This window comes from Lytechinus variegatus, chromosome 4, assembly GCF_018143015.1.
Source record: "Lytechinus variegatus isolate NC3 chromosome 4, Lvar_3.0, whole genome shotgun sequence".
NCBI classification, from domain to species: domain Eukaryota; kingdom Metazoa; phylum Echinodermata; class Echinoidea; order Temnopleuroida; family Toxopneustidae; genus Lytechinus; species Lytechinus variegatus.
Window position 1 is genome coordinate 49,783,199 of NC_054743.1, and position 72,089 is coordinate 49,855,287.

Consider the following 72,089-nt stretch of genomic DNA (forward strand, 5'->3'; position numbering starts at 1 on the left):
GTGAAAGAAGGGGCGGCGGCAATGATACTTTGATTGGGAAGGGGTAAAATGACCTTATTACGACACCATTTTTCCCATCGTAATTGGAGAATGGAGCATTAAATTTCTATGCCTCTCCCCTTTTTACTACTGATGCCCCCATAAGACGGAAGGAAAAAAGATGGGAGGGTTGTTGAAGTTAGATTCGAATAGAGGGAGAGATCAGGGCAAAAGAGTGAAAAAAAGGAGAAATAAAACAGAGGAAGAGAGAAATGGGAGTGCCGCCCCTACCCTTTTAGATTATGACACGTACGTTATTCTTACTGTAAACTGTGTAGTAAAACACACCCTCTCAAACTTCAACACACAACCCTCAGCACCAGTTTGTTTTGCCTCATTGCATAAATGATTTAAGGACCCCCAGGCTGAAAATATAATAATTTAAACAGATGAAGTGAAAAATCAGACCCCCCCCCAAAAAAATGACAATTTTATCAAGATTGGACAAGGATTAATATTTTCCCTTATTTTGTTGAAACACTTCTATGCATGTCCTCATGAATATACAATGAGCAAGCTGATGTCGTATCCAAACTTACATTTTTGTATTGTAATACATGAAATTATATTTATTCAAATTATGCCCTTTGAGAATGAAAAAAAATGTTGATAATTGATTGAATGTGTAAGATAATTGCTACAACCAAGGGACACATACATGTATGAAAATACAAAACAATTACAATTTCATGTAATAATATAATGATAAAAATACGAAATCATCTCATGCTATTGTAATTCTTTTGTATTTCCATATATGTGTCTATATAATATTTTGCATGTGTCATATTATATGATAAGGGAAAGTGGGGGACATGACATCACAATGAGCCAACCTACTGCATATTCATAAGGGTGTGCATGTATTTTATTTAAAGGTCAAGTCCACCCCAGAAAAATGTTGATTTAAATCAATAGAGAAAAATCAGACAAGCACAATGCTGAAAATTTCATCAAAATCGGATGTAACATAAGAAAGTTATGACATTTCAAAGTTTCGCTTATTTTCAACAAAATAGTTATATGAACGAGCCAGTTACATCCAAATGAGAGAGTTGATGACATCACTCACTCTCTATTTCTTTTGTATTTTATTATATGAAATATGAAATATTTTGATTTTCTCGTCATTGTCATGTGAAATGAAGTTTCATTCCTCCCTGAACATGTGGAATTCCATTATTTTAACATTTTGTGCTTCAGGCAAGGAGGTCCTAATTGTCAAATTCGTAAAAATTGAAATATTGTATAATTCAAACAATAAAAAAGCAAAAGAAATAGTGAGTGAGTGACGTCATCAACTCTCTCATTTGGATGTAACTGGCTCGTTCATATAACTATTGTGTTGAAAATAAGCGAAACTTTAAAATGCCATAACTTTCTTATTTTACATCCATCTTTGATGAAATTTTCAGTGTTGTGCTTGTTGATTTTTTCTCTTTTTATTCCAATCAAGTTTTTGTTGGGGTGGACTTGTCCTTTAAACAAAATATTGCTAACTTCAAAAATTCAACAAATTTTATCTGTTACCAGATTCTGATTTGCTCAGTGAATGTTGTTATATTTATCGAGATGTAATTTTTTTCAGTCCGGAATATCCTTTTAAACATACAGTTGGGGCAAGAAGAAGTTAACATACACCCAGGATATTCAAAGAAGAGTTTACACTAGCTAAACACCTTTCAATTCATGGTATTTCATAAAATAATTGTGCTATCATGAAACATTTGATATAAAAACAAACGAGTATGTCATGCCCCTTCATCACATTGCTTTGTCATCAGGAGCTGAAAATTATTTGGGGGTCATTTGTCCCCCCCCAAAAAAAAAAAAATCTTCATATTTTAGACAAATTGAAAATAAAAACTTGACAAAAGCATTTCATATTTGTGCTAGTTACTTCTCAACACAAACATTTCAGATTACACTTTTTTTGTTCAGTGGTGACACATCACAATAGAAAATGTAATACAAATCATAGATTTCACATTTACATATTTCTATGAAGCGATGTTTGAAAATATAATAACAATAGAATACATTTGGCATGAATCATCAATTTTTTTTCTTCAAAGAAAATTCCACCTGAAATATACTTTAATCTCAACAGGATTCAAATCATGTGACAGGCCTTAATATGCTTTTTCATTTTATACTGATTTCGTCATGGTAGTATTCATATTTCTGAAGATATAGTAGATTTTATGTTTGGCAAGCAAAAAACTTTCACTGAATTCAATGGGTGTATGTAAACTTTTGGCCTCAACTGTACATGTATAGACCAAGGTTAGAAATTTAACCTTGGGGATAATCATTTAAAACATTAACTGAGCACTTGCACAGGTTGAATGATTACTTGAAACAATGATAACAATTTACGGTAATCAAGAGATTCATTGAAATTATCATGTAATTTAAGTAGTTATGTTTATTGCTTTATATTTTTCATGACAGAGAAATGCAGTCTGACTGTTGGTGTCAAAACATTTAAAAAAATTCATGGTGTATTTTCCTCAGCCTCATGCCTGAGCCATTTCATGACATACAAATGTTGGAAACATAAAGTTTTCCTACATTTAAAATACAGTACCAGGATAAATGAATTAAACATAATTTTCTAACAGCATTGACTTAATCAAATGTTAATGGGATCGAAGTTCACCCAGACAAGATAATTTAATAAAAGCTGAAAAAATTATAGAAAAGTATTGATGGAGGATTGACAAAATGAATGAATGAGTTAGAAATTTGTCATGTCATTATGCTAGTAGCCCCTTAATATATCATGTAATATAACTTCCATATATTCCAATTTTGGAATGGAAAATAATGAATAAGCCTATAGATATTGTTCCTGTAGAAGGTGTATGGCATGTGGTGTCCAATATACCCAGTGCACAAATAATATGAATTTCTAATTTCCAAGAAAATAGCATTCAAGAATCTATATCCCACGACATATGGAGAAGCTGTTCGTCTGTGACATCACAAATTTAAAGCCTTTAAATTCAATACCTGTCATATTTTTGACTGATTTTCTTCAAACATTCATCAATATTTTTCTCATTTTTTTCTGCTTGTCTTGTCAAAACCAATTCACCATCAGGGTTAATTGTGGAAAAAAATAAAGGAGATTTCTCTGTAATTTCGATACTTTATGCAGTGGTACAAATGTTTTAAACATTTTCTAACGTCACTGACGTAATTAATCCAATTTTAACCGAGGTCACACTTACAGGAGGTATTTCATGACAAATCCTAATTATACAGCAACATTGTTAATCTACTGCTGAATATAGTTAACAATAAACCTGAAATTAAGTGAGCGGAAAGTTTATTTGAGCCCCCCCCCCAAAAAAAATCATTTTGATGCTGGGGTACATGATCTTTGCAATGAACAGCATGTAGTGCTCACAAGTTAGTGAGCCCCACTGGACGTGAACATGTTTAAAGGTCAAGTCCACCTCAGAAAAATGTTAATTTGCATCAATAGAGAAAAATCAGACAAGCACAATGCTGAAAATTTCATCAAAATCGGGTGTAAAATAAGAAAGTTATGACATTTCAAAGTTTCGCTTATTTTCAACAAAATAGTTATATGAACGAGCCAGTTACATCCAAATGAGAGAGTTGATGACATCACTCACTCACTATTTCTTTTGTATTTTATTATATGAAATATTGTTATTTTCTCGTCATTGTCATGCGAAATGAAGTTTCATTCCTCCCTGAACACATGGAATTTCATTATTTTAACATTTTGTGCTTCAGGCAAGGAGGTCCTAATCGTCAAATTCGTAAAAATTGAAATATTGTATAATTCAAACAATTAGAAACAATAGAAATAGTGAGTGAGTGGCATCATCGACTCTCATTTGGATGTAACTGGCTCGTTCATATAACTATTTTGTTGAAAATAAACGAAACTTTAAAATGCCATAACTTTCATATTTTACATCCGATTTTGATGAAATTTTCAGCTTGTTGAATTTTTCTCTTTTTATTCAAATCAAGTTTTTGTTGGGGTAGACTTGTCCTTTAATATGTTCAAGTTCGAAATGTTTAATTATAAAGTCAGGCAATGAAACATCACATTCAAATAACTTTGATTTCTCAACATTGCAGTGTTGTTGTCTCTACATTCAACACTCGTCATGAAGGGGTGCATTTTATGATGGGGTTTCACAAACTATGATGGGGTTCACAAACTTTTAAGCACAACTGTGCACCGGTAGTGTGGGTTATCCGTTCATTTCATCTAAACCCCTCAAAAAAAGTTCTGCAACTCAAGTTTGAGTGCTAATAAATTTCTTAGTGTGCCATCATCACATGTAAAAGTGGTATCATTGGAAAGTATGATTATTCTTCTTTGCGATCATGTGTCGTTTGTAATGCTAGTGTTATCATGAAATACACAGACATGATAAATATGCAGCAATGTAAAAAATGAAATGTTGAAAAATTCGTTGCCATGTCATGTTTGAGTTCTGCAACTCAAACTGCAAGTTTGAGTGCTAATAAATTTCTTAATGTGCCATCATCATGAGTAAAAGTGATATCTTTAGAAAGCATTATTATTCTTCTTTACAATCATGTGTCATTTGTAATGCTAGTGTTATCATGAAATACACAGACATGATAATACGCAGCAATGTTAGAAATGAAATGTTGCAAAATGTGTCGTTTCCAATAGCCAATTTCCAATTGTTTCGAGGATGGACCGAGTGCGTTCACTGTCACCTGCATGGTGGAAATTCTTAAATGGAGACTTGTTAGAAATCAATGCATTTTGCAACATTTCACTTCTGACTTTTCTCATTGTTCAGGATTGCATATTCCATGATTACATAATCACAGCAAATGGCATGTCATTGTAAAGAAGAATAATTCAGCGTTCCAATGATACCAGTTTCATCTTTTACACTTCATTAACCAAAAAGATATCATCCCCCAAAACTGAGTTGCAGAACTTTTTTTGAGGGGTTCAGAAATAAAATATCTTAAATAAATTTTCAGCATTACATATAATCTCAAGCATGTAGGCCTACTTCCGAAACTTAGTTTTAAGAAGTTTGATGCAGAAATACTCTTGATGACATAAAACAAATCAGTGTGGGTTACCCGTATATTTTATCTAGAAACAAATATTTCAAATAAAAATATTCAGCATTGCATAATATAATCTCAAGCAAGTACTTCGGAAACTTAGCTTAAAGAAGTTTGATGAAGAAATACTCTTGATGACATAAAACAAATCAATAACTTAATCATTTCTTTCATGTAATTTCAGCTTGGAATGCTTCACGGACACCAGAACTTATACCAAGGAGTGACAAAGCTAAAATTCATAACATTTGAAAACCATCGTTGAATCACATCGCAACCATCTCAATTTCCTTTCTATGCATGTTTTTAACATGAAGCTGATTGTCTTGAAAAAATAAATCTTGGCTTTATCCTTTTAACTTGTGCTCCAAGCCACCAAAAGATATGTAGGGGAAGGCGGGGTAAGTTGTGACAGTTTTTGCTTTTTGCATGTTAGAATTGATATATTAATAATCTTGTCGAAATAAGTACCTTGCCTTGAAATTTAATTCTTCTGAAATATTTTCCACCTATATATAACTTTCTATCCCCACACTGAAAGTCATCGTGACCTTTAAAAAAAACGATGTCAAATGGCTCAACTTGCCCCATATATGGAGTAAGTTTGAGCCACCTTCTGGGGTAAGTTGAGCCACAAAAACTATGTACAAAATGTTTGGGTGAGAACCAGCATGTCAATTTTTTGTTTAAAGTCTTTTCACTTGCTAATTCTCTATAAATACTAACATCCTGTAAAAGAGCAGTCATGTAAATTTGCTCCTTTCAGCCTGCATTTCAATCGATTTTTATGGTTTGTTTTTTAAGATACATTACCATAGGAATTACCATGGCTCAACTTGCCCCATGCTGTTTGGCTCAACTTACCCCAGTCCGAACTTAGTGCGATAATTTTGTATCCACACATTTATTATGCATCCATCATATAAAAGACTATGAAAAGAATGAAGATCCATACCTGGACTAATAATGTTGTTATCATGTCTATATTATATTTAAAGACGTGTGTGTTTATAAAGCACTTTATCTATTTCACACTCTTTTTTACTTTTTTGGCTGAAATTCATATTTTTCCCTCTAAAAAACTACTTTTTGTTTCAAAGTTGGAAACAATGTGGTGGGGTTAGGGGTTATGCTATGGGTCATCAATACATGACACCACCACAATGTCTGACTCATTCATTATTGGCCTGGGGCTGGTGGCTCAACTTGCCCCTATGCTCAACTTACCCCACCTTCCCCTCCCCTTCAACAACTGTTGACCATTTGGTCAGATAAAAGAGAACATAAATCATTTAAGGTTGGAACACCCATATCATCAAATGGTGTCACAACTGTTGACTGTCCCTTATAATGATTTCTCAGCGATTGTCAAATGTTCAGACAACCAAAAACAAATACACATATCTGTGTCAGTTCACGCTTTTGCCACCAAAACACGGTGCAACATCAAACAGATTCTCACCGGCCTCATAGATATCAAAATGAAATGACTTTGTCAAAGGCTTAGCTTCCAGCAAGTTGGACAGGGATACATTGTGCCCCGTATTCTGAAAACCAGTTGAATCTAGGCCGTATGGTCCAACTATGTTAAAACTATGGCAAGCCAAAAAAGAAATGTGTTTGCAATAGACGTTTCCTTTCTTTACTTAGCTCTTCCCTAATGTTTTAAATGAGGAAGAGAATGACATGTATTTCAGTAATAATCCTCAGCCATTTACGAAAGATTTGACTGTCAGATGAGCGGACATATTGAACTTCTGTTACAAGATAACTGCCACAATTGGCTATCCATAAATAACAAACCTCAACTTAGGACCACAGTTTAAATTAAACCCGAGTTCAAAATACGGGCCTTAGTGTTTTAATTCTTTAATAATAAAATCATCTTTATCAAGCGTTAGGCGGAGAAATTTCACATCATCTCTCCGTTTTTACAAGAAAATGATATATGATATTTCAATGTTTTTTAAACCTGTTTTTGATCAGGGCACGATTTCATGAAACTTGACAACATTGACAAGTTGTCATTATCTGACAGTTACCATGGAAACAGTCAGGGACCAAATACTTTTTAGCCAATCAAAACCATAGATTTCACTGACAACGTAGCCAGTGCTGGCAGTTTTCATGAATCCTTGAACTCATCATAATCAAAATAAATATGGGAATATACACACAAATTTACAAATTTTTCTTTCCATATCTCTCATGTAAAATTTACACAGTATGTACATGTATAACCTCTTCTTTAATACATAATTACAATTCTATAAAGTATAGACATATTCAATATGAATACATACATGTACATCAATTAAATATACATGAAAATGCTGCAATCATACAGAAATTAAGTACTTGAAAGAATAATCAATGTGAAAATAAATTGGTTTCTTACTGAAAGCCCTGTTAACAGCCCTCCAAACTGCACCAAATTCATTAACGACATTATGAGGAGATAAAACTAAAACAAGCTCTCCACCTTTATATCTGATCAAAGTTATCCCGGGAAGTTTTCCAACCCCAAATATTTTTCTAGGAACCAGCTGCAAAATTTATGTTTAATAATCATGTATAGCATTTATGAGGCGCCAATTATCTAGTTGTTCATTCCATGGCGCACCCCGACTACAGCTCCAGCTGCTAAAGGTGCTTGGTGCATTCAATGAATTAAATCTGCCGGGTAACTATTCACCTCACATGGGTTGGGTGCAGCACCATGTGGGTAAATTTCTTGCTGACAGAAAACATGCCAAGGATGGGATTTGAACCCATGTCCCTCTGATTTAAAAACGAGGGTTGTAACAACTAGACCACAACGCCTCCTCTGTTGTGCTATGTGAATAAAAGAAGTATTTTTAGTAAATATCAAGAGAGTTTTAAGAAGTTATCTTAATTTATTTGTTATTAAAATGGTGTTATTTCATAAACTATTATCTGATGAGAAAGATTGCATTGGTTTATAAATTGACGTAAGATGCCACATGACATGCATGCATTTGTCAATTAACAAAACATAAAAATATGACTGTAATACCTTGGTCACATTTGCTCTAAGTCGACCGTACGACGAGTAGAACACAGCCGTTTTAACATTTTTGTACCAGCTACATATCGGTGGTTTGAATAAAAATGAATAAATGGGCTACTTTCAACTCGGTGTAGAGCAAATGAGACCAAGCTACAAGTAAACTTTAATCATTTTCACTGGTTCTAGGTTTTCAATAAAAAAAATCACACCATTGTCAAGCAATTGTCTCTGTCTTTTTAACCATGTGCTTTTCTAGCAATGAATATGCTGTAAGGCTGGGGGACACATTGTGGAATCTTATGTTAATTTTCTATGAAACGGGTTTGCACTGTCGTAGGTGTAGGTGACAAAGGCTCTGACTTCAGTAACGTGATGAAATACAAACAGACAACCACTGTGACTTTCAACCTTCAAATCAAACAAATCATTGTCCCTTCAGTTTGCATATGTGAACCAAGTTTGAAGATCATACTCTGAATGGTTCTTTCTTCACTGCGAGAACAACATATTATGGGGTATATGACCTCTGTGGCCTTTAACCGCCTGACCCCTAAATCTAATAAGTTTATTGTCCCTCCAAAATAAATTTAAGAACCTTAACCCTAAAAAGACTGGGGGGGGGCTGATTCGACCCCCCTCGACATTTTTCGCGATAAATCCGCTGCGCGAAATTTTTTGACCGCGTCGCTCGCTGACTTTTTACTTTCAAGTCTCGCGCAACTTTTGAGACCGAAATTGTGACCCCCGGGTACACGGTTACAAAATTACGCAACATTTCGTAAGTGCATGCAGACCCAAAATTACTCAAAAAACGTGAATTTGTGTACAAATCCAATGCAAATAGAGTTCTTGGCCAAAATTCATAAATGTTTCATTATTTTTCCTTTTACTGCTTAAAATCAATTAATTTTATCTTGTTTATGGTCAAAATAAAGTCCCTGACAATTTCCATTGAAAAAACAATAAAAAACAAAAAGTCGAAAAACAAAGAAATACATAAGAAATTTAGAAAACAATAGAATACATAAGAAAATAAATTTGATTTTGAAATTTTTTTTAAATCAATTTGATGAGATGCCTATCTAGAGTATGTGAAACAAAAATTAGCATTTCAGGGGCATTATTTTATTAATTAAAGTAAACTTATGATTTTACGCATAAATTAACATAATTAATGAGACTTTTTTTGCCGAATTTAATGTTACAGTTTTGTAGATAATGCCATGGGTAACGGGTGTGCCAATTTTCGTCGCGATCGCGCGATCAACGGCAAAGATCATAAGGGGGGGCTAAATCAGCCCCCCCCCCCAGTCTTTTTAGGCGTCGAAATAGCCCAGTCTATTTAGGGTTAATGTAGTCGATCCCTTAAATGGTTAATGGTGAGAAAGAGACCATTCAGTGTACATTATGACCTCAGTAACCTATGACCTTTGAACTCAAAACCCTCAAATCTTCACTTCCACATGCATACATGAGGTAAGTACTTACCCATATCCTTGAATGATTTTCATTTATTGCAAGAATAATGTATTTTCAGGTATTAAATGACCTTTGACCATGAAACCCTGAAAATCAATCGGATCAGTGTCAATGCAATATCCATGCTTGGATGAAGACTGAAGTTGATCCATTCAACGGTTCTATAGTTATGAGATCAAAAATGAGATGGACAGACACACGATCTGAGAGCATTATGTTGACAACAAGCACCTAGATGGATGGCGGAAGTAGAAAACCGTCTTTGAGAAAACACGGTAAATAATTCCAAATACACAGGTTACCAATATGGTCTTTTGAGAATTTACAATAACATTAATGGTAATTAGCCATCAATAATTTAGTCCACTTGCTGGACTGTATTGAACAATCTAATCCGCCAATAACGGACATTGATGGCACATCACACCTATACAAACAATATCCCATTTCATCATGAGTGGACAGATTTCTGGAGTCTCGCGATCAATGGTCTGGCTTGTTTGTGTACTATGCGAGGGAGAATTAAGCGGAAAATAAAATATGGTCATTATCTGGACTATCAATAATTGTGCAAAAATGACTATACTACCTATGTGAGTTTTATGTTAACCAAATAAAAAAAATTCCTATATTTCAAGTGTTTTTATCATGACTTCCTACTTTCTGATGCTTTCTTTGATTTTCTTTGCGGTTCTCTTTTCTTTTCGCTTTCTTGTAGCTTTGACTTTTTCTCAATATCGTGTAACTTGGACCTAGCTTTTTCACTCTCTTCTCTCCTTCGGACTCTCCGCCTTTCTTCCTGTTCCTCACGCTCTTCTTCTAACCTCCGTGCTTCTCGTCTTTGATCTTCCCTTTTCCGTTCCATCCTACGACGGTCTTCTTCTCGTCTCCGATCCAAAGTTTTCCTGCTATCCTCCTCCCTTTTTCTCTCAGATTCTCTCTGCCTTTCTTCAAGTCTTGACCTGGGGTGTCTTTCATCACTGCGCAACTTTCCTTTGGAATCCCTGTCCTCTCTCTCTAAGCGTCTCCTGCTCTCTCTTCTCTCCACATCTCTGTGTGACCTCTGTTCTGATGAGCCACTTCTACCTCTCTCACCTCTTCCATCTTTCATAGGCTTACGGCTGTCGGAGCCGCTTTCCCTTTTGCCACTGGAGGATATTCGATGGACAGTTCTGTGGTGATGGCGGCTGGGATGAGATCTTTCAGATTCTGCCTCATGTCGTTGATCTGTCCTTGAATCTTCACGTGGTCGTTTTCTGTCATGTCTGCTACGGGAATCTGGAACAGTCTCTTCTTCTTCACCATCTTCTAAGATCTCTCCTTCTTCTCCTTCTGAATCCTCACACTTTTGTCCACCCTCCTCATTTGCATCTTCATCTTCAACTATATTATCACTCTTGGTGTCTCTCTCTATCTCTTTGCAGTCATCTTTTTTTAGTTCTGTTCCAAGACTGTTTTCTGCAGGTTCAAAGGGCTGAACATTACCTTCTAGATCAGCGGAACTACTACCTGACTGGTTCATCCCCTCCCTCTCCTCCTCACTCTCTGAACATGAGTCATCTTTCTTTTCATGAGAAGTTGCAGGCTGTATATCAATGATGTAGATGCTATCCTCTTGTTCCTCCTCCGCTGCCTCTTCCTCGCGTTCATGTTCTTCTTGCTCTTCTTCAACATCTTCTATGAAGTCAAGTTCAATTTCAGACCCTCCCTCATCACTTCTCTCAGTGGCATTACTGGAAGCTAGAGATTCATCTCTACCTTTCCTTTGGCATGTTCTTTCACCTTCTTGCCGATGCTCTTGGTCGACCTCTGTCACTGTGCTTGGAGATACATTTCCTGTCTGCTCATCAGTCCGTTCACTCTCAACCGCTGGGGAGGGCTCTTTGAGAGCACCATTGCCAACCCTTAGAGATACTGCAGTATTACTTAACTTCTCTTGAACTGTACTTGTACTCGACTTCTCTTCAACTGTACTTGCTCCAGCTGCTCCTGAGGCAAAGGCATCACATACACCTTTGACTACATTTCCAAGGTTAAGAGGGTCAACTTTGGAAGAGCTTAAGTCTTTAGATTGCAAATCAGCTGCTTTACCTGAGGATATTTTAAAATGCTTTTCATTTGAAGTTTCTCCAGTTTCACTGCGGGAAAATCCTTTTCCGTTCTCTTTTCTAACCTTTATGTCCATCTCTCCACCTTCCTCTTGACCTGATAACGACATGTCAATGCCTAGAGGATTCTTAGCATAGTCCATGTCTTGGGCACACCCATCATCAAAGACAGGAGCACCTACAGTGACAGATCCTTGACCAGGCTCAGCACCCATCTTGGTGGATGAATCCTGGAACTCTATATTACTCCATTCACATGTCAACTGCAGTGAAGTCTCCGCCTCATCAACTTGTTCTGATTCCTTCAAGATACTGACACTTTCCATTTCACTGAAGAGTTGATCAAAGTCATTTTTCAACTTGGGGGCACTGTCATGCATAAAACTATCTAGGCCTCCGTTTCCTGCATGCAAGGACACTGCATCGTTCTCTTCTTCAAAGACTGGATGATCACTCACTGAATCATCATTGTTCAACGCATTCACACATGGATCAACGGCAATGCCTTGAACAGGTTCAGATGATTTACTGGTGTTCAACTCCACTGATGCATCACAAAGACTGCTATTGACATCTTCTCCTTCTTGGACCTTTTCCTGGTAAGTTTCACCTGCCACCATTTTACCAGTTAATGTATTTTCCATTTGTAAGTCAGAAATGTTTCCCTCTGAATTACTTGGAGCAGTAACACATTCACTACTGTTTGTTTCAAGTGGGGCATGAATATGTTGCAAATTCAAGTTGGTTGGGTCATCGATCTCTGCTTCACCGGTTTGGCTTTCTTCTATTTTAAAAGCTTGGTTATTCCCCAAAGAATCATTAGTGTCCTTGACTTGACCATCAGGCTTTTCCAAGGAGTTCAAGAAACTATTCTTAACATTTTCTGAGCCAGTTCCAACACAGGACAGGTATGATGTATCATCCACAGATGAGGACAGGCACAGATCCTCAAACAAAATTCCTCTACTAACATTAGCTATTCCTGTTTCTCTGTCTGCCATTCCCGGCTCTCCTTCAAAAGCCGATTCCTTGATGGGTGTAGAAATAGATTCCTGTGGTAAAGTCACAATATTCAGGTTTGTGACACTTTCATTTCTGGCATGATCTTCTGTTTTACGAATTCTTTCATTTATCCTTTCGTCCTGAACCTCAGAAAGCTCCTGTCCTTCCACAGGAGAGCTTGAAGTGTTAGCGTTTGTCAAGGTTTGGACTTCAATATCTCCAGAGGTTCTTAATGCTGATTTGGTGATTTGTGAATCACATTCGCCTTCTGGTTCATTGCTGGGTGCTATATGGTTATCCAATTTGGTTTCAATGGACACTGATCCATCTTTTTCCTGGTCCCCACAACAATTTGTAATTTCATAAGCAGTGTCTGGTTCACCTTGGTCATGTAAACATGGTAATACCTCTACATCTGTAGCACATGGAGCAACATCATCCGGAGTCTTCGATTGTATTGAATCATCACTAATATTGCTTTCCCTAATTCTTTTCTTCCTCTCTAGAGCCTCTTGCTCGGAACTGCTTTTCCTCTTGTGCTTCTTGCCTCTTTTAGCCGTTTTTACAGTACTTGACCTGCTCTTATGTTTGGTATGGTGGTGACTATGTTTGTGTTTTGATGAATGCATCTTTTTCTTCCCTGAAGAACTGTGTTTGGATTTTTCAGTTCTACTTGCCTTTACATCATCATCATCACTAATGATTTCTCCTTCTGACAGCTCACCATCTTCTTTGTTCTTTTCAGTCTCTTTAATCAAACCTAATCCTGCAGCATCTGTTGACTGATTCGGGCCACCATTATCACCTTGAAACCCTGATGCATACAAATAGGACATATCACTCTGTGTTGTGTCATAGGAATCGCTAACACTTGAGTGCGGTACCAAAACTTTACTAGAGGTACATTCAATAGAGTCTTTTGTTCCACAGGCAAGGACAGTGTGTCCTTCTTCATATGTAAAAGTATTGGAAACATCTTCCCCAAGGTGAATCTCAGTTTCAACGTATAATTTATAGGTATCTGCACTGCTAGAACCTGCCTTCAACTTTTTGGCATTGAGTTGGGATTCTTTACCCAGTGAAGATGACAATCTGTGCTTCCGTTTCCTATCACTACCTTGGTCCCTAAGACTTGAATCTGTTTTTGCCCAGTCTGTCAACCCATCGAAGCACAAATGCGTTTGGGATTTATTGGGAGAGAAATTGCTACTTGAACGCTTGCTAAGCACAGCCTTAGCCTTCGCAACAGAATCTCTCGCAATGCTAGACATTCTTTCTTTTGCCCGACTCTGGCTTCTTTCCCTTCTTGAAGGCATTATAATACTGCTCAGTGTTTTGTGAATTTCTTTCGATCTGCAGGAGTCTCTACTGGACTCTTGTATTGGAGTACTGGAACGTCTACTATCCCTTCTGTCTCTATCGTTATGTCTGTCCCTCAAAACATTTCCTCTGCGGGAACCAGAGCGGTTGAATGCCAGAGACTCAGCTTGTTTCACTATTACATCCCTTCCTGACCTTAGACTTTGAGAAGAAGATGACTTTCTTGGACGAATATTTTTACTTAGTTTGGGGTCATTGGCTTCATCACTGGAATTGCTACAGGGTTTACCACTAGATGATCTTCTGTCAGTCTCACAGGATTTATAATTGGATGATCTTTTACCAACCGCCCGGTCTCGAGAATCACTCCTGGAAAATCTTTCATCATTTGACCTACTGGGAGAACATCTTCTGTAATCTGACTTTGTTCTTGGAGACCTTTTACGCAAGCGAGTCCTAGGATGCATATCTCGATGGTTATCAGATATTTTCATAGACAATTCATTTTTTGAGTGACTCTTTGAAGTTCTTTCAACCGACTTACTTCTTGATCTCACTTTCTCAACAGTTCTTTCTTCTATATTGGGGGGAGATGTCTCCTTTCTGGTCCGATTCTCAGTGGTTCTTTCAACTGATTTTCTTCTTGATCTCTCTTTCTCAATAGTTCTTTCTTCTGAGATGCGGTCACGAGATTTACTCCTAGATGATCTATTGTCATCCGACCTGCTCCTTGTAGATCTACTGGGAGAACTTCTTTTGTAATCTGACGTAGTTCTGGATGATCTTTCATCAGGTTGACTCCTGGGCAGTACATCTCTATGGTCATCAGATATTCTAATAGATTTCTTGTCTTTAGATTGAATCTCAGAAGATCTTTCAATTGATCTACTTCTTGATCTCTCTTTCTCATCCATTTTTTCCCTCTTTGCTTCAGATGGCATCACAGATGAATGCACTTCCTCTGGTTTTCCTGCATATTTTGGGTCACAGAGTCTTGATGCAGCAACAGCATCTGGTGTCAGTGTCCCTTGCAACAGGCTTTCCTTTTTAGGATCTGTCATCAATGGTTCCAACCTGTTTTTTTCTTTGGTCTCCAAACGGCCAAGTTCAATCTCATGTGATGACTGCTGAGAAAGACGTAACAGAGTTTCCCCTATCGACCTCTCTGAACCATCTTGTTCAGGTTGTTCTGATGACAACACTTTTGATTCCAACATCCTAGTTGTAGGCTGCCTTTGATTCTTTGCTCTTTGCCTACGCACAAACATAGTCTCTTGAACGTTTGGTTTCTGTTCGACATCACTATCGCTTTCTGCTGTTTTACTTAAATTCTTGGTAGTACTGTTTATATTTTTAGGATGTTGTGTTCCATTCTGTCGCAGGAGGCCAGGCTGCCGATGATGCTTGGGAAGTCTTCTAGTCTTACGAGGGGGAGCACTTGCTGTAGGTCTTCCTCCAACAAGTTGCCTATATAATAAAAAAAAATGATGAGTAAATAATTACTATTCATAACAAAAGGCCTTATAAAGAAATGCAAGAATGTGTGATAACTGAATATGGTTGGAAGCAATCCGAAAGAGCTTAACATACTTAATGATATTCATTTCTAAGAACAACAAAAATAAGTCAAGATTGCTTGAAGTTATGGTAATTTTATTGCAATATGCTTACCCTGGAATAGCAAGCACGGGAAACAACATGTGGGACCACACTCTAACAAGGCAAAAGCGATTTTGTGTCTCGCCCACGTATGAAAATAACCAGAAATATCGTGATTCGCGAGGGCATGCAACAGAATTGTATCGAAACTTCATTGTAATATGACTGGGATGGAATAACACTTGCCTTAAGAGCCTTGCACGTAAATTTAATGTTGACCTGAAAATGACCTTTGACCTTATCATGTGACCTCCGACTGCAGCATAACATGCAGGTCCCCCAAGTCAATCTACCATATAAGTTTGGTTGAAAAGCACCTTAAGGTTGCGGAGTTAGGTAAGGTTGACCTGAAAATGACCTTTGACCTTATCGTGTGACCTCTGACTACAGCATAACATGCAGGTCCCCTAAGTCCATCTACCATCCAAGTTTGGTTGAAAAGCACCTTACAGTTGCGGAGTTAGGTAAGGTTGACCTGAAAATGACCTTTGACCTTATCATGTGACCTCCGACTGCAGCCTAACATGCAGGTCCCCCAAGTCCATCTGCCATCCAAGTTTGGTTGAAAAGCGACCTACGGTTGCGGAGTTAGGTGTCATAAGAGAGTCTTGCATGTAAACTTTAACGTTGACCTGAAAATGACCTTTGACCTTACCATGTGACCTCCAACTGCAGCATAACATGCAGGTCCCCCAAGTCCATCTACCATCCAAGTTTGGTTGAAAAGCGACTTACGGTTGTGGAGTTATGTGTCATTAGATTTGTGACGGACGGACGACAGACGACGGACGGACGACATTTGGATCCCTAAGTCTCGCCTTCACCTCTGGTGGGCGAGACAAAAATGGACAAGCATTTTTCAGATCTGCATTTGCTCATGTATTTACATATTTTCCTGAAAAATTGTTTTGCAGATATCATCATTACTGTGTAAATTGTGTGTAAGTTTTGATCGTTTGTGAACATTTTATTTTCAGTTGTTACCAGTACCAGATTTTATCTTTAACAACTACTCAATTACATTAACTCTAACTCACACAAGATGTTCAGTGATACATGGTTACTCTTATGTCCACTTTTTATGAACGAGACCAATAAACTTACAGAGATATGATGGTTATTCAACAAAAAACCCCAACATAGCCAAAGTTCATTGACCTTACATGACCTTTGACCTTGATCATGTGACCTGAAACTCGAACAGGATGTTCAGTGATACTTGATTACTCTTATGTACAAGTTTCATGAATCAGATCCATAAACTTTCAAAGTTATGATGGTAATTCAACAGATACACCCAATTCGGCCAAAGTTCATTGACCTTTGACCTTGGTCATGTGACCTGAAATGCGCACAGGATGTTCAGTGATATTTGATTACTCATATGTCCAAGTTTAATGAACTAGACTAATAAACTTTCAAAGTTATGATGGTAATTCAACAGATACCCCTGATTCGGCCAAAGTTTATTGACCCTAAATGACCTTTGACCTTAATCATGAGACCTGAAACTTGCACAAAATATTCAGTGATGCTTGGTTACTATTATGTCCAAGTTTCATAAATCACATCCATAAACTTTCAAAGTTATGATGGGAATTCAACAGATATCCCCAATTCGGCCAAAGTTCATTGACCCTAAATGACCTTTGACCTTGGTCATGTGACGTGAAACTCATGCAGGATGTTCAGTGATACTTGATTAACCTTATGTCCAAGTTTCATGAACTAGGTCTATATATTTTCTAAGTTATGATGACATTTCAAAAACTTAACCTCAGGTTAAGATTTCGATGTTGATTCCTCCAACATGGTCTAAGTTCATTGACCCTAAATGACCTTTGACCTTGGTCATGTGACATGAAACTCTAATAGGATGTTCAGTAATACTTGATTAACTTTATGGCCAAGTTTCATGAACTAGGTCCATATACTTTCTAAGTTATGATGTCATTTCAAAAACTTAACCTCAGGTTAAGATTTGATGTTGACGCCGCCGCCGCCGTCGGAAAAGCGGCGCCTATAGTCTCACTCTGCTGCGCAGGTGAGACAAAAATCAAGCGAATGGGTGATTTTTGGTTTTACTGTGGAAACAGTTTTTTTGTGTTCCTTTTACCTTATCTCAACATGAAATGACAATATTTTTTGTCTCGGGTCCGAGAAAAAAGCGTGCTGGGCCAAAATCCATAATGGTCGCCAAAACCCCCCAAATTCACAGTTTTGGCCACAACTTGTTTATTGGTGGTCTTTTTCTCTAGTTTTGGTGTCTATTCATATGTTATTGGGGGCAGGCAATTTGTTTTTCCTATAAAGAGCACTTTTAAATCATTATTTGTAGAGTTAAAAGGTAATCATACCTAAATTTTCAATTTTTATAGCCTTTTTTTAAGCCAAATGTAGGTTTTATCGTTCTGGAGTCCTTGGATATTAGATGGTACGAGGTCAACAATAGCAAACAGTTTCATAGAGCTATATTGCTTTTATTCCTCTATAATGGGTTTTACGGATATTTGTGAAACTGAAATATATCTTATTAAATAAAAAAATGTTATTAATTATCCATAGGGGCTATACAGTATACAATGTGCTGTTACTGTACATACTACACTGCATATATCCATGCATTGACCATGACAAGGCCTGTATATAAACTACAGTGTCATAGAAATAATCTCCTAAGCTCCTAAGGTTTAAAATTAGATTGTGAATTTGATTGCTTGTCAGCTGATGTACATGATGAAACCAGCAACGGAAATTGCATGTAAAAATATCACATATATATATATATATATATATATATATATATACGCAGATCACTTATTTAGCCATATCTTCTTCATTTTGAGGCTTTTTTTATCTGGTTGTGGTGTCTGGCCTATGTTTATGGGGTCAGGTAACTATCATGGTAACGTTGATCAACAGCTAATCAGAACCAAGGATTCAATGCAAGTTACCATTAAGTAAAGTTAACATTAAAGTTAACATAATGGTAAATTTTTATGCAACTGGGCCCAGAATAGCTACAGTGTAAATGCCATGATGAGGGGTTAATTACCTTTCTCCGCCCCCTGAATTAGCATATTTGACAAAACATGTCCTCAGTTTCTGAGACAAAACATATCTTCAATTTCTGAGGCATCTAATTCTAAACCTAAGAGCTCATTTCTACATGAATAACACTATAGTTTATACACGCCTTGTCATGGTGGCCAATGCATTTATGCAGTGCAGTATGTACAGTACATGGTATACTGTATATCCACTATGGATAATTAAAATTTTTTATTTAATAAGATATATTTCACAAACATTATATTTCACAAATATCCGTAAAACCCATAGTAGACGAACAAAAGCGGTATAGCTCTATGAAGCTGCTTGCTATTGTTGACCTCGTACAATCTACATGACGAAAATCTTGCTTTGAAGAGCAGTATACCCCAGTTTCCCTTATCAAATCTCTTCTCCCAGTACTACAAACCCTATTGCCCTCAAGCATGAAATTTAAGTATAGAAACACCTGTTTCTTGACCTCGGTCCGAAGATAATACACCCCAGCATCAACGGTCACAGCGGGGGGCCACACACGATGGATTGCAATGTGTGTAGTTCTGGTGAGTGCATGGAGTTCCATGTATACACGCGTTGATAGAAACTTTTTTCTTCCTTTCTTTCTTTCTCTCTCTTCCTTCCTTCCTTCCTTTCTTTCGTTAAGACTGTATCATTGCGCGAGTGAACGGCATGCATCCCATATTTTCTTGCTGGACGGACAGAAACTATATGGGATGCATCGCGGTCCTTGCATGCTAAGCATACCGTAATTTTTATTCCACTTACTTTCCTTATTTCGAGGTCGATTTTCTTCGTTCGAAATTGAAAATGGACTAGTATTGGATGTCTGAATGTAATATGCCTTTGAAAACGTGATTAATATCGAATACAATAATTTCATTCCGAAGATCCTCCTACAGGCAGACAAGTCTTACATAATAACACAGCTTTTGTTTATCATTTCGTCCTTGGCTCAACGCTCGTTTAGCTGGCCCGTGGTGGTGAAATTGAAACAAGGGGATTACCTGGCCAAGATGGGTTTATCGGGGATGGAAATGTTGTTTGAGATTTTCCAAACGAAAAATGGGGTATACGACCGCAGTTTGCAGTCCGAAGTGCGGTCGAGAATCAAACGGGAAATTTTCGTAATGTAATATCCAAGAACCTGGGCAGGACGATACAACCTACTTTTTTGGCTGAAAAAAGGCTATGAAAATTGGAAAATTTAGGTATAATTACCTTTTAACTCTACAAATAATGGTTTAAAAGTACTAATTCTGGGAAAAACAAATTGCCTGCCCCCAAACACATATGAATAGACACCAAAACCAAAGAACATGACCACCAAATAAAGAAGTTGAGGCCAAAACTGAATTTGGGCGGTTTTGGCGACCATTTTGGATTTTGGCCCGGCATACTTTATTCTCTGACCCGAGACAAAAAATATTGTCATTTCATGTTGAGATACATTACAAAAAATAAAAAGAAACTGTTCCCATATTGAAATTACAAAAAAGGTATTTTTGACCCATGTATAACCCACTTACAATGCCAATTCGCCCCATTGCCAACTCGTCTACTATCATTTGGTCTACCATCAGTTCATCCAATATCCACACGGTCTAATTGTCATTTTGTCCACTCATAATTTTGTCTACTAACCAGTTGGTCCAATAGCCATTGAGTCCATATACAATTTGGTCTAATTAGACTAAGTGTTAATTGTGCAAAATGAATGAAAATAAAACAAGCATTACACCAACTGGTTATGAGACAAAATGGTCATAGACCACTCGGTGAATAGACAAAGTGATGATTGGACCACATGGTTATTGGACCAAATGGTTGTTAGACGAAATGTTGGTGGACGGAATGGCATTAGACTAAATGAAGGTTGACCATGTGGTGAGGAAACGAGTTGGCAGTGGACGAATCTGCAATTTACCCACTTGGGTTGCATTTGATTTTTTTTTAGTTTGCTTGCATCCTTTGACTGCAATGGTCCCCAATTGTGCGTGACATAGGTAGGTACAGTACTCACATATCACGTAATTCATTGAGTTCTCTGTCCTTCCGTTGCAACTCCATCTTGGCTGTCTTCAACAGGATAGAGATGTTGCTCTTCAGGACTTGGTTCTCTTTAGTCAAGGACTCATTCTGTTCATACAAATATACAAATTAGCTTCATGAATCCAACCCGTTTGCTTAAAGATAAATTCCAGGTGTTGGTAACGATCTCAAAATGACTTTTTACACAATCCAATATAATGACCACCCACGTGTCTGTATATATGAATAAAAAAATATGTGCCGAAGGATTCTTGAAGAAATTGTGTAATTGCTGAGAAATAAGCAAAATAAGCGTGGTTTCTGGCACTTCCGTCGGGTCTTTATTCCAGCAATATAATATACACTGTCCCACGTGTGCCTATCTGTGTTGGCGATCTTCAGTGTGATTGTTTTTCAGCTTAGATTTCATGATTTCACAAAGTGCAGTTTACGTAACTGTACCAGATCTAGATCGACGATGATATAGTAATACTTAAAGTGATTGGTTAACATTGGTTTGACTTTTAAAACATCTGAGCTAGAAGGTCACACTTGTCACCTGTGTCTGTGATATGTTACAAAAATGAAGCCCAGACAAAATTGTGTTCGAAAATAATTATTTAGTGCTTCAAAAATTGAAATATAAAGTGACCGGAAACACCATCTTAATTTCATCCCATACACTTATGTGTAGTAGTTAGGCATCTATAAGACACCTATTTACAAAATCGGGGTTTGCCTTGTAGTTTTAGCTCTTCATTCTCAATAATGGTTGTTTTCAGAGTTTATTAGTTCTAATACATGCACTTGTACACATGTTTCATCTTGGTTTGAGAATTTTTTAAATTAGCTGCTCACAAAGTTAAACAATACCTTTAACCTTGGTTTTACAGACTTTCTCACGAAATCAGTGTTTTACTGCAACTACTGTAATTTAGCTTTAATAAACTTGATTAGCATTTTTATTCATCAGGGAAAAACTCTAAATGTTGTGTACAGTCATACATGTGCACAAAAGATTTGTGCAGTTCATCTTTAAAAAATTGTGGAGCATATTGCAATGGGATACCAGGGCCCTGTCTTACAGAGCGTTGCAATTGATCAAATCAATCGCAACTATGGACGGCCAGCAACATCAACATCTATTATGCACGTTTGTTCAAAATATTTTCTAACTATGATTTATATTCATGCATTGTTTTCTTGAAAATTCACTGTGCTCGTTGTTTATCAAGGACATTGTGCAAATTTCCTTTGGAAAAAATTATGACACTGATGGATTTCTATAGAGTTACGATTAACTGGATCAATCATAACCAGAGCTGCCAACCTGAACAAGAACATTTCAGTATTTTCTAAAGCTGAAAATCAGTATTTTGGTGGGGAAATCAGTATTTCCAAGGAAATAGCATAGGACAACACATAAACTGAAACTTTAGAAATCAGTATTTTGCATGAAACCATCAGTATTCTCATTTTTCAGTACTAAATACTGAAAATCAGTACTACTTGGCAGCTCTCTATAACTCTTTGTAAGACAGGGCCCCAGGGAAACTATTACCTGTATACAGGTACAAATTATGTTCATGGAACTAAAGAGCAAACAATCACAAAATAAATCATTAGTGCTATTAAAAAACACGCAAAATTTATCACATCTATGAAAAGCAATCAAAGTCATAATTTCTCACTGAGCCTGAATGATCTTGAAAGCAACGGATGCAATATCAGAATATAGGCTACATATGATTATAAAACCGACTATTCGCAGCTTTGGAAAGTGATCTATGTCATAATGTCTCACTGAGCACTCACGGACCTACATTAACTTCAACTGATGCAATTCCAGAATAAAATTTTTTATTTCTATCATAACACTGAATAAATTGATCTCAACTATGGAAAGGGATACACGTCATAATTTATCATTGGGCCGTCACCTCATTGATCCAACAAATCACCATTGCAATTCGAGAATAAAGGCCAAATTCCTATTATAAAACTCAGTTAATAGTGATAATTTCTCACTGACAGGATTCCCAAATAAAACTGAAAACAGAATTCCATGACTTTTCCATGACTAAATTGCTGTTTTCCATAACTTCCCATGACGTCCCAGGAGTTATGTAGAATTTGGGATGTCACAATGGAAATCATGAACACCAATTATAATAGCAAAGTACGATCACAAAGTGTGAGAGTTGCGAGACACAACAAACTGGAAAGCTGCCATAGCGAAGAGGTAAATGCAATTCCATGACTTTTCACAAATTTTCCAAATTCCCTGACTTTCCATGACCACATATTTTTCCAGGATTTTCCATGACTGTGGTAACCCTGATAGAGCCTTAGATTGACAAATTTACATTCTGTGGTCATCCCCAAAACTTTTGATCAAAACTAGTGCACATTGAAAGAAATAAATAAGTAGATTTATAATGAAGAAATAGTAATCTTGAAATCAAGAAAATAATTGATCTCTCCTGCATACAAAGCTATGTAATCACAACCTAATTCAAGCCAAAAAGAATAAAAAATGTCTAATATTGACAGCTTTTTTAAAAGGTGTTTCTTATAAAAGTAAAATACTCAGTTGGCAAGCTGTGAATTTGCATAACACCTATATTGTTGTGCTCATAATTTTTAGGGTTTATATTTGTCAATTTCACATTTTAATAGTTTTGGTTGAACTCTTTAAAACTTGGTAAACTAACCTCTTTGGTTAACTTGGTGACTTCAATCAAGGCGGCATCAAGTTGAGTTTTGAAAGATGTCTTTTCTTCCTTGAGCTAGAATGAAAATAAAATAGAACATCAATAACATCAGCTTTTCACTTCTGACAATCAACCACCCCACCCTCCCCCCCCCCAAAAAAAACAAAACAAACATTGAAATGGTCCAGGATGACATATTACTATGTATCTTATTCAAATCAGATTAATTAACAATAACTGGTGTTACTTTTCCAGATGCTACAGAGAATTGTTAAAAAGTTAAGTCCAACTCAACAAAAAGTTTATTCAAATAAATAGAGACTCAGAAAAATCAAATAAACATTACCCTGAAAATTTCATCCAAGGACGGAAAAAAAAAAAAATTATCACATGCTATGGAAGCACTCTTGGTGGAGTCACATGTTTGGCGCAAAGCTTGAAATTGCAGAGTACATGTATTCTAAAGACTGTGTACCGAGTGATGCACACACACTTGTACTTCCGTGTAAAGATCATTTCCTGAAGAATGGTTGTGTCCCCACCTACACTTAAAGTATTTCAACGAGGCAAAGTGGTCTTGAAAACCACAACACGAGGCGGTTTTCCAAAACGGTTTGGAAGACCACTTAAGATCACATTCAAGACAACCTACGAGCATTCCCTCGGTTACACTTCGTATTTCCGAATGTTCGTAATTCCGAAACACGTAAATTGCCTATACCTCGATGTTCATTAATCTGAAAACATAAAAGGGTTCGTTAATCAGAACATTTGTGGCGTTACTCTGAAGCTTCGTTATTCCAAAGGTTCGTTGTTCCAAAGGTTTTTTACTCCGAAAACGAAATAAGGTTCGTTGTTCCGAAGGTTCTTTAATCCAACAAGTGGAATGCCTCTGGCCGCCTCACCTGCATCACGCGGTTCAATGTAGCAGCAGTGCTGACTTTGAATACTACTCTAACTCGCACAAGATGTTCAGTGATACATGGTTACTCTTATGTCCACTTTTTATGAACTAGACCAATAAACTTACAGAGATATGATGGTTATTCAACAAAAAAACCCAACATGGCCAAAGTTCATTGACCTTACATGAACCTTAACCTTGATCATGTGACCTGAAACTCGAACAGGATGTTCAGTGATACTTGATTACTCTTATGTACAAGTTTCATGAATCAGATCCATAAACTTTCAAAGTTATGATGGTAATTCAACAGATACACCAAATTCGGCCAAAGTTCATTGACCTTTGACCTTGGTCATGTGACCTGAAACGTGCACAAAATTTTCAGTGATGCTTGATTACTATTATGTCCAAGTTTCATGAATCAGATCCATAAACTTTCAAAGTTATGATGGGAATTCAACAGATATCCCCAATTCGGCCTAAGTTCATTAACCCTAAATGACCTTTGACCTTGGTCATGTGACGTGAAACTCATGCAGGATGTTCAGTGATACTTGATTAACCTTATGTCCAAGTTTCATGAACTAGGTCCATATATTTTCTAAGTTATGATGACATTTCAAAAACTTAACCACAGATTAAGATTTCGATGTTGATTCCTCCAACATGGTCTAACTTCATTGACCCTAAATGACCTTTGACCTTGGTCATGTGACATGAAACTCTAATAGGATGTTCAGTAATACTTGATTAACCTTATGGCCAAGTTTCATGAACTAGGTCCATATACTTTCTAAGTTATGATGTCATTTCAAAAACTTCATTTCAAAAAACCTCAGGTTAAGATTTGATGTTGACGCCGCCGCCGCCGTCGGAAAAGCGGCGCCTATAGTCTCACTTTGCTTCGCAGGTGAGACAAATATTAAATAAAGTTCCTTGTTCCGAAGGTTCGTTAGTCCGAAAACGAAATAAGGTTTGTTAATCATTTAGTTTTCGGACTAATGAACCTTCAAAATTACGAACCTCATTTCGTTTTCGGATAAACGAACCTTCGGAATTACGAACCTCACTTCGTTTTCGGACTAACGAACCTTCGGAACAACGAACCTTATTTCGTTTTCGGATTAATGAACCTTCGGAATTACGAACCTTCGGAATAACGAACCTTCGGAAAAACGAAGCTTCGGAATTACGAATGTATGCGCATTCCCTCAACATGTTAAACTAGTTAAAGGACACCGATGAGAACAGGGCCCTGCTCAACTTAGGTCAATACTTAGTAAGCAGAGTCTGCTTCATTTGAAGAAAGGTCAGGGCCCTATCTTACAAAGAGTTACGATTGATCCAATCAATCATAACTCTATGGAAATCCATCAGTGTCTAATTTTTTCTTTTAAAAATTTGCTAATGTCCTTTAAAACAGAGAGGTCAAGAAAACTGTGAATGTATGAACATACATCATTACTAGAAAAATTTGGACAAACATACATTTTAGATGTCGAATTTGCTGGCTTTCCATAGTTGAGAAAACTTGAGATTGATTGGATCAAATGTAACTCTTTGTAAGACAGGCCCTAGATTAATCTTAATTATACGGAAATCCAACAATATCAATATTTTCTCCAGGAAATTTGCACAACGTCCTTTGTAATCAAAGGCACACTGAATTTTCAGGAAAAGATGAATGCATGACTTAACATCTTATACATATCAAGAAAATATTTGAATAATGCATTTTAGATGTTGATGTGACTGGCTTTCCATAGTTGTGATTGATTGAATCAATCGTAACTCTTTGTAAGATCTTTAAAAAATCTATATTTTATTGTTCGAAATAGACACCAGAAGTGAAATACTCTGAAAATTAGTTTTTCCAATTGATTGTGGGCCCGGCAGCCGCTGTGCAGCGCCAGATTGATGAGGCTCTATCCCTTTAATTGTTGAACGCCAAACAGGGTAGCAGCAACTCCCATCTTTTACGTCCTTTGGTCTGACGTGGCGGGGGTTTGAACCTCCGACCGACCTCCCGGTTGTGAGACACACGCTCTACCAACTGAGCCAACATACCAGTTCATGGGGCCTAGGTTACGCAGATACATGACCCAACGTGCTCTTTCTCTGGTTTGAAGAGACGGCTGAATTTGAAATTACCTTAGCCATAGATAAAGCGGCCTCTTCACTGTCTCGGATGACCATGTCGGTGTAAAGATCAAGGGCGGACATATTGGTTTCATCATCAATCGCACCGTCGGGATCCTGGGCGTTGCCTTCGTCATCATCTGTGGGTGTAAGGATCCACAAAGAAACTGGTGAGTTACTATCTCTTTACATTGATTATCATCATTTATTTATTGAATGAATGAATGAATCTATCTATATCTCATTAAAACAACAGTGCATCATCACATTACAGGTAAAGAGCAAAAAACAAAAGAGCAAATAATCACAGACCAGTAAGCTGACTTTGAGAACAAGCAAGATAATTACACTTCTGTACGTTTTGATTCATCCAGGAAAAAAGACAAATAAGGATTAAAAATAAATCTGATCATCTGGACTTATCGTTTGAAACGGAGAGAACAGTTTCACAGACATAAATTTGTTCTGTCCATTTCACTTCTGACGAGCTGAAGAAGCATCCCGTTCAGACGTGAAACTGTTCTCTGTTTCAAACAGTAAGTACCAATGATCAGATTTATTTCTAATAGTTATTCGACCAAGATGATTATTCACAAAAAAAAAACACCATTAATACTATTAAGTTTATTGATCGGAAATTGCATTTGACCTTGATCAAGTGACATGACACTTGTGCAAAATGACAAGTGATACTTGATTACCATAATGTCAAAGTTTCATGCAACAGCTTCATTTACTTTCAAAGTAATGATACCATTTCAAAACGTAACCTAGGTTAAGATGATAATACATAGTAAAAGTTCTTTGACCTTAATGACCTTTGAACTTAATCATGTGACCAAAAATGTCATGCACCTCGACCAATGATACTTGATTACCCTTACATGTAAGTCCCAATTTCATGAACTTAAAATTATGATATGTCAAAAATTAACCTTGGTTCAGATTTCAATGTTGATACCTTAAAACATGGTCAAAGTTCATTGACCCTAAACAACCTTTGACATTGATCATGTGACCAAAAATTCAGGCAAGATGATTTAATAATATTTCAAACAATTTTTTTTTTTCTAAATTTCATGAACTAGGTTCATATGCTTATGTTATGATGACATTTCAAACTTAACCTTGTTTAATATTTCAATTTTCATGGCACTGCTGCCGACGTCTTGCTCTGCTATTCAGGCGAGGTAAAAAGAGGAAAATGAAATAAATTTATCACATTATCTTGAAAAACATATTGACACAAGAGATCAGAGGGGTAACAAATTCATTTTTTCATCCAAAGTCAACATTGTTGAGAGGTCTGCATTTTTTTGGCAAGTTGAACATCATCTTGAAAATCTTACCGTAAGAGAAATCATAAAGCCCCTCTTCCTTCCCTTCTCGCTGGATCTCTTCGATTGGTTGATCAAAGTCCATGGTGGTAGTTATTAAAGTCACATATGGTTGGTTGAGACAAATATACAACTCTCACACAGCTTCAAACAATCTAGTAAAATAAAAAAAAAAAACAAAGAGTGCAAAATCATTAGCTGAATTCAAAGAACAATCTTGCAACCCTCGTGAAAACCAACGGCACTGATGTTGATTGCCATACATACATGTACGTTTCTACGATGACCTTTGGTCTCAGTCTCTTGTATATCAATTATTATATCCCTCTCATGAATATTCGTGAGTGTTGTAGACAAACGATTTGTCAATTTGTAATCATGTGACAAAGTATAATTTTAATAGGAAAACACATCGCTGCAATTTTGTTTTGAATTTTGAAAGAAGGAGGGGTATCGCGACAGAACTTTTCGCTTATTAGGTTCCAGTCTGTGCTTCCATGTCAGGATTTGTGTGTCACGATAGACCTTCATCCATAAAATCGTGGTACCTCCATAATGTCTGTTTCCACATTTTATTAAGATTACTCTTGAGACCTCATCTACCCCTTGTCTCCCTCATTTTGCATGGTCAACTCCTTGGGCTCCGGCCCAGAAAGCGGGCCGGAGCTCCCTGACCCTGGGTAACACGATCGCAAGCCGTCTGTGTACGGGAAATGAAAAAAAAAGTTAAATAAACTCCTCGAAGCAGCTGTCTACCATTGACAGTGCATGGAGACCGCTCGCGGTCAACAAGAATTGTCACGTGACGCTGACGAGTGACGTGACTGAAAGTGAAACCCCTATTCATGCTATTCTAGAAATCTGATTATGATAAGCCCAAGACTGAAAGATTTGCACGGTAGTCCGATTCATAGCCTCCAAAAACAGATTTCCATCCTTGATAACTCATTAAGTTATACTAGACATAGATCACGAACTTCTAATCCAGTGTAGGCAGTAGGCCTACTGTCTTTGTTTTTCCATGGTTTTTCAGCATACATGTAGGCCTACACACTTCTGAAAGTCCTTTCTCAAGTTAAGTACCGGTATACATCATTACATGGTATACGGGAGGTGCTGGTCAAAAAATTGTGATTGTCCCAGAAAACAAGGATATCCTCATATTCAGAAACCAAGAAAAATCATGTCTTGATAATAAATTGAGATTGTCCTTGTTTATGGCAATATGGGACAGTTTTTCTTCACTTACCCCTGCGGGACATGGACGGCAACTGCGGCGATTGAGAGTGCTAAAATAGATTCAGTGACCTCTCTCTCTCCTGTATTCTTCCTCCGCTAAGGTCGGAGATCAACGGCGCCGTTGGAAGGGCTGCTATTCATTTAAGGCTCTACATGTAGTAGATGCAATCATGAAGTACTGAGTAGGTTTTGATGAGTTGTGTGGAGGTTGCGTAAGTAGTATAGAATAAGCGTATGTAATTGGGCTTTTATGTTGCTGCTAATACGCCCCTGAGGTAGAAAAACGACCGACTCTACAAAAAGAGCAGGGGTAGATTCAAAGCATGGTCCAAACTGCTTGGTGTTGGGATTAGCCTTAACCCGCTGGATATTAAAGGTCCTGTCGGACGGGTGCTAGGGCTGGACAGGTAGCAACCAGATGTTCCACATCCTCGCAGGCTGACATGCAGACGATCATCAGCAATCATCAGGTGCTTTGCCAATCTTGGCGAGCCAGACTTGGGTCACATAGACTTGGCAAGAGATCTGAGCACGGATGGTGATGGCTGACCGCAGACTTGGATTGGAAATGTGCCCGGGGTACAGATCCTTCGCCTTTGGTTTAGGTGTTCTAGTCCACAAGGACAAGGATGTCTTCTTGGTGAGGGTGTTATGCTGTCTAGCCTCGGACACCTGGATCACTGCCGACTGAACCGTTCGTTTCCATAGATGGTAGTTAGGGGGATTCCTTACAAGTTCATCAAGAGGGGGAAGGCTAAGTTGTTGAAGTGCATTACGCCATTCTTGTACATGTATGGATTTGGTGTTGGCACAGATACCACAAGTCCAGAGATGCCAAGTTCAAAGACCAGCTATGCGTGAGATTTTCTGTGAATCTGAGTGAGATCACAGACATTTTGTACAATGTATATGGGGATAGGCTGTAATAGTTGCGTGAGACAGACATTTGAGGGGATGAACAAGAGTCCAAAATGCTTGAGTCTCACGCATAATGCGTGAGACTTGGTAGCTCTGCAAGTCCCAAGTTCACCGTCAATTTTTCACAATTTGCCGTCTTTCAATAATCTTGTTATGAAACTTGATATGCTTTGCATTGATTGACTAGCGCACTCAATTGATGATGACAGGTGAATGAACTTTCCTACCACCCATGGGTTCATATCATCTCGCGTGCGAAGGATTATCAATCATACGCACGCGACACACACCTACACTTCCAAAATACAGTGGGCTTTTGCCCACATAAAACATTATCATGAATTGGTATTCCACATTCTGCTATGACACTTACCGAATCATTTAGATCCTTCCGTGACTTCTCCTTGAAGTTTCTTTCTAAAAATATGAATATTTTCTTGATCTTTAGTGAAGATTTCACGGAGATAGAAATCAGTCAGCGTTGATATCAATTTTCTCCTGAAGAGGGCGCGCGATTTATATTCATATCAAAGACACGACATGGGAAAGAATAGGCACCTACACTATTTTACACGCATATCGACGCAAGGAATTACGCAAAGTCCGTGAAGTATCCAATCTTTTCATTGTATAGACTTTGGTATACCGTATACGTATTATTGACGTTCGTCAAAGCTTGTACTGCTGGTTTCTTTCCAGGCACGTATATTATTTTCATTTTTTTTATCAGTCATCTTTTTAAATTAATTGCAAATGAGTGTTATCATCACCAATAATAATCATTAATTATGTTTTTTAAGGTATTTCATTCATTGGTGCCCATAATTATAAATTAATCATAAGGATTGCGCATTCAAAGAATTTAGATACAGTTATAAAATTACCGAGGAGCTGAATCAAGGTTGTGAAATTATTAGCGCCACCAACGGGCTTCCTTGTATTTCCGTGGAAGAGACAAGCGAAGTCACTTTCGAGGCCGAGGTAAGCAAAATATGCTTTTTTGATGATTATTATTTTATTATTATTTTCATATTTAATAAACTATTGCTACTTACCGGCAAGAGCCCCGGTGCGTAGCGAGAAGGAGTTTCGGCAAATATTACTTCAGCAATGAAGCGATGTTTGCCGACTACTGTACTTCGAAATCCAGGGTCAAACACGGTCTATTGTACGAGGTTAGTACATACTAACCTCGTACAATGTGCGAGTGCTTTCCTACTAGATTTCTTGTAGGCCCTATGGATAAATCTTTGAAAAGTGAGACAGTCCCTGTTAGTGTGGTACGGTTTGTCATTGACACAGCTCCCGTAGGACTAGCGGGCCAAAATTGATTTTTTGGTTGTTTTGGCTTCAATAGGGTCCCCTTAGGCCAAAAACGATGGGGTTCAAATTTTCAGACCCCTCCTTCCCTTTGTGGGGGGTCATTTTTGGCGCCATATTGGCCTGTACAAAGCCCAATAGGATAATCCATTGTTTTCAACCTTATTTCTCACTTTTCTTCACCAATTATATTTTTAAGTTGTCTGAGGTGTATGAGAATGAATATTTGATGATGTTGTGATGTCAATGTTTTTTAAATTTTACCATATGGGGGCGGACTTTACGAAAAATGCCCCAAAATTGTAAAATATTGCCCCCAAAATATTATTTTTCCCTTTTTTGGCACTAAAATTAGGAAAAAAGGATTACAAAATGAAATGAATATGTCTTTTTATACAATCCAACAACAGAGGAATATATCACCTGTAAAATATATCATCATTTTTGGTCAATTGATGTAAAAATCATCCCCATTTCAGGATTTTATGCAGTGAAAACCATACTACAACACTAGAGGGCGCCATAACTTATGATAAGCACTTCCCTAAAAAAATCAAATTCTAGGCACTGTAATTTTATCAATAAATTTGAAAGCTGACACATTTCAAGAGCAATTATTTCCAATGCCGATTCATAGTATGGGCATCTAATTTGTTTGATTCTACCCCCGGGGGGGGGGGGGGGGGGGGGAATAGCTGCCTTAGGTTAAAATAAAAAAATCCTGGATTCTTTTTTTTGTTAAATGACCTTTATTTGGGTTCTATTCAAAGATTTTCAAGGCTGAAGAAGTATATCGGGAAAAGTTGCAAGGACCCAGAAATCCAAGATGGCTTCCAAAAATGGAGTTTAAAATGGCTGTTGATACTTAGACATAGCACATTTTATATACCTGAGATAGATGGAATTGGTGTCTAGACCATGGTTTCAACGATCAAAATTGGGACAAGAATACCGTTTCCTTTTTTTATTTATTTAACTTTTGGAGGCCATCTTGGACTCAACATACCGGGACAGTCGGTGGTCCGGTATGTTAAAAAATCCAAGATGTCTTCCAAATATGGGGTTTGAAATTGCTGTTGCTGCTTGAAAAACCAATACAGTTTGTTCAATATTAGGGAATATGAATGTGTGTGACGACCATTGAAAAGTGAGTCTAATAATACATTAGACATGTTAGAATAAGTTACAAGGAGAGTCGTTGGTCGAGTATGTTAAACAATAGAATATAAAATAGCCACTGTTATTTACAAGTGGACATGTAATATCCATCAAGAATATGATTTGATGTCTAAACCATGATTTTTAATGTCTGAAAATTAGTTACAACCGTTCAGGTGTTATGGCCTAGTGGATTGGTCTTTTGACTTTGAAAGGGTCGTGGGTTCGAATCCCAGCCATGGCATAGTTTCATTCTGCAAGAAATTCATCAACATTGTGCTGCACTCAACCCAGGTGAGGTAAATGGGTACCCGGTAGGAAGAAATTCCCTGAATGCGCGAAGAAATTCCTTGAATGCTAGAGCGCTTAGGCAGCCCATCTAAGGCAGGGATAATAATAATGGCAAGGCCCGCTGGGAGAACAGTTTTTAGTACCGAAGTGGCTTCCCTAGGTAAATATACCTATATTATTAATATCATAACAAGGACAGTCATTGGTATGTCGTTAAATCCAAGATGGCGTGAAGAAATCTGAGTCTAAAGTGAATGATGTTACTTAAAAATGGACATAGTTCATTTAAAATTCACCAAGGACATATGATTTTGGTGTCCACTCAATGGTTTCATGATTATAGTGATACTTTCGACTAGTTACAAAGATATGCACTTGTCCATTTTGCCTAAAAATCCATGAAAGTTTTCAAAATGGCATCTAAAATGATTCCTAAAACTCATTAATAATGGTCAGAGTTCATACAATATTACTATGTGAGGAATAATTTGGATGTCTACATGGTGGTATAAAGGGTCAGATAATACATTCAACAAATAACAAGGATATTTAGTTTTCCATTTTGTCTAAAATCCATGGTAGATTTAAAAAAAATCATCAAATGGGTGCTATTACAAACTCATGAATCAATGTGATAACTATATACATTTAACATGTTTAAGTGTATACATTTAATATTTTTCACAGGTTTGTATTGTTTGAATAATTTCTCCACTTTTAAGTAACAATAGTCATTTTGGAACCCATTTTTTAAAGCCAACTCGGATTTTAAGGCAAAATGGATAACTGCATAGTCATTGTAGCCAGTCCTTAATATTTTTAATTTCAACTCTTGAAATACTAGTGTAGACACAAAAATAATATCCCCAGGTGTATGTTTAATGTTCTATATCCACTTTTAAGTACATGTAATAGCAGTCATTTAAGCAATCTTGGATTTTTGATAAACTTGACATCCGACTGTTCTTTCAACTTGAAACAATACTTGATCCTTTAAACTCTAGTGTAGACACCAAAATCAAATCCAAAATGTGCATTTCTAATGAACTATGTCTACTTTTAAGAACCACAGTCAATTTAGACCCTGCATTTTGGAGGCCATATGGCATTTCTTGACATACCAGACCACTGACAGCCCTTATTTACTTATCCAAATGTCTTATTTGACCCTTGAAAGTTGAAACCATTGGTTTAGACACCAAACTGGGGGCTGTTTCATAAAGCTGTTCGTAAGTTAAGAGTGACTTTAAGAACGACTGGTTATCCTTTCTTACGCGGTAAACCATCGCCTATGGTGTATACCATTTACCAAAAGAAAGGATCACCAGTCGTTCTTAAAGTCGTTCTAATCTTACGAACAGCTTTATGAAACACCCACCTGATATCTCCCAGGCCGATATGAAATGAACTATGTCCACTTTAAGTATCAGCAGCCATTTTAAGATCATTTTTTGGAATTCATCTTTGATTTTTGGACATACCAGACCACTGACAGTCCTTGTAACTTATCCTTATATATTACTTGACCCAAACCAGTGGTTTGAAATTAAACATCGAAATCACATTTCCATGGACGATATGAAATCAGCTATGTCTGCTTTAAGTTTAGCAGCCATTTCAGAATAATTTTTTTGAAGCCATCATGGATTTTTGGACCCACCAGACCACTCACTGTCCTTTTTCCAATTTACTACTTCACCCTTAATATCATTGAATCAAAACCAAATTGCGGATTTTTAGCACACGGTAGCCTTTTTTGATGCCATCTTATATTTTCCAGCTAGGCATCCTGGGGTCATAATTCACTCTATCCTGTGTCAACAAATTATTTTAACTCCTAGACCATGGAGTATGAAACTAATTAGGATTCTAGGGTGGATAATGAGTGAGTCGTATTCATTAATTTTAAGTGAATGGTGGCCATCTTGGATACTATCTTGAAAATAACCACTTTCCCTGATGCAGATTTTGGTAGATTTTTAGTACATTATTCCTGAGATCAATTAGTACTAAAAACTGTTGAAAAACAATGTAAGTTCGGAAGTTCTCTAAACACCACATGTTATTTCAATAATGATTATTTGCATGTGTGCGTGTGTGGGGGGGGGGGGGGGCTAAAAATATATTGTATGTGTTTCTTTCTGTCTATCAGTAATTGGAAATTAGCCAAGAAGTATATAATTGACAATTCGAATTGAAGTCCTTTAATCGTAAATTGTACTCTAGAACGAGTGGCCGAATGGTGAAAGTTGTATGCCAGTCAGTGGGGGGGGGGGGGGAGTAGGGGATATGGTTGGTAGGATGCTCGTCTAACTTGAAGCCTTCAGATAGGCATTCTAACTGTCTAGGGATGATAAAATACCATAAAACAATTCATTTTTTAACCGGGCGCAAAATTATTAATACTCCTGATTTTAGTGGGTCTTGATATAGGTGACCCCCTCAGGCAGTGGGTGAGGGTGGGGAAAATTAGAACCCTATCATTTCCTGATAGATTGGACCCAAGTGAATAATAAAAAAAAACAATTTCGGCACAAAAATCCTGCAGGAGCTGTGTCATGATATACCGTACCACACTAATATCATCATGATAAGTTATGGCGCCCTCTAGTGTTGTAGTTAGGTTTTCACTGCATAAAATCCTGAAATGGGGGTGACTTTTACATTAATTTTAATCATATAAATTACATGTGATGTATTCCTCTGTTATCGGACTGTACAACAAGACATATAAACTTTATTTTGTGATCTTTTTGTCCTAATTCTAGTGCCAAAAATGGGGAAAATTATATTTTTGGGGTAATATTTTACAATTTTGGGGCATTTTTCGCAAAATCCGCCCCCCGTATGGTAAAAGTGAAAATATATTGACATCACAACATCATCAAATATTAATTCTTGTACACCTCAGACAACTTAAAAATAAAATTGGCGTGGAAAAGTGAGAAATAAGGTTGAAAACAATGGATTATCATATTGTGCTTTGTACAGGCCAATATGGTGCCAAAAAGGACCCCCCACAAAGGGAAGGAGGGGACTGAAAATTTGAACCCCATCGTTTTTGGTCTAAGGGGACCCTATTGAAGCCAAAACAACCAAAAAATCAATTTTGGCACGCTAGTCCTACGGGATGACACACCATACCCCACTATGTAGTGTAAATAATATTATTATTCAAAACTGGGACGATCCCAATTTACTGACCAGCGGCAGTGCCTCTAATACGGCTCTAATTTTGTTTACTTTTTTTAACCATACTGTAACTACCACCAGAGGAGATACTACGATGAGTATGATCGATGAACAAGAACTCAACTCAAGCCTACAGCATCGTGGACTTAAAGTAAAGTAGGCCTAACCGCCTAACATTACGAAAACTTCCCGTTTGATTCTCAACCTCACTTCGGACTGCAAACTGCGGTCATATGCGTTTGCAAATCTCAAACAACTTTTCCCGATAAACCCATCTTGGCCAGGTAATCCCCTTGTCTCGATTTCACCACCACGGGCCAGCTAAACGAGCGTTGAGCCAAGGACGAAATGATAAACAACAGCTGTGCTATTACGTAAGACTTGTCTGCCTGTAGAAGGATCTTCGGAATGAAATTATTGTATTCGATATTAATCACGTTTTCAAAGGCATATTACATTCAGACATCCAATACTAGTCCATTTTCAATTTCGAACGAAGAAAATCGACCTCGAAATAAGGAAAGTATGCGGAATACAAATTACGGTATGCTTAGCATGCAAGGACCGTGATACATCCCATCTAGTTTCTGTCCATACAGCAAGAAAATATGGGATGCATGCCGTTCACTCGCTCAACGATACAGTCTTAACGAAAGAAAGGAAGGAAGGAAGAGAGAAAGAAAGAAAAAGAAAGGAAGGAAGAAAAACGTTTCTATCAACGCGTGTATATACATGGAACTCCATGCACTCACCAGAACATTGCAATCCATCGTGTGTGGCCCCCTGCTGTGACCGTTGATGCTGGGAGGTATTATCTTCGGACCGAGGTCAAGAAACAGGTATTTCTATACTTAAATTTCATGCTTGAGGGCAATAGGGTTTTGAGAAGAGATTTGATAAGGGAAACTTGGGGTATACCACTTGTTCACTGCTACCATCTGGCCTGTGGAGAATCTACAGGTAGGACTATGGCATGCCAATGTTGTATAGAGCACACACTCTAAAAAATCATTCAAATACCACTTTTGTGACCAAAATTACTAATTTTCATACAGTTTAAAATTACTAATTTTCATACAGTTTAAAATTACTAATTTTCATACAGAGCATGATCGGTTAAGGGTTCGCATTGAGGTGAAAAATTTTTTTTAAGGTACTTTTATCAAATTTGCTTTTAAAATGATCTTTGATATCTCAGGTTTCAAAAAACTAAGTTTCATGAAGATTGATGATTCCGAAAGTACCGGAATAGTCCATTTTATTCATGGGGGTGCTGCTACCTCTCATCACGGACGGACATTTCTACTCAAATTAAATTCACTCTAGTTTTATTGTTTTTAAAGTTACTCTAATTTGGTTTGGATGTTCTTGCACTCTGAACATTTCTCTATTATCAGACATAATATAGTAGAAAAAAAATATTGGGAACTAATTTTTTTTGGTAGGTGTTAACATTTCCATTTTGAAATTTCCGTCCGTGATGGAAAAAAGATGAAAAGTTTTTTTATTCTTTATCAGAGTAGAAATAAAAAATAAAAAGGTTTAGAGGTATCTCTCTAAACACTGTACATTATTTTATTTGAACATGGCTAAAATCCATACATTTTATCCATATCATAAACTCAGTCAAAAATGATCACGGACGGACATTAATTTGATCACGGACGGACAAAGTTAATTCACTCAAATTCATTTCACTCTAGTTTTATTGTTTTCAAAGTTACTCCAATTTTTTTTAATGGTCTTGCACTCTGAACATTAATCTATCATCAAACATAAATTAGTAGGAAAAAAATATGGAAGTAAACTTTCCTTGTAGATGTTAACATTTCTGTCCGTCCGTGATGAAATTAATGTCCGTCCATGATCATTTTTATTAGGATAATGTCTATGGATTCAGCTTTTTATTCTTTATCAGAATAGAAACAGAAATAAAAGTGTGTAGAAGTATTTCACTGGACACTGTTCATCATTCTATTTGAACATAGCTAAAATCCATACATTTTATGCATTTGATAAATCAATGAAAAATGATCACGGACGGACATTAATTTCATCACGGACGGACGAGTGAAATACTTGTGGAAAGATTCATATATGCAAATGAGAAACTTTGCTGAGCAGATTATGAGTTTAATTTTAGCTTCTAATTGCAGTGAAAAATGGCTCTGAGAATTATTCGGAACTCAAATGGAATAAGCCTACAACTCTTCACAATTTTTTGTGATATCTTTGTTTGGCCGTTATTGGGGCTATATTGTTGTCAGGAAAATTGTTAAGCATTATTGGAATGCAGATAGAGTTGAAAAGCTACATGTACATGTATATGCCAAAAAAGCGGGAAACAAAGTATGGCAAGAACACATCCAAAGCTGTAGATTTCATCAATTCAAGCTTGCAGAAAGTGATGGAGAAGAAGTAGAATGCAATGCATAATCTGATAAGCAGAAAAATCAATTTTTCCATGTACAAACTTATGGATTCACAATGCTTCTAACAGAACATAGGTTTGTGAAAATTACATGAATACCTTTTTTCGAAGTCCATTTTGGAGCTAATTTTAAGCAAATCGCTTATCTGGTAAACTGTGAAAATGCATAAAGCTTGCACTGCAGTGTTTAGAAGTTAAGCTTTGGATTGGAATATCAATTTCAATTTTGGATTCGGTCAGGGCCTAAATACATGAGGGCTGTTGATGTTATGGGGTGTCTCCGCTTTAATGCAAAAGATGGATTTAAAGAGAGTCCATGACAAGTGTTGATCCAACAAACAAGCATAAGGATCAGTGACCTGTTAATCTTTTAGATTTAGTTTTTGGACCTTAAAAAACATCTTTGCTCTTGGAAAATTAATGCCTAAAATCATCATGATCATAAAAATACTTGTATCAACATGATCAATACCGGGTAATCAACAAGCTGTTGATTTTGAACCTACTTGTATTCTACACTTTAAAAAGACAATAGGGGAAGGCGGGGTAAGTTGTGACACTTTTTGCATTTTGCACGTTAGAATTGATATGACTAGTAATATTGTAGAAATAAGTACCTTACCTTTAAATTTGATTCTTGGGAAATATTTTTCACCTATATATAACTTTCTACCCCCACGCTGAATGTCATTGTGACCTTTGAAAAAAAGGATGTCAAATTGCTCAACTTGCCCCATCTGTGGGGTAAGTTGTGCCATCGTCTGGGGTAAGTTGAGCCACAAAAACTATGTAAAAAATGTATGCGGGAAGAACCAGGATGTCAATTTTTCATTTAAAGTCTTTTCACTTGCTAATGCTCTATGAATACTAACATCTTCTAAAAGTAAAAGGACTGTCATGTGAATTTGCTCCTTTCTGCCTGCATATCAATGGCTTTTTATGTTTTTATTTTTTTTTGTTATACATCACTTATTCTTTACGTTCGATTTTGACAAGAAATATGTTAAGAGCAATCGTATGTCTAGATTATACTGTGCGTCTAGCATAGAAATCAAGTTGCTACATCTTAAATCAAGTTGCAGCAACTTGATTGTGCAACTAATACTGTTTAATATTATTAAAATATGTACAAATCATCAAAACAATTGCATTTGTTTACCAAAAAAGTACTAAGAACTTTTTACAGAGTACTTCCATTGTATTTTAATTGTGTCCGTCCGTGATGTCCGTCCATGATGTCCGTCCGTGATGGAAAATATTTGCAATTCTCTCGGAAGTTTGATATTGGTTAAGAATTCAATATGCTGAACATAGAAGCTAACATACCCGAGTGTTAGGTGCATTAACAATAATTGGTCCATGTAAAGCTGTTTAGATAGAAACAATAAAAATGTACAAAAATTCTAAAAACCACATTTCTATCTTGTCCGTCCGTGATATGGCACATTTAGTGGATACCTGTGTTTGTAGGTAACCATGGCAACAAACTTTTTTAACCATTCAGCATACTATGTCCTACCCTTCACTATAAAACACAAAGGAACCTTGTTCATCTTATTCCTAATTTGTTACAAGCCTTCAAAACTTTCAAAATCTATCAAATGTCCGTCCGTGATGAACCGATCATGCTCTACAGTTTTAATTTATTTATCATTAGTAATGTGGGAATAATTTTTGTATTCACCAGAGCGCTCAAAAATTTTGGGCATATTTTTGTGTACGCCCTCTATTGGTGGAAAGTAATATGGAAAGAAAATTTTCATTTTTTGTACGCCCTCTATTGGTGGAAAGTAATATGGCAAGAAAATTTTCATTTTTTGATCTCTATTTTTAATTAAGAAAAAATGATATAAAGAATCAAATTTAAATAAGAGCCAAGCAGTATAGTGAGTGATTGTATTACCGACCGGCCTTGTATTACTGAACGCACGCATCATATGCGTCAGAAAATAATCAAATACGCTCAAAACTTTGCAACATCCTTCCAAAGGGAACTTAAATAGAAAAATGATGAAAAATTATCAAAAACACAATTTCGAAGTCTTTATACAGTAGAGGCGCACGGCCAATATGGGAGACTCTCTCCAATAGGGGAGACAATCTCCCACATTGGAGACTTGCTTTGCAAAAGGACAAAAGCATGATTTTTTCCACCCAAAATTTTGTCTCACTGAGGTCAGAAGCCCATTTGTTTTGTGTGTGATTGACTACAAAAATCCTTATCAAAACAAAAGTAGATGGTGAATTTTTTAAGTAGACGGTGAAAAGGGGTAATTTGTCATGAGGAATCTGCTTATCACATTTCTATTTGCCGCCAAGGTAATCCTTTTGCCGCAAATGTAAACAAAGGAAATTAGTCTCCAAAACTGGAGACTGTCTCTGAAATTGGAATACCCATATTCTTTACAAAAGTCTCTGATATTGGAGATAATTTCCCACATTGGAGACAGTCTCCAATATTGGCCGTGCGCCTCTACTGTTATATCCTCAAAACAATAAAATATGGTCAAAATAGCTCATCAGTGACTTTGTTTTCCCAACTTTTCCCATAGAAAACACACGTTCGGTAATACGATACCTTTTCAAGTGACCAAAATATTTCACTTGCGAAGAGGGGTCCGATTGGAAGCTGATGTCGTAAAAATGAAAAACAATTTCGGCAAAATTTCTGCATGTTTATATTTTGTAGGTATTTGTGTATTTATGGTGAAAGTTTGGTGAATTTTATTGGAATAATGTGTTTGATATGATCAAATTCATGAAAAGTGTTCGGTAATACGATCCACTACCATATGAATTAACAGGTCTAATGGAAACTGTCAGTGTAAAAAAATCAAGCATTTGCCCCCCAAAAAAGAGAAAATAAGCCAAACATTGCCACCCTTATATGCTTATTTTGTCACACATGGAGATATAACTGAGAACAAGGTTATATCATAACCTTGTTCAATGAATGCGTGGGGTTTTCGTCATGAGGCTAAGTAAGAAATTCACTGGGGGAAAAAAGGCGCCAGTGGGATTTGTTTCGGCGACTTCAGGCGAGTGCGGCCCCTCCTCAGTTTTATGTAATGACGATGTTGATTTCATTTAGTTCAAAGAGATCTCAATCTCCACAACACCTATCAGCAGAAATCTCTCGCATTTCCACTTCCATATTGAAGCAAAATTAGAACTATTTTACGGTGTAAATAATAAAAGTAATTAAGAACCACTCACCGTCCTCAAATCAATATCGACAGATTAATCGCTACGTACGTAGGATTAAGAACGTAATAATATCGGCAATTCTTGATTCCGACACTTGGTTTTTGTTTTCTTTTAGCGGGTATATCTCTACGGTGACGTCGAGAATACAAATAAAAAATGAAATAAATACATGTTTTTAAAATCCTTTTTTGGACAATTTTTTTTATGTCTAATACAACCGCGTAGCCAGGATTTCATTTTAGAGGGGGCGGTAAATCCACGCGAAGCGTGGTAACACTTACAGAACGCGCGAAGCGCGCTTCCTAGGAGGTGGGTGCAGGGAGGAGGAGTTTCCCCCTCCCTTGCGAAGCGCGAAGCTTTTGGTGTTTCATAAATGAAAAGGAGCCGTCTCCCTTGTCTTTAGTACCTATATTAGCTCCAGTTCAGTTGACTATATTGTGATTTTGAACCTTGTTTTCAAAAGTGATTGTGAACGCACAAATAAGGAATACAATGGAGGAAATAATAATAACCACGTGCGAAGCGCGGAAGCTAAAGCATTTTATCATTTTGGCCATGAAAAGGGTCCCGAGAAAAATGTATTATCTAAGATATATTGAATACTTCCCTTGGAAAGATCAGAATTGATAACAAACAATTTAGCGACACAGTGCATATCTTTAACTCGCGATACAGAGGAGAAGTGTATACGCCAGGAGGAAGATATTCCTCCCCCCGCAGAGCAATGAATCTGAAATTTTAAAGGGCGGACGTTTCATTAAATGCAGATATATCGGCTCTAATTCAATTCATTTTCTAAGATTATTGAATTTCATTACACGGAAAATAGTGCGCAAACGTTGGAACTTCTGTGATTCATTGAAATTATATTAAAAAAAAAGGATGCCTAATTTCTTTGACTTATCCTGAAGCGCTTCATGTTGAATTATACAAAAAACTTAAAGGGGAAGTTCACCCTGACAAAAAGTTGATTGTAAAAATAGCAGAAAAAATAATTAAAAATATTGCCGAAGGTTTGAGAAAAATTCATCAAATATTTAAAAAGTTATTAGTATTTCAATAATTTGATTTGTGACGTCATATGCGAGCAGCATTCATATATAGTGAATGGTAAAAAATCAAATGTCATTTTCTCAGAAAATTGAAAATGTTTTTTACTGTACCTTTTGTATATCAATAGACAAATCATTTCACACCCGATCATGAACAGAAAACAAAATTAAGTCATCAGAAACCATGCAAAATTTGAAATTCATGCATTTTATATTGCATAACACATGGAGCAGCTGCTCGTTTATGACGTCACAAATCCAAAACTTTGAACTCTAATAACTTTCTTACTTTTTAACGGATTTTCCTCAAACCTTCACCAATATTTTTTACTAATTTTTTCTGCTATTTTTACAATAAAGTTTTCTTCAGGGTGAACTTCCCCTTTAAGTGTCATTCAAAATTTCAAACTGAGGGCGCAAAACAGGACAGGAGATGAATGTGCAGGGAAATGACATGAAGTTTAATAGAATTTGATAAAAAATATTGTACTTTTTTATTTAACACGACACGAATTTTATACCTTCCTCTTTTTTTAAAATTAGGAACCCGTTTGTCCCGAAATCATGGTTGTTTATTATTGAGCTGAAAAGCGGGAGAAGTTGCCTTTATGGAGGTCAGTGACGCCAGAAATTGATATAAAGATTTTACCCGCTCGGAGTCGACCCGACCAGAAATTGCGCGATCAATTAAAAAAAGATAACTTCATATACTTTGGCCCAACCTTACTCTAATTCTATTCCCTCATGTATACATTTGAACTTTTAAACTGCCAAGAAACACATATAGCTAATATAAGGTGGAAAAACAGGGTTAGAAAAAGGGTGGGGGAAACAATGGAGAACTTCAATATTGTCATTTAACCGCGCGCAGCGCGGAAGCAAAATTCATATATAAATTTAAAGTAAGAGTGAAGGAGTTTCTCTTTTGAGAAAAAAAATTATAAAGAATGAAAAGAAAAAAAACACAAAGCTACCTTTCTTTCCTTTCCTCGGCTTCTCTTTTCCTTTTCTCCTCTCCTTTTTCCCTTCTTTTTTTCTTTCTGGTGACTTTTTTTTTTTTGGGGGGGGGGCGACCGCAATTGTTGATATTCTGATGTGAAACTTGATAATTTAAGTACATTTTGAATAAACAACATGCAGACTATCGCGTATGTTTTAGATTTAGACCTAGAATCTGGGCATTCTGACTACATTAATTTTGTTTAATGGAACATTATGGAATACACGTAGACAATATGAACTTGGCAAATCAAACAATGTGACAACGCAGCGTGAGCTTAAAATGCTGATATGTAGATCATAAAACGGACATTTTACAGAGCACTTAAATTTGTAAATGAAAAAAATAGTGAAAGGTCGATATCCGAGCTAAAATATGTTTTGTATATTGACCTCAAAACTTGCTCCATATAAGCCTATTGAGCAAGATATGAATCTCATCGACAGGCAATTCTGGAGCGAAGCGCAACGAAATTTTTATATAGTAACATAAAAGATTTTTTTTGCATGTCTTCACCTCACATTATTTCATTCACTCGTCTTCCTCCTCTTATTTTTCTCTTCTTTTTTTTTCTTCTGCCTTTCTTCTTCTTTTCCTTTTTTCTTTTCTTCTTTCTCCCTTTTTTTGCTCTGCCAATTTTCGTACTCGCATTATTGATTTTCATGATAAAAATGAATTAGGCCCCTGTATTCAGAAACCCCATATTAACTCTAAAACACGCGTATGCAAGTTTATTGAGATGTGCAGCTTCATCTTTATTCAAAACGTGCTTAAATTATTCAGTTTCTGATCAGAAGATCAGAATATAGAAAAAATTTTGCTCGTGCTTTGCGCTCTCATTATTAATGTAGGAAAATACTAAACTACCCATCCTTCTTCATGATTTACAAAAATTATTAGAGTGTCCCGGTCGTTGGTCAGAAATCTATTTTCCCGCTTGCGCTTCGCGTTCGCACTATTTGAATAAGGTTTATGAAATTATTACACATTTATGTTGTTTTATAAGAATAAAGCTAAGACAATACTGCTAGGACATTGGCGTTTTGCCCCCCCCCCCCCAAAAAAAAATAGAAAAATTTCACGACCAAGAAAAAAATAGAGAAAATGAAAGGGATAACGGTAAAATATGATATTATTAATGTTTTGTCAATTATTTTTAAAAAACTTGGATTTTTGTAGTAAAAATATTTAAATTATTGCTTGCTCGCAACTCCTTATCAATTTTACGGGACACGCCATGTTGAGCCCCCTCAAAATTTTTGGCTCATTATGCAACTGGGACAACCCTTTCAAATAATCAGAAATAAACTTTGAGGGGCCAATCGGGGAAAATATGGGTAAAAAAAATCGCCCCTATTGGATCCGCCCCTGATAGTAGGTATAGTAGTGGTATATATCTTCTCCAAAATAACTCGCTCAAAAAATTGAACCTAATATGAGAAAATCCTCTAAAAAATATTTGATATATGTAGATCTAATTTTCATGTGACATTTGCGCTGTAGCTGTGCAAATCTAATGTGTCATAATGAAATGGCCCTATTGATATTTTGCTTTATAATGCAGACATCGATTGCCATGGACGGAAATCCCAGGGGGACAAGTCCCCCTACCCAAAATAGTAGAGGGACACAATATCAAATGCCCCCTACTATTTTTGTTCTTTTATGATGGACAGAAATACAACATTCAAAATCGAAATAAAACATGCATTTTGGACGAGATGACCTTAATTTTTGGATGAAAATCATTTTTTTATTTGCTTGTCAAAATTTCCAGCCCCTGGTCCCCTTACCTTTGGGGATAAATTACCGCCCTTGTCAATTGCCGATGGATGACTAATTCCTCTCAATGACAATCTTCACATGATTTACTAATTTGTATATGTATTACCTCATTCGAACATTTTCTATTTTAAGCGCATTCTCATTTGCTATTATAGGAAAGGGCAAATAATTATACGTTCAAAATAGAAAATGATGAAATGGGTAGACTACATGTCATTTTGTGATATTCTAGGATGTCTTTTTTAACCGACCCCCGCTTCCCGCCACCAATGGATTTCTCTTTTTAAAGGTGTAAAAAAAAGAAGAAAGAAAAATAAATAGGACATATAAATCAAACTTACTTCTGGATAATCCTGTTCAAAGACCATGTTACTGCAATTCTTATCTATAAGTTAAAAAAATATCAACAACAAGCTACAATGTTCCACATAATTCATGACATTGTCAAAATACATACAAGCAGCAGCATATTCAATCATATTGAAAGAACCCAAAGAACTTTGTACAGGGGCAGATCCAGGATTTTGAAATAGGGGGGGGGGGGCGCCAGCGGCGAGGGAGCGAAGCGACCGAGCGGGAGGAGGGTGTGGGAGGGGGGATACCCCCCTCCCACGGCAAGGACTTTTTAAAAAAATCATGTCCAAAGTCGTATTTTGAGAACACCTTTAGAAGAAAAATGCACACTTAAATCACTGTAACTTCATGAATAAAAGACACATACTGACTCATTTAGGAGCTGGTTTCCAGTCACACACCGTATAAGCGGTCATTCAAAACAAACATTTGGCAAAGGCTCTTCAGTCACTTGCTTGCATCGTGTGATTGAAACGTCAAATTTAAATGATACGAAACTGAGACTTGTAATCGATAAGTTCCGAATAATCCATTCTGTTTATTGTCATTTGTGTATTTACATTGTGTGTTTCAAACGAGAATTGTTTAGTCGTATGGCAACATGCATAAAATTTGGTTCTTTTTTTCCCCAAAATGCACAGTAAATTGTTACAAACTACAGAAAAAACGACATCATCCTCTGGTAATCAACTTTTTCCCTCGTATTATTTTCAAATCATCTTCAATAATCCAGTCATTCTGCACAACCTCAAAGTAATATAATGCTTCTTAAGGGGATTCTCATCATTTTTATTGTTTACGTTCAAAGTCTCTCATCGCGTTGCCATCTTAACTTATGACCAACCAGGATGAAATTGTATTTATATTTATTTTAACATAAGATAATCAATTTTTACGAAGCACTTGTTAAAACTATACCACAAATAATTAATTATGGTTAATGATAAAATGCTAGAAAATACATGTAAGGAGCTTTGATATCCAGTCCATAATTGTATAAGTTATAACTATCAGTGGCAGAAAATGTAAAAGAAACCGAGGCTCGTCTTTGGTATACAGAGTTCAGAAGGCATTTTGTAAGCTTTTCATTTATGAAATTACATCTTGTTTAGACCATGAATTCATATAGGCTTCCAATTTGATGTTTTTTCTACATGTTGAATCAATGTATACTATAGCTTTCCAACCAACAAAGTAAATGTTGTAAACTGTATTGATTGCCTTCTGTTGGGCAAAGCTATTCCTGCCAAGTTTGAGCTCAATCATGACTTTTATTTTTTTAAGATGAAAATATGGAAAGTTTATTTATGCAACACAAACGAAGAAGTGAGACATTAACCCCCCCCCTTACCCCATTTTAAAAATGGGGTAAGGGGGGTTAATGTCACAATTTCTACTTTTTAACAATACACAATGTGTCCTCGGGACTTTTTTCCCCAGCACGAAAGTTTTTTTATCCCCCCCCCCCGTCACATAAAATCTTCGCTCCTTACGCTGACATATAGCTGCCTATACACAGCAAACGCGGAGTGGGGTCGACTGGTGATTGAGAATATACAATTTTGCTCCTTGATAATTCGTTGGAATGATTGCTTCGGCGAAACTTAGTTGGGGCGCCCTGGATAATATGCCCCTGAATCTACCGGAAAGTGTAAAAGTTAGTTTACATTAAATACAAATATGTCTGACCTATACATTTCAGCATTGGCGGCGGAAGCCAATAAATTTAGGGGGTGTCCACCTGAAATTTTGGGATGGACACATGTAAAAATTAGGACAAGCGCCCCAAAAATTTCTGAGAAGCAAAAAAAAAAAAAAAAAAAAAAAAAAAAAAAGGTCATCAACCTAAATTTTAGGGGGGGACAACACACGTGTCAAGGGGGTCCACGTGAATTTAGGGGGGGACGCAGGAAAAAAAATTGACAAGCAAAAAAAAAAAAAAAAAAAAAAAAAAAAAAAGGGTTATCACAACAAAATTTAGGGGGGGACTGTCCCCCCCCACCTAAAATTTAGGGGGGGACTGTCCCCCCCACCTAAAATTTAGGGGGGGACACGTCCCCCCCGCTTCCGCCGCCTATGCATTTCAGTGAAAACGTACATGACCAAGGCAGAATGATAATGCTGCGCACGTGGCGCCCGATATAGGGCTTCATCTTTGAGTGAAGAATAATCTCGGGGATAGACATTATCATTCGCATCGTTGACACTTTCTCTCGCGATCTGTTACTTACAATTTACATGTATTTGCCATAAAGACGGACAAACGAATGTTACAAAAAACACAAAATTGCGGGGGGAAATGATATCGAATCCAACATCTTCACACTGGTCACTGCACTGCAACTCCCGATTACAAGTGGTGCAACTTTCCAACCAATCGACTTGCGCGCCCTGGAATTCCGGAATTTACATATTGCAATACAGTATGACAGAGGTGCATTTGTGCGAACACAAAGGCCATGAGCGTAAGTTAAAATATAGTTTTGAATAGATCTAGCCCTTGAAATTGACTACATTGTACCAATCCAGTAAATATAACCATAAAAAAAAAAAAATCCAGCGAAAATAGGGGGGCGCGCGCCCGGGGCGCCCCCCTCTGGATCCGCCACTGTTGTATACAACAAATCTAAGATAATCGATTGTTGATTTCCTATCAAATCAATAATGTACATTGCACAGTTGGTTGGGTGTTTTTTTTTTACAATGCATTAAAAAAATAGATATCGCCATGAATTCCAAATAAAGAAAAATATAAAGAGGGATTCAAATCGCGACATAATGTTCTTCATCTCATACTCTATCTTCCTAAAGGTTCTCTTCGTTTTTCGCCCTCAACGTTGGAACATCATTCCTCATTTAGACCTATCTTCAACCTGAAGAAAAGTGTATTGCAAAAATACCAAAAAAAATAAACCGATGAGGGTTTGAATAAAATAAAGGATGAGAAAGATAATAGAATTTTTTTTCCACTTGTGACGTCATATACGATCACCTCGATCATATGTTATGTAATATAACATGCATACATTTCAATATATTTGTAATGTTTCATGACTAAACAATGTTTTCCTTTAGGTCTGGGTGTAAAATGATTTGTCTGTTAGTATACTGAAGGCACTGGCGGATCCAGGGGGGGGGGTAGCACAGCCGGCCCGTGCCCCCCCCCTTTGAGAAGTCAAATTAAAATTTGTAATGTAAACATGCCATTAAAACAGAAGATTATGGGTAAATTATAGGTGTCGTACAGGACGTAGAAATGTCCCGTAAGTCACGCAACATTTTAAGCTCTAATTCACCTACGGACGACATATCTTTGTTGGTTGGCAAATTTTTGCATGTCTACCCAGCTGTAGTACTATAATGTTACCACAAAGCAAATTGAAGTTCTTCGTTAGTTTAGCAGATTTAAAAAAATGTGAAAATTGCTGATTTTTTTTAGCATGGAATCGCCCGAACCAGAACCATGAAATGGTAAAATATTTCACCAGAATCAAGCGCTAAATGATAAAAGGGACATTTCATTACATGGACTTAAAAAGAGGAAGAGGGGAAAGAAAAGGAGAAAAAAGGAGAAGAGGGGAAAGAAAGAGAGAAAATAGGAAGAGAGGGAAGGAAGAGAATAAAAGGGAGGGGGAGGGGGAGAAAAAAGAGGAAGAGGGGAAAGAAGAGTGAGGAACAGAGAGAGGAAGAGGGGAAAAGGAAAAGGAGAAAAAAGGAGAGAGAGGAAGAGGGAAGAAAGAAGACAGGAAAAAAGAGAGAGAAAGGGGGAAGGAAAAGAAGAAAAGGAGAGAGGGAAGGACGAGAAGAAATAAAGAGGAAGAGGAGGAAAGAAAATGATGTTCGAACCAAAAGGGCGCCGTAATGATGTTCGAAGGAATGTCAAAAAGATGTTCGAACTGGGGGCCGAATTGATGTTCGAACGGGGGGGGGGGGGGGCGAATTGATGTTCGACGTAGGGGCGCCAAATTGATGTTGGAACTAGGGGGCGTCAAAGTGATACTCGAGCTAGGAGGGGGGGGGGGGCGAAATGATATTCGAACTAGGGGCGCCAAAGTGATATTGGACCTACATGTATGGGCGCCGAATTGATATTCGAACTAGGAGGGCGCCGAAATGATGTTCGAAGGGATGTTAAAATGATGTTCGAACTGGGGGCGCCAGATTGATACTCGAACTAGGAGGGGGGGGGGGATAGAAGCGAATCGATGTTGGAACTAGGGGGTGCCAAGTTGATACTCGAACTAGGGGGGCTCAGAATTGATGTTTGACCTATGTAGGGGCGCCGAATTGATATTCGAACTAGGAGGGCGCCGAAATGATGTTCGAAGGGATGTTAAAATGATGTTCGAACTGGGGCGCCAAATTAATACTCGAACGGGGGGGGGGGGGGGGGCTCAGAATTGATGTTGGAACTTGGGAGCGCCAAATTGATACTCGAACAATTGGGCGACAAATTGATGTTGGACCTCCATGTAGGGACGCCGAATTGATATTCGTACTAGGAGGGCGCCGAAATGATGTTCGAAGGGATGTTAAAATGATGTTCGAACTGAGGGCGCCAAATCGATACTCGAACCGGGGGGGGGGGGGGGGCGGATTGATGTTCGAACTAGGGGGCGCCAAATTGATACTCGACCAAGGGGGGGGAATGATATTCGAACTAGGGAAGCCAAATTGAGTTCGAAGGGATGCCAAAATGATGTTCGAGCTGGGGCCGAATTGATGTTCTAACGGAGGGGGGGGGGGGAATTTATGATCGACCTACATGTAGGGGAGCTGAATTGATACTCAAACTAAGGGGAGGGGCGCCGAATTGATGAACGAACTAGAGGCACCATATTAATGTTTGAACTAGGGGGCGCCGAATTGATATTCGAACTAGGGGCGCCAATTTGATGTTCAAACTGGGAGCGCCAGTTTGATGTTCGACCTAGGGATGCCAAATAGATGTTCGATGTAGGGGGGGGGGTTGCGACGAATTGATGTTCGACGTAGGGGCGCAAAATTTATGTTCGACATCGGGGGGCTCCGATTGAATGTTCGAACTAGGGGCGCCAATTGATGTTCGAACTAGGGGGCGCCGAATTGGTATTTGAACTTTGGGCGCCAAATTGATGTTCTAACGAGGGGGGCGCCAGATTGATGTTAGAACTAGGGGGCGCTGTAATTTTGTATGGGTATGGCTTAAAAAGAATGCAACTAGTATAAGTTATACAAGTTGCATTCTTTTTAAAAACCATATATAATTGCATAGGTTTCAAAGCACATTACATGTTAACATCGTCACGTTCAACACCAATAACAAGCAAGCAATGACCCGCCGTGTAGCTCGTTGTAGGTCGGGACAGTGGCGTAACTACGGGGGGGGGGCACGTTCCCCACCCCCATCGGCTGGCCAAAAAAAACGGGGGAAAGGGGAAAAAGAGGGAGAAACGAAGAAAAACGTATCGTGAAAGAAGAAATTATTGTTCATTATAATAATAATAATGATTATGTTATGTTATATTACTTAAGAAACATTGTTTTCATAACTTTATGAAACATAGTCTGCTCAGGGTCTTCATTGTTATGGGTGCTTGCATTGTCTGTTTAACGAGATATATGATGCTGTTATGCTAGAACCTCCTGTTCTCAAGTCAATATACACCAAATATATTTCCTCGCAGTTCGAGTTGTTATTGTTTTATGTACTGACATATATTTCTTTTTCATGACTACTTAAAGTGATTGCCCCATTTTAAGGTCTTAATATGTATCCTTTCCTGTCCGTGCTTACGTTCGCATTAGTGGATTGGTGATGTATGCCTGCTCTTCAATGAATTCCTAAAATCAGTCCTTAAAATATCCCTTTTTCTAATATGAATATCAAAAGTTTTCAGCTCGCGCTTCGCGCTCGCACCATTCGGTTAGTGAAATATGTTTGGTCTTAGTGAATTCCTACAAACAAGCCTTAGAAATGCCCCTCTTCAGGTCTGAATTTCCTAAACATCAATCTCGCGCTTCCCGCTCGCAATATTTGATTAGTGAGATGTGTATGACAATCATGATTACAATGACTACAAAATAGTGCTTCGTGTGTTTAGATGTAATTCTAACAAAATCAGCAGGCCCTTGACACTCACATGAGATGACTATGGTGAGATATATAAACTCTGAATGGATTCCTTTAAAAAGAAATAGACCTTAAAATATCCCTGTTTGGGGTCAATATATACAAAAAATTCAACTTGCGCTTCGCGCTCGCATTTTTTGTTTAACGAGACAGGTACATGATTACAAAAATTTGCTCATAATGTCCCTTTTTAAGTCTGAAAATCAAGAATTTTCAGCTCGCGCTTCGCGCTTGCATTATTTGATTCTGACAAATTCTGACATTAGTGAGGGAGAAGACACCATCAGTGCATACTATCGAGTTACAATCACGGCACCGATCATGGACCATCTCCTCGCAGAGTTTGCATCGAGGTAGGCCTATAAAGATAGTGTAAATGCGTGATAAAAAAATTAATTAACACGTCTATTTCATTTGATTTAGTTTAAAAAAATAAAAATTCCACCAACTATTTAAAGGGATATAAGCAAAAGGGATATGGATCCCACATAGAGAAATGGACAATTAAAATAAACATATTATAGGATTAATTGGCTTGTGATGGTATGCATCAGCCTGTCCAATTCATCATCAATTAAATCCTAGGTACGCTACTGCCGCTATGGTACTATTTTTTATTTCAGCGCCTCTAATATCCATTATTATCAATTTAGCTTGTATAAAAATTATATCATGATCCGGGATCATGATTGTGTCGAAGGGCTTGGCCAACGAACGTAGAGGGCAGCAACACACAACACGCTTGTGTGTTGCTGCCCTCTACGTTCGTTGGCTTGGCCAAGTTCAAGAACACCCCAAGGTTTCACGGGCCTAATCACTAGTGGCAGGCCATAGATATTCATTCGAGCCAACCCATTGCTATTTTTTTATTTTGATATGGCTGATTGACAAAGTGTATGCATATGATTGTCCATCTAACACTGAAAAAACTAAAACAAAAACTAGGAACTATTCGTCGCTGTAAACAGTATTTTGATAAAGCACAATTGAATAAGCTGTATTGGGCATTTGTAATGCCCCATATAATGTATTGCTGTACCGTCTGGTCGGGAAGATCTGAAATTAATCACAGTAAGTTAGAGAGATTACATAAGAGGGCGGCATACATGGTATCTAACTTCTCTTGGGAAACTCCATCTGAACAAATTTTCAAAATATTATCCTGGCCCAAAATACGCAATGTCTTTTTTAGAGCATCTTGCTTAATGGTTCATAAATGTTTACACGAAGCTGCTCCCCAGGTGCTTTGTGATAAGTTTATTTATATAGAGAAAGTATCCTCCCGAACAACTAGAAACACAAACAAGATGATAATCGGAGTGTCATATGCTCGTACAAGCTTTTATCAGAAATCATTTTTTGTCACAGGCCCATTACATTGGAATAAACTACCCGAACACCTCCGATTCATAGAAAACATTAAACAGTTCAAACAGGAAATGGCTAAATGGGAAAAAACCTTTAATATGTAATAGGGACTAATGGTGGAATTTATTTTATTCTTTCTCCTCATTTTGTACATATTCTATCTCTTTTCATGTGTATATATTTTCGTTTAGTTTTATTTAACATCTTTACAGTATTATATTTTATTTGTTCTGTTATTTTCCATAGTTAATTATGCTCATTTCATTTCATTTTTTTTTCAATATTAGTATTTATGCTCTATTCTTTGTTTATATTTGAATATGTTACCATGTTTTATATTTGTGTTTGTTCACGAAGGGCCTCAACGAAAACCAGCTTGTTGCTGATTGAGCTACCCTTCTTTTAAATATTTGAAGTAAATAAAAATTCTATTTTTGGTAATTACTGAACTTCCTTTGGCCAAATTGGGAAGAAATATCACCAATTTTGGACTATATTTTGACTGGCGGAAGGATTAGGGCTATTTTGCTGTTTGAGGTGATGAATCTGCTCCCCCCGACGATGTCTTCAAACACGACAATTTATTTTTAAAATGAGCCGGTCGAGGGACTCTTTTCTGGTCAGATATGGATTGCCAGATATAAATCCTATCCACTGGTAGTAAACATTCGACCCCCGAATTTCATCCTTATTTTTTAATGAATTTTTTAAAGTGCCAGTTTAACACATGAGTCTATGGGGAATGAATTAGGCCTGTGAGACCCCAACAGTATGCTCATACGCATCCATTCCATTGGCAATAATTATTGATCAATTCAACAGGGCATGTTTTTCTTCTTTTTTTCGCGAAAACCAAACTTCAGGGGGTAAAACAATTTATGCATATTGAGACACTTTTTCGCGCTTACAAAAACTATTTTTTCCAAAACATTCGAAAGACAAGTCAACAATGATATGGGGCGATAATTACCCAACATGATGGTGTTGTCGTTTTAAAAAAAAGGGAATTACTCGGTCTTGTGTTATTGGTGATGGTACAACTCATATAGAAAGAGACAAATTAAAGATATAGGCATGATAAGTCAAAGATTTAACAATGTCTGTCAGATTTCCTTTTAAGTGAATTTTACGAAAATCACCACACTCTAAGCCACTTTTCTTTTATACCATCGCAAATTTGACCCTAAACACGTAGCTTTCCCAGCGAAATGGATACCTTTTTTTCATTATGTTAGTGTTTTTGACACCCTTATTACGTTACGTACGTAAAATACCCTGTCTTGAAAAAGACACCCTTTTTACGTTGTTTTTGGTCGCGCATGGCATCCACTCGTCAATTTAAGTGGCCCCCGGGGTTGTTATTTTTGTTTATTGAGCGCAAAATGATAGGAGTGATCCCAGGCATGCCAGGGGACCTTTGAACCTGTTTTTAATCATGGCATTAGAGCTTTTGAATCGCACTACGGGAAAAGAGCTATTCATTATTGGATTCATTTAAAGCGTCAAATACATACTCAACATTTTGAATACTGTAAATTCCAGACCAGTCAACTCTTCTATGGACAGATTCATATTATTTTCAGAAAAATCACGTCGAGTAATATTATCAACTTCATGTTCTCTTACTTTGGTGTCTAGTCTAAAATGAAAAAAATACGGGAAAATGGTCCGACAAATCAGAATTAGTATTGATTCCCGTAGAAAGAGTACATCGGGTATTTGTAAATACATTGTCGATGAGAGTAGCCGATGTACTTGTAATTCGAGTTGGCTTAGTTATCAAAGGAAGGAAACCTGCTGTCATCATTACATCCACTTAGCCCAATGCTCTTTTGGTCTAATGACCACTTGGTCTAATGCCAAGTTGGGCTAATCGTCACTTGGTCTAATTTTCATTTGACCTAATTGCCATTTCGTCTGTCCGATTGCATTTGGTCTAATACAGTCAAATTTGTAAACCTTCACACGCGCGCCCCTTGATATTGGAGTACAGTTAGAGTGACATATACTTTAAAAGCCTGTGGGAAGAAAGAAAATATAAACAAAATTTTTGATTTTTTTTCCTATATTTAATGGTATTTTTTAATAATTTGGTGAAAAACTATAAAATTTGCTACTTTTCTGTAAACGCTAATATACGTTCATAGAGGTGGAAAAAAAATTATATTTATCCACCTCTATCAAGGTTCCCAACTTTTCAAGAAAACAATCATCCCTGATTCTTCTCTGATTAAGTTCATAAATTTCCTAATAATTATTTAAACCCATTCCCATTTTCTCATATTATCTAGGCTGTTGCAGTGAATAACATGGACAATTCTTTTATACATGTATTATTATTTTTAATTATATGTACCAGTACTTGTACTGTAGTAAAAGAGGATACACTAAAAACCCAAACATAACCTGTCATTCAATGAATATTGTTTTGATATGCAACACAGTATAACCGAATCTGACTGACTATCGTGCTTTCGACTATTGGGTGGATAAAATTCCCCGAATTTGCCCCCATTTGAGGCATTTCCAATGATTTGAGGAGGGGGCGGCGGCGAAGAAGAACACTGAAGGAGAAGATAAGGTAAATGACTACTGTGGTGATCACCGATAATGATCTGATATTACACGTGCCCACTTCTACGAAGAAGGTCCCAATATAGTCGCAGATGATTATAAAAGAGGCATAAACATGTTTACCAGATACGTATCCACACAATCAATTGCATTATATGTTCGACCCTTTCTTCATAATCATATTATTCTGACGAAACCAGGTCATTCGACCATTATAAGCTCCAAGGTCCCCAACCTATTGTTCACCCAATACTTAGAATCTGTAAATGTGCATGCGGTGATGTAGTGGTGATGAGTAGGATATTATTTTCATCATTTTTAAAGGATGTTTTTATTATATTCTCTCAAATCAAAATACACATTCCATAAACAATTTTAAAAATTATTTGAAATACGATTATGAATTTAATAAATCCATATATCATATAATTATACAGATTATGCATCAAACTGTAAAGATACTGGAAAACAATACTGATGCGTTTCAACAATATTATTAAAATTGAAATATTGACTAGATGTATCAAAATTAATGGCAAGAGAAAAAAATTAATATAAAAAAGTGACGTTCTACCTCTCAACCCCTTTATTACTTTACATGGAAGGGACTCCAACATTCCTTATCTATATAATCGATATATAGGCCTAATTATAAGAACTATATTTGATCTTGATTAGAATAATTCATTCCATGAGCGTCATCGATAGTCCTTCACTGTGAGGTTTTGTGCCAACCAGCCCTTACCCGGCTTTCCCTCTCCGGATCCATTACCTGATGCATGGTGTATTTATTCATCCATTTCCATATTCTAGATCGAATATATGAATGTTATATTGGAATAAATGGACATTAGACCAAGTGTGAATTTTCGTTTTATGCATACTCTTTTTACTTGTACTTTTACTTTTATCCAACGATGCTTGTAGACTAGCTTAATCGTGGAGCAAACACCAGTAGGCAGTTAGCAATTGCTTAAGCATACTTTTTATAGCCAAAACTGCTCATTTTTATGCATACGGAATCAAGCAAAAGAAATTACTACTTTGCGTAAAAAGTAGCAAATTGCTGGCAAGCAATTGCTTCAAGCACAAGCAATAGCTAGTCAAGCAAAAGATCATGCTCAAACACTTGCTTTATTTCATATGCATAATCCCTTGCTATAGTGTTTGATCTCTTTTCTTGCCTTCAGAAAGCAATTGCTAACGGTTTGGAACAATAGCGACATTTATGCATCTGACCCATTATGATAAGATTACTTCAGTACATTACTTCAATAAAGAGGGATTGGGGAAGCAATTAAAAGAATAAAAAGACAGAATGAGAAACATCTGATACAGTACGGTGCCTGGATAGGTATCAATAATTCGAATTCGTAAATACTGGCGGTATACAATTTGTGTAATTATATCCCAAAAGTACGACGATGTGAGGAATTTGACATATTTAATTGTAAATAGCATGAAAAACGAAAGTTCTGAACAAGTAGTTCTTTGCAGTAAATCGCTCTGTGTACGAGCCAAAGCCTAAAATGTTTGTTGCACCCCCACAAAAACCCTGAACATTCACACACTGATTAAAAGCTGTAATAATTAAAAGAAACATTGTAGGAACAACGTCCGGATGAGAAAGATTAAAGGTCAAGTCCACCTCAGAAAAATGTTGATTTGAACCAACAAAGAAAAATCAAACAAACATAATGCTGAAAATTTCATCCAAATCGGATGTAAAAGAAGAAAAATATGACAGTTTAAAGTTTCGCTTATTTTTTTTTTTTACAAAATAGTAACATGCACAATTTAGTCATATGCAAATGATAGAATTGATGAAGCCCCTTACTCACTTTTTCTTTTATTTTTTATTGTTCGAATTATGCATCATTTTAATTTTTGCAGATTTGACAAGAAGGACCAACCTGACTGAACCATAAAATGTTATAAGCAATGGTAATTCAACATATTCAGGGAGAAATAAAACTTTGTTTCACAGGACAATGAGGAGAAAATTAGAATATTTCATATTTCATATAAAAAATACAAAATAAATAGTCAGTAAGTGATGTCATTACTTCCCTCATTTGCAAACCGACCAGGAGTGCATATAACTGTTTTGTGAAATTAAGCGAAATTTTAAAATGTCATAACTTTCTTATTTTACATCCTATTCTGATGACATTTTCAATGTTATGCTTGTTGGATCTTTTTCTTTTGCGTCAAATCAACTTTTTGTTGGGGTGAACTTGCTCTTTAAACAAAGACATACATTCATAAAGGCCTGGTCACACGGCGCCCGAGCGTTGTTGGAGCGGTCGTGGAGCGGTAGGGAAAGGGGGTCGAATTTCGCTCACAAAGTTGGGGGAAAAATCGAAAAAAAAAATCGAAATCGAAAAGGTGAACGGGAGCGAGCGGTGATGATTTTTCTTTTCTCCGCTCCACGACCGCTCCAACAACGCTCGGGCGGTGTGACCAGGCCATAATGTAGCGATTGTCTCAATTCCACAGAGGAAAACAATCATGTATCTGTTACAATGGCTTGCATGTGAAAGAGCGAGACGAATAAAAAAATAGAAACATGACAGATGCCCCATAACCACAGGGTCCGACGATCGATTACAGGCAGATTTATACATTTGATTTTGAACATTATATGCAAATCAATGGAGAGAAGCGGTGCGCTCAATCGAAATACTCTTAAAGGCATGGTCACACCGCCCGAGCGTTGTTGGAGCGGTCGTGAGCGGAGAGAAAAAATAATCACCGCTCGCTCCCGTTCACCATTTTCGATTTCGATTGTTTTTATTTTGTTTTCGATTTTTGTTTCTATTTTTCCCCAATTTTGTGAGCGAAATTCGACCCCATCTCCCTACCGCTCCAACAACGCTCGGGCGGTGTGACCAGGCCGTGAGGCTAATACGGGACAACTGGAATATTCTCAGTTTTAATAACAAATAATGTAACGTGGAGAAGGTTTACGGTTCACCATGTGTAATATGAAAAGGGGAAAGGAAAGACAGGCAGAACATTGAATGGAGCGACGAGAAAGGATGAAAATAGGAAATAAGAGGTATTCTCTTCTTGAAAATGAGTGAAGTCCTGAAAAGGACTGTAAACCAGATGAGACGAGCTGAATATGGCTTGAGTAGCGATGATTTGAGTAGTAGCAAGCTAAAGTGAAGAGAAGTAATTACTCGACGTTTCGGCTAGGTTGACTGTCCGTCCGTTTAGCAGTGAAGACTCCTGAAGACGGACAAATAAATTTTAAATAAAATATATACATTTACATACATGTATATACACACACAACAAAATGAAGAGTAGATCTAGTGGCGTACCTATAGGATTTTCCAAGGGGGGGGGGCAAATTCGTCCGCCAAAAAATTGACAAGCAAGCAAAAAAAAGGTCTTCAAACACGAATATAGGACATGTAGGATTTCGTACCAGAGAAAAATTTTGAAAAGCAAAAAAAAGGGTAAAGGGGGTATCTCACTGGGCTTGCACTAGTTCGCGACTACAAATTTTGCTAGTTGTAGAGACGTCTCCGCGACATCTTTGAGACGTCTCATGAAAATTACAGAGTCTCCGAGGAGTCGCAAGAAGATTAAACATGTTTAATATTTTTGGAGACTGTTTCTAGTCTCCGCGAAGTCCCCGAGAAGTCTCCATCAGTTGCTGCGACGTCTCGGAGACTAATGATATCCGCGACTGCTGAGACGTCGCCGCGATGTCTCAGAGACATCGCGAAGACCTGCTGGAGACCAAAAAAAATTATAATACATTGCGGAGACGTCTCCGCGACACTTCTTCACACGGTTTGACCCACTTCAGAAACCACGTGACTGAACGCGTGCTGATATCCCTCCTCCTGCTCCAAGTCAGGTGTATGATCTTTCAAACGTTCCGTCGATCCTATTTTGAAATTGTTGCTGCCATCACCTTGGTGAGAGCGCAAGCCATTTTTGTCTCCGAGACGTCTCCGCGACTGCAGCGACTGATAAGTTGGAGACTGTCGCGGCGACGTCTCCGTTGGTGAGATAGGGCCTTAAGTAATTAGTGCAATCCCGTGTGCAGACACTCTCTCTTACCTCCCTGACAAGGACACAAATACAAAACCTTTTAGCACATTACTTTTCAGCTTAAAAAAATCATAACAGACTCGCGAACAAATAAAATATTTGAAAGATACAAAACATCACTACCCATCATAACATAACAATGATCTTTAGCCCAAGACCGTTCGAGCATGCAAGGAGTCAGTTAAAGAGCTTAAATGTGTCAGATATCTAACGGAGTTCAAGAGTAAAAGGCATTATATATTAATATCACACGGCTAGGAGATCCCTTCTTAAAACGTATTCATGTACGTGTATAAAATATATCACTAATGAATTCTCATCAAAATAATTATTGCAGTATAGCCATTCTAGTCAGAATTTAAGTCGACTCAATATTGTTTCTACCGCTGTAGAGCTCCTTGATCGGGCATGGTGGCTCAATGGTAGAGCGTCTGCCTCATAAACAGGAGGTCATGGGTTCAATCCTCGGCCGAGTCATACCAAAGACTTATAAAAATGGGACCTTCTGCCTTCTTGCGAGACGCTCAGCATTTATATTGGAGAAGGGTAATAATAACATAATGCAGGGCCCACTGGTAGAGCAGTTTCCTAACTGAAGTGGCTACCCTGGGTAAATAAAACGTTATTATTATCATTATTTCATAATTATCGTGAATCTATTTTAAATCAGGTAAGAAACGTTTGTCAATAGACGAGTTCGGAGTTACCTCACGTGCAATTTTGGTCAAATTACTTTTTACTTATTTGTTTACTAATGTATTTATTTAATTTATTTATTTGTTTTCTTTATTTTATACTGCAAGGTAGGCCTGGGGCCCGTTGCAGAAAAAGTTGCAATCGATCGCAACTCTAAAAATCACGCGCAACTTGATTTTCAACCAATCAACAGCGCGCATTTGGGACTTGCGATTGATTTTTTGACTTGCATTTAAACGCAACTCTTTCTGCAACGGACCCCTGATCAGTTTAATATGCAAAACTGTTTTCCAAAGGCACCCTGCAGATTGATAAATAACTCAACATCATAACAATTCAATGTATGTAACATATTATAATAAAGTAAAAACAGAATACGTTATATACATATGGAGTGAATCAACAAATATTATGGAATCATTACATCAAGTTATTCAGTCTAATTACATGTATGACAGTAAGAATTTGCAGTGTTTTTATGCATGGAGGGACGTGCATTTTTGTATTATAAGGAGCGAATTGAATGAGATAGCAGCAACATTCAAAATAGTTTCTTTTATAATCCGCCCTTGGGCAGGGTAGGTGAAGTGGAATTGTTCAGAATATCGTGTTTTATAAGTTACATAATGTTTGCAGATAAGTGGTCCATAATTGACTGTATTTTGAAAGCAAGGACAAGATATTCACACGTTCCTCCACTGTTTGCCATTTGGGTGTACAAATCAATTCATGTTGGGGTAGTAAGATAGTCCTTATTCAAAATTACTCAGGTATACTTATTCTGCAGTTTTTGTAATCTTATTTTTGTTAGTTTTTTCACAGCTTCCCCAAGATGTCCAACACTAATCAATGTAAGGTAAAATCATGGCAAAATATAAATTCTTAAGAATTCTAGGCGGAAGGAACTGTTTGATTCTCTTTATACAACCTATCGTGCGAGATATTTTAACAATCATACTATAGATACATGTCCGACCCACGTCATACCAGAGTCCAGTGTTACGCCCAAGTATCCAATTATATTTACATTTTGAATGGGTTCCTTTCCATATTTTATCATTAAAGCATCATTTTTCAATCTTTTCCTACGACCAAAAGCCACGACTTTCGTCCTTTGTTTGATGCATATGCAAACCGTTAACGGTTAAGGTTGAGTAAGTTACAGATAATATGAAAATCACTTTGCAGATATTTTTGAACCTCCTTACATAATACATTGGTATTGGTATTTATTTTCCATATCACAATGTTAAAAAAAACAATACAATGTAAATGTATGTACATAATAAAAATCGAAAGTGAAATGGCTGGATTAACCCACTCAGCTTTGTTAATGTAACAAAGCTGTTCTTCCTTGGGGTCCAGAAAATATGTAACAACAGTTACTGTACATAACATATGATATAACAACAGTTACTGTACATGACATAAAATAGAATTAAACATAATAATTTAATTAAACAATAATGAAAAAAACAGTAAAAAGAATACAAGAGAATACATCTATACCCTATAACGCGACCCCCCCCCCATCCCCACCCGCCCACTTGTCGCTAGTATTTCTTTTAAAGGTCAGGGCAAGACTGAATTAACTTATTTAAATTTTTATAAAAAGTAAATAGGCTATTTGACAATTTTATTGCAGATGGAAGGTTATTATATTCTTGTGATCCTCTATATAAGAACGTTCTTCGACAGCATTCACTCTTGGGTTTGGGGATTTTAATATTTCCTTGCGATCGGAGAGAATACAAATGATTACAATATTGAAAAGACTCTGCTAAATAAGGTGGGGCTAAGTTATGAAGGGATTTGTATACCATTATGTTTAAATGTGATTTACGCCTTGATTTGAGAGACTGCCATCCTAGTTTTATATGAATATCATTGTTTGAAACGTGATTAAACGGATTTATTTTTAAAATGAGACGTCCGGCCCTATTTTGTAATTTTTGCAAACGTTCAGTGTGTTTTTTGCTTGCCGAATCATAAACAATATCTGCATAATCAAAAAGTGGAAGGATAATAGAATTGTAAACCATCTTCAGATTGGATTCTGATATAAAATGTCTAAGACGGGCCAGAAAGCTGACTACCTTACTAATTTTAGTGCACATTTCGTCAATATGTATATTCCATTTTAACTTTGGATCAAGGTACATTCCCAGATATTTAACAGTATTTCGTTGATCAATACGTTTACCAGATATAGTTACATTTAAAATATCACATTTACATAGCATTTTCCCAGTTCCAAATAACATGCAAATGGTTTTATTAACATTAAGACTTAGTTTATTACAACATAACCAGTTATGAATTTTACGGAGATCAAAATTTATATTTTTTTCAATAATATCAACATTTCTATGAGAAAAATACAACACCGTATCATCTGCATATAAATGCAATTTGCAGTTTTTTACTTGTGTTATGAGATCATTTATGTAAATTGTAAATAAAATTGGTCCAAGTATGGAGCCCTGAGGAATTCCATAGTTTATATATGATATATTTGATATTACAGAATCTATTAAAGTACACATCTTCCTATTGTACAAGTAACTTTCGAACCAGCGTAAGGCGTCCGTCGAAACACCAATTCTTGAGAGTTTTCTGATAAGTATTGAAGTATCTACGGTGTCAAAAGCTTTTTTCAGGTCGATGAACACAGCCCCAGTATAAAAGCCATTATCCATTTCTTTCAACCATTCATCGGTAACTTTCAATAAAGACGTTACAGTCGAATGCTTTTCTCTGAAGCCCGACTGTTGGGGACAAAGTATATTGTATTCTTTCATGTAAGATTTCAATTGATTACTAACAAGTTTCTCAAGAATTTTCGAAACAGTTGGTAAAATTGATATCGGTCTAAAATTAGAAGGGTCATCTTTGTTACCAGATTTAAATAATGGAATTACTTTAGCAATTTTAAACTGATTAGGAAAAACACAATCTAGTAGTGACTTATTAAAAAGATAAGTTAAAGAAGGAACTATAACAGCAGAAGATAATTTTAAAAAACTGTGCTGTGATTCCATCAATTCCATAAGAAGGTTTATTTTTCAAGAGATTTATTTCTTTCAAAACAGCTGCCTCTGATAATACTCTAAAATTGAAAGAAGATACGGCTTGATATTCTTGATTAGATATGGATTCATTTGTAATAGGAATTGTGGATGCTAAATAATTTCCAACGTTTGCAAAATACTCGTTAAATTTTTCACTTTTTTCGAACAAAGTTTCACTATCTCTTTGAAATGTATTTTTATTACTATTGGTGCGAGGTAATAAAGATGTCAATACTTTCCAGGTGTTACCAGAGTTTTCTTTTATTTTCAATATCTTTTCGGAATAATATTTTTTCTTTCTTTTCCTTATCTCAAAAGTAACATTATTTCTCAGTTTTCTGTATTCTTTCATCATTGTTTCATCTTTATTTTTCCAAGCTTTTTGCTTTAATTTATCTCTTTTTCTTATCAATTCAAAAATATATGAATTCATCCATGGAGACTTCTTATTACTAATTTTCTTGCTCTTGATAGGCATATGCTGGTTAACAACATTCATAAGTAAAGCCTCCCATTTACTGACTGCTTCACTGATACACGTACAATCAAGAATTTCATGCCAAGGTTGATTACTTAAATCATCTAAATAAGATTCTAAATCAAAACCAGAAAATTTTCTATAATTAATAACTCGAGAAGAATTTTCAGTCTTTGACTTCCATATTAAATAACTTAAAGAGTGATCACTCATTCCAACATGCAAAACACCATGTGATTTTATTTTCTCAATTGAGTTAGTTAACATATGGTCAATGAGTGTCATTGTTTTTGCTGTAATCCTGGTATAATCTGTTGTATTAATTTGCTGTAATGAAAATAAGTTATGTATATCACTTAAACGGTTTGAATCGGACGATCCAGATATTTTTAGTAAATCACAGTTTGTATCTCCCATGACAATGATTGAATAATTAAAAGTATCCAAGAATGATAACAAATTTTCATATTGAAGATATAAATGAACATTGCTATTAGGTGGTCTATACCAAGTAAGAGAAAATGATTGGGTTAGAGAATTTTGGTCGAATAATTAATGGGATGATTTCTAAGGAATTTACAACATCATATTTAATAAGTTCAAAAGACAAAGAATTACGTATATACACGGCCACTCCGCCACCATTCCTATTTCTGTCTTTTCGAACAAGGTTAAAATTATCAATATTTAGTTCACTGTCAAAAATAGAATCATCAAGGAATGTTTCATTTAATGCAAGAAGATGAATATCGTTACTATGTAAAAACAATTTGATTTCATCTATATTACGGAGAAGACTCCGGACATTAAGATGAGCAAATTTAAGGCCTTTTCCTTTCAAACAGTCAACATTTAAAGGATTTTGAACATTCATTACATGGGTGGAATCATAATCAGATATATCATGAACATTTTGAATATCATTTAAAAAGTCATCATCAATACCAAAGAAGGGTAAGTGGTTAAAAAGACATTTCGAACATTCCCAATTAAAGAAATGGTAAGAAGGATCATTGTAAGTTTTAATACTTATATCAGTGCAACATATATGAACCCACTTTTTGCACTTTGTGCACTGTAACGCCCTATGGTTATTTTTTACAATTTTAAGGCAACTTACACATAAAAAGGTCCTAACCATTTAACAATGCAAATATATATATATATCTAAAGTAACTTAAAAACAACAACTTACAGGATTGATTGGATTTTAATACAATTAAAGAAGAATGCACCAATGCATAAAAAGTCATTAGTTATACTGAATTAAGCATGACAATCATTCGGAAAAGGATTTATATCAAGTCTAATTCACTCTCTTCTTTGATGACACGTTTAATAGTCTTTCCTCCACTCGCTGGGAGGAGAGCTATAATTCGTCCGTCGGAAGTCCAGGCAGCTAGGACTTTTGTCGTAGCCTTAGTCTTTTTCAGAAGCTCTGCATTTTGCTTCGTTAGATCTTCGTCGATTCCTAGTTTTTTTCCTTTGAGGTTACGACGTTTTGATAGAATGAGACTACGAGTCCGATAGGAGACGAACTTTGCTATTATGACCCGTGGCCTAGTCAAAGACTTGCTGCTGCGAGTCACTCTACTTGATTGCGAGTCTGAGGATTTCTTTGTGCTCAGACGATGTGATCTGTCAATGTCTTCCTTGGGTATTGAGAGATTCAAATTTTCACGAGCAAGTCTGCAGATAAGGTCATCGGTGTCCTCTCCTTCGGATTCGGGGATGCCATAAAAACGTAGACAATTACGCCGACTATATTGTTCTTGGTCATTCGCTGTCCGTTGAAGCATACGAAGAGATTCACGTTGACCGTCGATGGTGTTTGATAGGGTAGCGATCTCTTTGTCCTTAGTTGCAAGCTTACTTTCGAGGTCCAGTAATCTTCCTTCGCTCTCTTCAATTCTGCTGATGATCTTGTTAAATGCATCTTCAACGGCTTCACGCACTACTTGGCGAATTGTATTGAGAAACTTATCACCATTCATGTAGCTCTTAATTGCATCGTCGGTAATCGATTCGATTTTCTTTTGGGTCAAACCTTCTGGCATGTTGATAGGTGATTGTGAAGTAAAACTGTAAATAGAAGCTGTTGGACCCTGGGTTTCAAATCTGCACAGTGTATAGGCCTTCTGTACGATAAGTTTTGTAACAGGCCAAAAAGTTCATAAAAAGTTAATAGAGGTATAGAAAAATGTAGAATACTGGCTCAGGTTAAGCAATGCGTTTTGACGAAAAGTATATAGGATGGCAAGAAATATGACACGATGATAACATTCACATTGCGATAAGTAGTGCAATACTTGTATAGTGAAGAATATCAATAAAGAATGATAACTTTCACTTTGCGATAAATCAATGTAGTATAATGACGAATATCAATAAAGAATGAAGTCCATACTCCAAAGAACGGTGATATATAAATCGGAGACAATCAGATGATGTAGAATATATTTTGATGCATTCTCCAAAAATAAAGTATGTCTCGTTAAAGCATGTTGTTAATGAAGTTCAAGACGTGAAAGCCGAAGCATAACAAAAATATTTGTCGAAATCAGAACAATCCACCAAAAGCATCAATGAAATAGTATCACTTCACAAAAATACTCCAGATATATTAAAGATGATTATAAAACACAAAATAAACTATCCTGGTCTCAAGATGCATAACAGGAAAGGTGATTTTCGACGATTTTTAACTCCAAATTCTGACAGAAAAGAGCAGTATCATCGGCATAAAGACACATTTCGGAACTAACATTCAAATTCAAGTTACATATATCATTGATAAAAATAAAAAATATTAATGGGCCCAATATCGACAAATTAAAAATATGGGCATGATAAGTCAAAGATTTAACAATGTCTGTCAGATGTTGGAGTGAATAACATGTATTATTCTTTTATACATGTATTATTAATTTTAATTATATGTACCAGTACTTGTAGTGTATAGTAAAAGAGGCTACACTAAAAAAACCCACCATCACCTGTCATTCAATGAATATTGTTTTGATATGCAACACAGTATAACGGAATCTGACTGACTATCGTGCTTTCGACTATTGGGTGGATAAAATTCCCCGAATTTGCCCCCATTTGAGGCATTTCCAATGATTTGAGGAGGGGGCGGCGGCGAAGAAGAACACTGAAGGAGAAGATAAGGTAAATGACTACTGTGGTGATCACCGATAATGATCTGATATTACACGTGCCCACTTCTACGAAGAAGGTCCCAATATAGTCGCAGATGATTATAAAAGAGGCATAAACATGTTTACCAGATACGTATCCACACAATCAATTGCATTATATGTTCGACCCTTTCTTCATAATCATATTATTCTGACGAAACCAGGTCATTCGACCATTATAAGCTCCAAGGTCCCCGACCTATTGTTCACCCTATACTTAGAATCTGTAAATGTGCATGCGGTGATGTAGTGGTGATGAGTAGGATATTATTTTCATCATTTTTAAAGGATGTTTTTATTATATTCTCTCAAATCAAAATACACATTCCATAAACAATTTTAAAAATTATTAGAAATACGATTATGAATTTAATAAATCCATATATCATATAATTATACAGATTATGCATCAAACTGTAAAGATACTGGAAAACAATGCTGATGCGTTTCAACAATATTATTAAAAATTGAAATATTGACTAGATGTATCAAAATTAATGGCAAGAGAAAAAAATTAATATAAAAAAGTGACGTTCTACCTCTCAACCCCTTTATTACTTTACATGGAAGGGACTCCAACATTCCTTATCTATATAATCGATATATAGGCCTAATTATAAGAACTATATTTGATCTTGATTAGAATAATTCATTCCATGAGCGTCATCGATAGTCCTTCACTGTGAGGTTTTGTGCCAACCAGCCCTTACCCGGCTTTCCCTCTCCGGATCCATTACCTGATGCATGGTGTATTTATTCATCCATTTCCATATTCTAGATCGAATATATGAATGTTATATTGGAATAAATGGACATTAGACCAAGTGTGAATTTTCGTTTTATGCATACTCTTTTTACTTGTACTTTTACTTTTATCCAACGATGCTTGTAGACTAGCTTAATCGTGGAGCAAACACCAGTAGGCAGTTAGCAATTGCTTAAGCATACTTTTTATAGCCAAAACTGCTCATTTTTATGCATACGGAATCAAGCAAAAGAAATTACTACTTTGCGTAAAAAGTAGCAAATTGCTGGCAAGCAATTGCTTCAAGCACAAGCAATAGCTAGTCAAGCAAAAGATCATGCTCAAACACTTGCTTTATTTCATATGCATAATCCCTTGCTATAGTGTTTGATCTCTTTTCTTGCCTTCAGAAAGCAATTGCTAACGGTTTGTACAATAGCGACATTTATGCATCTGACCCATTACGATACGATTACTTCAGTACATTACTTCAATAAAGAGGGATTGGGGAAGCAATTAAAAGAATAAAAAGACAGAATGATAAACATCTGATACAGTACGGTGCCTGGATAGGTATCAATAATTCGAATTCGTAAATACTGGTGGTATACAATTTGTTTAATTATATCCCATAAGTACGACGATGTGAGGAATTTGACATATTTAATTGTAAATTGCATGAAAAACGAAAGTTCTGAACAAGTAGTTCCTTGCAGTGAATCGCTCTGTGTACAAGCCAAAGCCTAAAAGCTTGTTGCACCCCCCCCCCCCCCACAAAAACCATGAAAATTCACACACTGATTAAAAGCTGTAATAATTAAAAGAAACATTGTAGGAACAACGTCCGGATGAGAAAGATTAAAGGTCAAGTCCACCTCAGAAAAATGTTGATTTAAACCAATAGAGAAAAATCAAGCAAACATAATGCTGAAAATTTCATCAAAATCGGATGTAAAAAAAGGAAAAATATGACAGTTTAAAGTTTCGCTTATTTTTTTTTACAAAATAGTAACATGCACAATTTAGTCATATGCAAATGATAGAATTGATGATGCCCCTTACTCACTTTTTCTTTTATTTTTTATTGTTCGAATTATGCATCATTTTAATTTTTGCAGATTTGACAAGAAGGACCAACCTGACGGAACCATAAAATGTAATAAGCAATGGTAATTCAATATATTCAGGGAGAAATAAAACTTTGTTTCACAGGACAATGAGGAGAAAATTAGAATATTTCATATTTCATCTAAAAAAATACAAAATAAATAGTGAGTGAGTGACGTCATTACTTCCCTCATTTGCATACCGACCAGGATGTGCATATAACTGTTTTGTGAAATTAAGCGAAACTTTAAAATGTCATAACTTTCTTATTTTACATCCTATTTTGATGAAATTTTCAATGTTATGCTTGTTGGATCTTTTTCTTTTGCATCAAATCAACTTTTTGTTGGGGTGAACTTGCTCTTTAAACAAAGACATACATTCATAAAGGCCTGGTCACACGGCGCCCGAGCGTTGTTGGAGCGGTCGTGGAGCGGTAGGGAGAGGGGGTCGAATTTCGCTCACAAAGTTGGGGGAAAAAATCGAAAAAAAAATCGAAATCGAAAAGGTGAACGGGAGCGAGCGGTGATGATCTTTCTTTTCTCCGCTCCACGACCGCTCCAACAACGCTCGGGCGGTGTGACCAGGCCATAATGTAGCGATTGTCTCAATTCCACAGAGGAAAACAATCATGTATCTGTTACAAGGGCTTGCATGTGAAAGAGCGAGACCAATAAAAAAATAGAAACATGACAGATGCCCCATAACCACAGGGTCCGACGATCGATTACAGGCAGATTTATACAATTGATTTTGAATATTATATGCATATCAATGGAGAGAAGCGGTGCGCTCAATCGAAATACTCTTAAAGGCATGGTCACACCGCCCGAGCGTTGTTGGAGCGGTCGTGAGCGGAGAGAAAAAATAATCACCGCTCGCTCCCGTTCACCATTTTCGATTTCGATTGTTTTTATTTTGTTTTCGATTTTTGTTTTCTATTTTTTCCCCAATTTTGTGAGCGAAATTCGACCCCATCTCCCTACCGCTCCAACAACGCTCGGGCGGTGTGACCAGGCCGTTAGGCTAATACGGGACAACTGGAATATTCTCAGTTTTAATAACAAATAATGTAACGTGGAGAAGGTTTACGGTTCACCATGTGTAATATGAAAAAGGGAAAGGAAAGACAGGCAGAACATTGAATGGAGCGACGAGAAAGGATGAAAATAGGAAATAAGAGGTATTCTCTTCTTTAAAATGAGTGAAGTCCTGAAAAGGACTGTAAACCAGATGAGACGAGCTGAATATGGCTTGAGTAGCGATGATTTGAGTAGTAGCAAGCTAAAGTGAAGAGAGGTCACTCGACGTTTCGGCTAGGTTGACTGTCCGTCCGTTTAGCAGTGAAGACTCCTGAAGACGGACAAATAAATTTTAAATAAAATATATACATTTACATACATGTATATACACACACAACAAAATGAAGAGTAGATCCAGTGGCGTACCTATATGATTTTCCAAGGGGGGGGGGGCAAATTCGTCCGCCAAAAAATTGACAAGCAAGCAAAAAAAAGGTCTTCAAACACGAATATAGGACATGTAGGATTTCGTACCAGAGATAAATTTTGACAAGCAAAAAAAAGGGTAAAGTGGGTATCTCACTAAGCTTGCACTAGTTCGCGACTACAAATTTTGCTAGTTGCAGAGACGTCTCCGCGACATCTTTGAGACGTCTCATGAAAATTACAGAGTCTCCGAGGAGTCGCAAGAAGATTAAACATGTTTAATATTTTTGGAGACTGTTTCTAGTCTCCGCGAAGTCTCCGAGAAGTCTCCATCAGTTGCTGCGACGTCTCGGAGACTAATGATATCCGCGACTGCTGAGACGTCGCTGCGATGTCTCAGAGACGTCTCAGAGACATCGCGAAGACCTGCTGGAGACCAAAAAAAATTATAATACATTGCGGAGACGTCTCCGCGACACTTCTTCACACTGTTTGACCCACTTCAGAAACCACGTGACTGAACGCGTGCTGATATCCCTCCTCCTGCTCCAAGTCAGGTGTATGATCTTTCAAACGTTTCATCGATCCTATTTTGAAATTGTTGCTGCCACCACCTTGGTGAGAGCGCAAGCCATTTTTGTCTCCGAGACGTCTCCGCGACTGCAGCGACTGATAAGTTGGAGACTGTCGCGGCGACGTCTCCGTTGGTGAGATAGGGCCTTAAGTAATTAGTGCAATCCCGTGTGCAGACACTCTCTCTTACCTCCCTGACAAGGACACAAATACAAAACCTTTTAGCACATTACTTTTCAGCTTAAAAAAATCATAACAGACTCGCGAACAAATAAAATATTTGAAAGATACAAAACATCACTACCCATCATAACATAACAATGATCTTTAGCCCAAGACCGTTCGAGCATGCAAGGAGTCAGTTAAAGAGCTTAAATGTGTCAGATATCTAACGGAGTTCAAGAGTAAAAGGCATTATATATTAATATCACACGGCTAGGAGATCCCTGCTTAAAACGTATTCATGTACGTGTATAAAATATATCACTAATGAATTCTCATCAAAATAATTATTGCAGTATAGCCATTCTAGTCAGAATTTAAGTAGACTCAATATTGTTTCTACCGCTGTAGAGCTCCTTGATCGGGCATGGTGGCTCAATGGTAGAGCGTCTGCCTCATAAACAGGAGGTCATGGGTTCAATCCTCGGCCGAGTCATACCAAAGACTTATAAAAATGGGACCTTCTGCCTTCTTGCGAGACGCTCAGCATTTATATTGGAGAAGGGTAATAATAACATAATGCAGGGCCCACTGGT

General features: G+C 36.8%; 1 protein-coding gene across 1 annotated transcript; it reads right to left on the bottom strand.

Moving 5' to 3' along the window:
- Nucleotides 1-9,617: 9,617 nt before the first annotated feature.
- On the bottom strand, nt 9,618-41,849 carry LOC121414238. The gene is made up of 6 exons (XM_041607350.1): nt 41,707-41,849; nt 27,954-28,096; nt 26,617-26,744; nt 23,559-23,633; nt 20,837-20,952; nt 9,618-15,552 (listed from the first exon to the last, which is right to left on the bottom strand). Exons 2-6 carry the CDS (start codon nt 28,024-28,026, stop codon nt 10,302-10,304), a joined length of 5,643 nt encoding a protein of 1,880 aa, XP_041463284.1. The 5' UTR covers nt 28,027-28,096; nt 41,707-41,849; the 3' UTR covers nt 9,618-10,301.
- Between the last annotated feature and the right edge of the window lie 30,240 nt (nt 41,850-72,089).

What these genes read in the sequence shown, in the direction of transcription:
- LOC121414238 (XM_041607350.1), bottom strand. Translation starts at nt 28,026, where the DNA reads ATGGACTTTGATCAACCAATCGAAGAGATCCAGCGAGAAGGGAAGGAA. An exon ending in GCTTTATGATTTCTCTTACG is followed by an intron (nt 26,745 to 27,953) that starts GTAAGATTTTCA and finishes TTACACCCACAG; the next exon opens with ATGATGACGAAGGCAACGCC. An exon ending in CCGCTTTATCTATGGCTAAG is followed by an intron (nt 23,634 to 26,616) that starts GTAATTTCAAAT and finishes TTTTCATTCTAG; the next exon opens with CTCAAGGAAGAAAAGACATC.